We start from the raw sequence: 64,323 nt of genomic DNA on the forward strand, positions 1-64,323 counted from the left end.
TAAACAAATCTCTAACTTAATGGGATATTATTCCAGCCCCCCCCCCCCTGCTCCCTAGAAACCTGGTGATAGACCTGCATGCATTGATTAAGGGACATATACTATATTTTGCCATTCTTTTGGCTTACATTTCTCAATAACCTTGTGCATTATTGATAATATTCATAATAAGAGGGTGACTATTTTAATTAAAGTAATTTCTTTGTCATTTGAGTACATCTTAGTATTTTATGCCTTAATGATAAGAAATGTGCTTGATTAATCTCTAGACTAATCAAATATATTTGAAGAATCCCGAGAAATTTAAACAAGTCAGTCGTCTACAAGCCACAGAATGAATAATGTTACACAGCTGACATAAATTGACATAAGTGTCGAATATTTCAGTATTGAGATAACTCTTCCTACAATGCTAATGAACTTTTTCTAATGATTTTGACACAACTTAGGTTAATGGCTTTACATGCCATATTAATGAATATTTATGAGGTGATTTGTACGAAATGTTCAAGATCTGTTTTGGAAGTCCATTTTAATGAAAGAAAGTATTTAAGAAATAAAAGTGATAATAGAATTTCCTATGTACATAAATATTAACTAAATGCTACAGATTTATTGTATATTGGATCTGCGTATGTTAATGAGTGGGAATATATCACCTGTTGTGTCTAAGTTTTTTACCTGTTTGACGTCAGTTCGGTATAGAGATAACCCTCAGAGTTTAAACATTAACATAATTTTACGAGAATCCAAAGAATGCTAAAGTTCTCTCTAAATATTTAAGATTATACAGTGACACTGATGGGACTACCAAGTTCTTCCAAAATTCTCCAAAAATAGACAAATTTCTGCATTTAATGCATCCGTGTTCGTAACAAATGTCTTTCAAAGTGGAAATAAATTTAACCTTTGTCCATCAAAAATAAATGTAACCAATGTCCTTTTCGTATTTATGAAAAAATGCAGACGAATCATGAAATTGGATGATTTTGTTTCTTAAATTACCATTGCCTGTACCCTTGAGGTTAACAGATTCTAGTAGCGAATGTCTATTGTTCTATACCATCTCAGTCGAAAGCAGAATCTCTTGTATAAGGAATCTGTCAATAACGTTTCCTCATTGCTCTAAACAAGGCCAAGAAAATTCAAATTGTCATTAATTAACGAAATTAACATTATTGTAACGCAATTAAAACTCTGTTTCTTTTGACATGGACGAATGGTAAAAAACCTTGTTAAATGAGGAAGAATTATCCGAATGGCCATTGTTTGTTTTCAAATTTTTAACTCACGAGTCTTTGCTTTCTGTTGGATAATACTTATTTGAAAACAAAGGCGCCAAAGTGCAAGAGATACAGTGTTAAATATAAAAGTCTTAACCGGTTTTGCAAGAGAAAAGCAAAAGGAACATTTGATGGACAAAGTCTTTTCTGAATTAATTCCAGTCTGGTTTGATTTATGATTCTTGTGCAGGGATTGATCATTCATTATTTACAAACCAAATTTTACATTAAATGTATAAGTTTTTTTTCTCCAGTTTTCACATAAATTCCATTCTCAAAACAGGAACTTTTTGGCAAATTCAACATAAGAAATTCGCTAACCTATTCTTTATTTTAAGAAAATGAATGTTAATTATATTTTTTTAGTTGTCAAGATAGGAAAATGCATTCTTCATCAAAGTATTGTCTTTTTATGTCAATGAATCGGCACAACGTTCATTAATGCATACTCTTCAACAAAAAACAATACAAAACAAACTGAGACAAAGATATTTTTTTGCAACTGTCTCATTTCTCAAGTATGGCCATAAATCTATGTTTCTACATTGTAAACTTCAAGATTGCAAACTTGTACGTAACAAGTGATAAAAAAAACCAAACTTTTTATGCATCATCAATTCAAATAAAAAACCTTTTATGAAAAAAAGGAACTGATCTAAAAAAAAAAAAAAAAGCGAAAGAACAATGAAAAGAAAGGGGGCTGCAGAGTTATCCTCCTATATTACCTTTCTATCTTTAAGGTACACTTGTATTTGTGTACATGCCAAAACAATTTGCTGAAAAAAGGAAGGTTTAAATCTTTTGTCAATTTTTCATAAAAAGTAAATAAACTCTTACGATTTTTAAGGGTCAACTGAAATTTGTTTAAGATATTTCTGTAGCATACAGTCGGTACAACTTGTTTTAATTCAAAAAATTTAAAACCAAATTCCTCGAAACCGTAAAAAACCATGTACATGCATATTTGAACAAAGACTGCCTGTCACTTATCATTCTCCTTAATTTGTAAGTCTGAAGTAATTAATGTTTATAATGCTATAAATATTAATGAACTTGTCGTGTATTTTCAGCAAGAATAATCAAAGGAACCTAGGGACCAAAAAAAAAAAAAAAAGAAAAAAAAAGATGATGTAGATCAAGAAAGTGTCACCTCTTAACTTCAAGATGCTGAGTTGCTTCAGTAGATTTAAGTTCGTTTAATGCGCATATATTTAAAATTCAACAACTGTGTAAAATTGAGATGAAATTTAATGATATACATTGTAGCTCATCTGGGCTCAAAGTATCATAACTGGCCAAGTAAAATGTCTCCTTTTTTTTTTAACAATTTTGAAACTGAATATCACAATTACAATTTGTCTTATGTTTCCGTAAACGGAGAAAAATATGAATAGTACTAATAATAATATTTAAAATTTTAAACATTCGAAATCCCAATCTTGTTCGTAAATTTTGCATGAACACATGTTTAATTATCCTTTTTGAAACTGGATTTGACTAAAGAACCCACAATGAATTAATTTGATCTCTTATCAAAAAGAGGTAAAAAAACAACAAAAGGCATTGACTAACAAAATGTAAATATGTGTGCCTCTTCCTCTGGAAGTACGCATTCTGGTCGTCATAAACGATCTCTTTTGCGCATTTTGAACCGAACTCGCTTTCACAAATATTATCCAAATGAATCTAAAACCGCAAAAAATCATTTGAAAAGAATTGATAAACAGTGGAAAACATACTCAGGGCCTACAGCCTCCACGCATTAACCCAAAGGTCAAAGTGCTCGCCTCTAATTAACATTTTAAAAAAAGTAATGGTTATTTCATTGCTTTGTTTTATTTTAAAATCTTCCTTGGTAAATCACACCTGAAAAAATAACTTTATTTAAAATAAAATATACAAAACAAATCTCTGCATGATTTTTTTGTATGATTGGGGGTGGGGTGGGTGGGGTAGGGATGGGGGTTATACCATAAATAAATCTTTTATAATTATCACTACATGTAGAATATAACGGTGTTTAAAATAGAAAAAAAAATCCTTTACCTTCGGTACAATGTTAGTGGTTGAGTAAGTGAAATATTAATTTCAGGTTCATGGAATTAAAATCTTATTCTCTGTATTTTATACTCCAGAATATTTTTTTTTTCATTTTGTACATCACTTTAAGGAATAATAATAGACATATATGATCAGTACTGTTTGTAAAAGTCTCTGGAGCCCTAATTTGCAGATTGGGGATTTTAAAGCTAGAGAAGTCATCTTTACAATGGCTCACACATGCAAGTCATTATGTAAATGACACTAAACAACTTGCAGCACGTGAAATGAAAAATGAGGGAAATGCCAGTAGTGTGTTTATTAAAAAGTTGTTGCAAAGTTCTGGTTTAGCATGCTTGTTTGCTGCTTTCATGTGAATCAATTTTGAAAACAGACAATAGTTAACCTTTCTTTGGAATAAAGTCTAAGATAAGACACTAAAATGATTCGTAACCTTTCGATATTCAGGAAAATTCCTATTGAAGCAGGCGCTGAGCCTCTCAAGAAGCTTTTTTTCAGTTGGGGGGTGGGGGGGGGGCACAATCTGACAAAAATTCTTGACAAGCAAAAAAAGGGGGGACACGGTTCTTGAGTGGTTCACAAAATAAGCATTGTTTTTTAATGTATAGTAAATGTGTATATACTGGCGAAATTATTGAGGGGGAGGGGCACAGCTGTAAATTAGCTTGTTTATTTAGTAAAGTGTATACTGGCAAAATGATTTGCACCCCCAGTTCTTACGGGCCTGTGGAACGTACAAGACTTGTGCGTTTTTTTTTTGTTTTTTTTTTTTTGCCATTTATAATTCGTCAAGCTTACTCATAATTGTTCCAAATACACTTTTAATACTTAGTAAACGCAAATTGACAAGACTTTTTGAGACTAAAGTTTATCAAAATCATTTTTACAATTTCTTTCCATTTTGAGCAATTTCTCTTCCCATCAAATATTCCTGCTATTGAAATGGCAGTTCAAGATATCTTGAGATATCTTTTAAAATGTCCATTTATATGGTTTTAATTGTGTTTTCTTTTGTACATCTATTTGCTGCCGACATTTACTTGTTTCGTACATGTATATATACAGAAGGGGTGGCCTGTATACGAAACAAGTGTCTGAGTGTGTTACACAGGCAAAAAAACTCCATCATATAGTAAACAATGATAGAATTTTTTCTCAGGTGGTATAATAATGTTCGTTATATAGAGTTTTCAGTACATATATATAATTTTGACTTGAAATTTAAAATTAGGAAATTTAGGTATACTTTTTTTTTCTTATCGAACCTTTATTATGTCATCACTGCTGATTTGTATTCTCGACACAGTCTGCTGCCACAGAACACTAGCTCTGTTTAAATTTTACCAAATAAATCCTTCAAATGTCCAACAAACATATTATATCCACCTATTTTTAAAGTTAATATGCGCTTATTATATTTAATGATGTTTTGATATATAGGGAAAAGATATTTAGCCAACTTCTTCCTCAATTTTTTTTTTTATAAATAGGATTCTGGATTTTTCAAGTACAATTCAGCATCACACCAAAGAATATTTTCGGTGCAAAATGTTTAGGATTTCTTCATTTTTCTTTCTTTTTTCCATACAATCAATTTCATTTGACGTTGGTAAGCTTTCACTTTTTGTAAAAAAAAAAAAAACATGAGTAAGAAAAAGGCACTCTAAAGGTTAAGATTTTTACTAAAAGACGCACTTGTATACTTCAAAATCAGTTGACAAGATGCTAATTTTATAGATATTGCAAAACTACAAACCTTTAATATCAAACAATACGTTGCATACACATGATATTAAAATGTGACTTTTTGCTTTTCACTTACGTTCCTAGTTCTGCAAATTTATGCGCATGAAAATCTTTGAATGACTTTGTAATGTTTGTTCGTTTTTGTCTCATTAGATTTATTCCTAGTGTTTATGACAAAGACCTTGCCTCTTCTACCTTTAATATCCAGATCTTTTTGTTGAAATACGTGATCTGTTTATATTAAACATTCAACCCTTATCACAAAAAAGATCTTAAAATTTCCATGTCATTTTCAATAAATGTCAAGTTTATTGTAAGGTAAAATGTCATTTTGGTAAAACTGTTGAATTTCTCAGGAAAAATAAGTAGACTAAATAAATTCAAGCTTGAGGTTTTCAGGGACAGGGGCATCAGCTGATATACGTTGAACAACGGCTGCTGACAACGTGGAAAAACAACGGCTGCCAACAACGTGGGAAAACAAGGGCTGTCGTGGAAATAATACGTGCAATATCATGGTAAAAATCTAGCTAAGAGAGAACAAACAACATTTAATAAAAAACTGACAACAAAATAATAAATATATGTGCAAACTGGGCACAAAGTTGAATAAAGAATTCAACTTTTTTGGTTGTCTACATGTAAAGGATGGGTCACAAATGATGGTCAGGCAATGACATTAAGTCCGACTTAATTTGTCTGTGGTGGTCAAGTGCGTTCTGGTGTAAAACTGTTGGTCCCCGTTAATGACAATGATAATGCATTCCCGTGAAAGGACAAGCAATAAACTGGTACTAGAGAGCGCCAACATTGTTTTTATATTTCTTACTAAAAGCATATTAATGACGGATATCATCTATCATAAGATAACTTTTTTTTGAGGTTTGAGAAGGGTTCCTTATAAAAAGTCATGTACAAGTTGAAAGATATAAACAAAGGATGAACGAAAATCAAAACTCTGATATGATTAAGTCAGACTGATTAATATGCACTGGCAAATAACTATTTCAAAAATATACCTATGACTTAAAAAAAAATACTCACATTATTTGAAGGGAAACAGAATGCCAAGTCTAAGAAGACCATAAAAATCCAAAGAATGGGTGAAAAAATATCCCAATAAAACATAAGAAGTCTAGTGGCCATGTCGGCCAATCAAAAGCTACTGATCAAAGCGCAGTGAAATTTCTTCTTTTATTCTCTTCGCTGTTATCCATCGACAGTTCTTTCGGGGTTAAGTTTATTATGTTATTTGTAACACACAGCTTTAGAAAGTCTTGTGGGGTCCGTTGATGAAAATAGACTGCTGAGTCAATAAAAGACCAGATTCCCTGATTTCTGTATTTAGAACAGTCAACGACAGAAAGCGCCTCCTAGGAGACAATCGGTGTTTCGATACATTTTTTCCTCACTGCTCACGACCAATAATTAACTTTTATAAAAGAGAACACAAATGCGGAAGACTTCGCCAAAAACTCCAAAGAAACATGTCGTTGGTAACCAAAACAACATAAAGGAAAAGTGTAAAGACAAACATAAAATCAACTTCCCCCCTAGTCAAAGTGCGACGAAAGTCCAATTATAATTTGTAGCACGCGCATAGTGTTAATGAATACGCTGATCCAATGAAAGTTTGAATAATTCTGCAGCCGACGACCGACAGCGGTGTTGGGAAAAATGACCCCAGGCAACGACGAACAACTGTAATATACAGTGAGCCGTGACAGTAATAGGGGCTTTATGTCTTAAATGTAAATTACAGAAAACATGTCAAATTAGTTTGTTTGTCGGAGATTAAAAGATCATTTTTAAATTTTAATAGATTTATTTATTGCTTACAAATGACTTTTCTTTTATTATTGAATATACGCTTATGAAAATGGGTTTATTGCGTGCAGATTCAGTAAAAACGCTGGTGACGTCAGTAAGGTCTCGTACTGAGAGAGATGAAGTAGATTGTCCGTTTTTTTTCTTAGGATATTTCTTGCAATTAAAAATCTTTAAACATCAAAACAAATTAATCTAAACCAGTTGCCTTTTGTTTGTTAAACAAGTAATAAATAAAATTGTTGACAATACATGTCCAGCCCAAATTTTGCGAACTGAACGCACCCCAACGCCCTTTTATCAGAGGGAGACTTTTAAAAGTAACAGTTAATAATTTAAATAAATTAGCGCTTTTCATGACAGAAATAATGCTGATCGTGTGAAACGCCTTGTTTAGAGTCAACAAAAAACATCGCCCGGATCTACATTGCTATCATCATGGTCTATCGTACATGACCTCTCCAAAAAAACCTGCATCAATTTGATATGGGAATTTCCGTACCTAATGACCGAGTTAAAAGCAGTATCAATGGATCGAGGCGCTTTCTCGGGGTTGAAATAAAAATATGTATAAATGTTAATTCGAGCCCAAAGGTCTCTACCACTAAACAGTTTTAATGTTACTCAAATTTAAAAAAAAATTAAAAAAAAATTAAAGTTATTCTAAGATCGCTTTTGGAGACAGAAACGTCCAAGCAGCAACCACAATTATATACTATTAAATGGTCCTGTAAATTAGTGGAATCTGGATTGGCTAGAACTTGACTTGTTTGTCTCTTCTGGCAAATTTCGCTTCTTGCCGTATTGCCATCCCCAACTTGCTTAGTCTCGTTCACCCAGACACTCGGCTGTCTCCGTAAACTCCGACGAACAGACTTGCTGCATATCAATAAAGTCACTAAACTCTCGTGAAGCTCTACGATTTCATTTGTGGGATACATGCATATGGCTATAAGGGGAGTCTGGTTGAATTCTAGCATCCATGCTACGCAGAAATAATTGAACAACTTCTTTAATTTGTAAAGAAATAAATTTAATCTATGCAACACCTTCTAGAAAATTTAAGAATTTTCAGCCGGTAAATATGAAAATTATGTTAAGAGGATCGATGGTAAGTGGTAAAAATACACCTGTATCTGCTATCTGTAAACACCATTGACTTCGTTTCCGTACATGATATGGAACCCTAGATGAATATGGCGTGTAAAAAAGGTGCATTATTATACTTTTTGGTAATTCTTATTGGAAGAATTTATTATTTTTTTTCTAAAACATGTCATGAAATATGAAGATAACGAACAGTATTCAATCTCGAAAGTCCAATGAAACGATACAAATTTGGAGCACAGCAAACATAGACCTCAGAATTTAGAGGTGGGATCAGGTGCCATGGAGGAGTGAGCATCCCCTGCCAACCGGTCACACCCGGTGTGTGCTCCTTGTCAATTTCTTTTTTTTTTTCCAGAAAAAAAGTCTTTTTTTTTTTTTACCTTCAATTGACCTCCAGGGCGAAAATGAAAATTCCACTACCTTATTGCACATCTACAGAACACCATCAATCATCATCCAAAAGATGATTTGGCTACTGCATAAAATGCAAAAAGAAATTGACAAGGAGCACACAGCAGGTGTGACCGGTCGGCAGGGGATGCTCACTCCTCCATGGCACCTGATCCCACCTCTAAATTCTGAGGTCTGTGTTTGCTCTGCTCCCGATCTGTATTGTTTTAATAGACTTTGAGCATATTTCATTAAAAAATAACAATAAATAAAAAATCCTGGTTCCCAGACCTCCTCTTTAAAACATTTTACGCAGTAGCCAAATCATGTTCTGGGCGATGATTTGTGGTGTCTTGTAAATGTGCAATAAGGTTTCAGAATTTTAATCTCACCCTGGGGCCAAATTGGGGTCGACTTTTTTTCCCCCTATAACCCCCCTCCCCCCCCCCCCATTTTCCAGAACTCCTCTTACAGTTTAGAGGGATTTTGAACATTTATGACCAGAGATTGGTAATGAATTTATGACATAAAATACTGACATAAGAGGTCTATGGACAGGATCACCTGAGCATTTTATGCTCAATTTGATACATATATATTTTTCTAAATTATAGAATTATTGTGGCGTCTTCCCTGGTTACCCAGATATGAAGGAGAGCATATGAATAAGCAAACACCTATGCGCGGGATTTACTGTCTTATGATACATCTAGTTTTAAATGTCACCCATGTTTTCTGTCTGAATGTCAGGATCATTTTTCTGCTTCAGTATCTCAGGTAATCGTCGTATTCAGCTTGTAATCGTCGAATTCAGCTTTGAAATAGGTTCTAACTATATTCATCCTAAATTTGAATTAAAAGCACAATTCTAATAGACTTGACTCATATATTCAAGGTGGTCAAAGTCAGTATTGAAATAAAGAAAACACTCCATTTCGGTTTTCGCAAAGATGACGTAATAAAGATGATTACCGTAACAGGTCAATCCCAGAAGTGATTCTTTTATCTGAAAAAACATTTTACTGAGAAAAAAAAAAAATACAAAATAGGCTTCAATTTTCTCAAAAGTGCTAATTGGAAAACTCCATTTGTTTTGTTTCATCATATTAAAAAAAATCGTGCACAGGTATCTAAAATAACACTTTAACACGGAAGGATTTTATTTATTTGGCAATACTACATTTCTACGAAAATTGAATTATGAAATTCCAAAATCATTTATTTAAAGTTAAAAAAAAATACTGTTTTGGAGAAATTTAGTTTAAAACGGGGAGTTGGACAAGTGGTTATATCAACTATGGACGTCGTGACCATGATCAGTTCCCTATTTGCCTAATTCAAACTTTAAAAACTTAACTTAAAAAAAATACCAGAGAAACAAATGCAAAGAACAATTTAGCACATTTTATAGAAACATTTACTTCGCCACATCTTTTAAAAAATTAAATGCTCTCTGATGTATGAAAATGCAACACAGATAACACATGATAATTTTTCTGCCTCAGTATCTCAGGCTATTGTCGAATTCAACTTTGAAGTAGGAACTTATTATATTTATCTTTAAGTTGTAATTAAAAGCATAATTTTAATAGTTTATAGAGGGAAGACTTGACTCATATATTCAAAGTCAATGGTCGAATTCAGTATTGAGATAATGAAAACACCTCTTCTCGGTTTTCGCAAAGATGACGTAAAAGATGATAGTCTAACAGGTCAATCCTAATAGAAGTTATTCTTTTATCTAAAAATACATCTTGCTGAGAAAAAAATACAAGGCGCCGATTTTCTTAAAAAGGCTTATTGGAAAACTCCATTTTTTCTGTTTCATCATAGTATAAAAAATTGTGCATAGGTATCTTAAATAACACTTAACACGGAAGCATTTTTGTTTATTTGGCAATGCTACATTTCTACGAAAAATGAATTATGAAATTCTAAAACCATTTAAAGTAAAAAAAAAAAAATGTTTTGTGGAAATTCAGTTTAATCGGGGAGTAAGACAAGTGGTAATATAAACTATGGACGTCATGACCACGAGCAGTTCCCTACATGTTTTGCCTACATGTAATTTAACTTAAAAAACATACCAGAGAAACAAAAGCAACGTGCAATTTAGCACATTTTATAGAAACATATACTTTGCCATCAAAACAAGATAAGTGCTTACTGATGTAGGATTAACACATTTAGTAATAGGAAATCTTTCATCGCAATTCAATGTTGATGAATATGACACAATACTTCCTCGATAATTTTTTTTTCATTTATTCTATTTTAAATACATGTACATGTAATGCATTGTACATTTTTGTAAAGCATTCATTGAAAGAAACTCACATTAGGAATTTAAGATTTCGGACCTTTCTACAAAAGGGGATAAAATTCTAACAAACTTGAATCTTCACTACCCCAGGATGATATGAATATCCCTAAATATGGTTCTATTATTCTTCACTTGAAAGTTTATTTTTTCAAGTTTATTCATAAATATATTTCCAAGTTAATTCTTTATTTTAGCCCTACCTTACACACCGGGGCCATGATTTGAAAAAAAAAATTAAAAACAAACAAACAAATCAAACACAAAAAAGAAAACACAAAAAAAAAGAAAGAAAAAAAAACCGATTCTATATCATGTTTCCAAAACACTAAATAAGTTTAATGCTCTTTTTTTGCTTTGTGGTTCTTGGGTAGGTTTTAAAAGACTCCCACAATTTTTGCGACCTATTGATTATCTCCCTTTTTAGGAGGATCTGGCCCTGTTTGAGCAAGGATATTTGTTATCCAAGGTTGCTTTGTGCGGTTTGGTTAAAAGTCCTTTAATGGTTATAGAGAAGAAACGAAAATTTGAAAAATTAACAGCCAGACAGACCGACAGATCGAAAAAAATTCAATCAGAAAAGCTCACTTGAGCCTCTGGCTATAGTGAGAAACAAGAAATATGTCCATAGAACCTGAATGCCCTGCCCAAGGAGAAAAAAATTGTTTTTCAATATGAAAGAAATGGACCTGTTTCATCGGTCCGAATAATGAAAGAAGGCATAATAATCCTAGCTTTTAAGTCACCTGAGTCACGCAGGTGAACCTTTCTATCTGCTTTTGTGCTTTGTAGGCGTACTTTATTGTGGTTCCCTAGTTAACGTTCGAACATTTTTAGTTTCTTCTTTTGAACTGCTGAACTAATTTCATCCAATTCTTGAATATATTATCTATGGGTAATTGGGACGAAAAATTTAGTATTTCATGGTCTCTGTCTCCTTGGGACCAAAGGGATCCCTGAACATGATCAAAACTATCATAATTAATGCTAATTCAAAATCTTCTTCATAAAGCAGTCAAACTGTTGGATTGATTATTATAAGCAATGAGCCCTCAATTAAAACTGGGTTTATAGGGTTCATGAAGGCTCCAGGCTGGGTATTTCTTGGTCGTGCATATATATATATAATTCATTTCATCTTTGAAAATCTTCCTCTTTACGTATATACATTTTTAAAAGCAGGCAAACTGTTTACATATAAACAAATCTTTGTCCCCGGGACCGGGATCAGACCTAAGGGTGGGGCTAGGTTAATCATATATCAAAATCAAATAGATGGTGTTCAATATGATAATAATTAAAGAGTCCTTACAAAACTGTAAAATTTTTGTCACATAAGCTTTCTCCTCGTAGGCACCTGATCCCACCTCTGGTGTATTCAGAGTTCCGTGTTTTTGGCTGTTCACGATTTGTAAACTTCACTGGATTCATGAGATTGATCACTGTTCGTTATCTTCACCGTTTACATCCACACCAGTTCCAGGTAAGCCAAGAGTGGTCATAACCTGAGACACTGAAGATACTCAGGTGACCGTCAAGGCCCACGAGCATTCCTGTTTCATATACAGGAGTCATATCCTTAGTACAGTTGTTTTCTTTTGTAACAAAGTATGATTTAGCCTATCTATTTAACAGGTAAATGAACGCTTAATGTTTCAAGTTCATTCTCTCATACATGCAAATTTATATACGATATGTTGTGTAGGCATGGTTGAAATGTCCTTACAGAGATTTATCAGTATTATGTATGAAGCAATCCTTTATGAAATTCAGTAAAATAAATTGAATGCAAGTTTATGATCATGGGGAAGGTCAAGGTAAAAAAAAATCAATGCATAATTAAAATTATTTACATTAATGTGTTTGAATTTTGATAATATCTTGAATATTTCTTTGAAAGTACCTTGGCTTGAATGCAAATGAAATAATAGAAAGTCGATGTAACAGGAAAGGTCAAGGTCAGAAAAAATGAAACCGTTTATTTTTTGTACAATGTACCAATTAAATTAATAAATGTTTTAAAAAATGAAATTTAATTCCTGGTAAGGTCGAGGTTGGGAAAAAAGTCAAGGATAGAAAATTATTGACGCTTCTGAACGGCTCTCAACAATTTGTACCGATGAAGATATTTTATAAAAATATCTTAAAATTGAAAAAAAAACTTCCTTTAAACTAAGGTAGACACAACATGAAAATAGTGTGGTCAAGGTCATTACAAATTTCGAGGTCAAAAAATATAAAACATTCAAATGTATCAGCGTCTATTTGCCTTGGAACTGGGCTAAATGTAACTAGGGAATTGTTAATCTAGGACATAGGGAAGATCAAAGTCAGAAAATTCTGACATTGTTTAACAGCTCTCATGGATCAGTGTATGGATTTTGATTTATCTTGAACATTTTCTTCGATCTTGAGCAAAAACCGAGGTGTGACGGACGTACTGAACTGAAATCGGACATGACAGAATAATATCTACCCGGGATATTCATGGCATATTCGGAGCATAAAAACTCTAAACGTATTCCTGAGTTAAACTCCCTGTAATGGCTTTACCCTTCTATTGTAGGCCATAGTTTGTTCAGTTATGCATAATATACACTACACGGGGATATTTGCATATTGACAAATCGAGAACTACTATTATTGAGGAGAAGATTTAAAAGGGATATTCTTTTACATATTTCAGAGTGACTTTTTTCCTGTAACACTTACAGTTGTAAGAAGAAAAAAAAGACATGTTCACTACCGAGTCTAGGGCTTCAGAGATAAACGTTAGATGTTTCTATTAGCCCAACAGCTCCCGTGACGTCGACTTTTGAGATATAACCTTGAGTTAAAAATGACAACGATCCTGAAAGGAGCTGATACAATAAATTCTCCTAGTTTATTGATGTTATCATTCATATTAAATATCATTTCCAGTAAAAATAACTGTTATTAACTCGTATCAATAAATCGTTCCAAATATGCAATTTTTTCACATCAATAAAATTTTGGATGCAAATGAGCTGTTGAGACGTTTTTTAATAGTTCATTTTCAATTGAAGCATTGCAACTCTTCTTGAAATTGCGTACAATTTCCTTATTAATTGTGTTTGATTTGCATGAATATTGCATACAGCTTGAGTAAAGCAATACATAAGATTGATTTAAGTCTATAAATCGTTCACTGATTTCTCTGCACAGAAATAAGATTTCATTGCTAATCGTACAATTTGATAGAATCTGAGACATTGCCTTGAAATCGTAGAAATATGATAGTGGGTATTTCTTTATTGCATGATGGATATATATCGTATTAAATTACCCTTTTTAGCCTGTCAGTCGGGAGAGGGCAAACAAAGATTATTTGAAAGATGGCCTAACGTATATGTATACATTATACTATATTTGAACCAAATATAGAATAAAGGTAACGTATGTTTACAAAATGTTCGTCATTCTACAGTTTTAAATTCATACTTTATTACATTATTAAAAGACAAATGTTACCCATGTTCACATTAAATTGATCTAATCACAACAATTTGTTCGTGTATTATGTAATGAACACATACAGTCTATCAAAGTGAATCTGATAATCAAAAGATTACATTTCTAATGGTCCTCCGAGATCAGACGGCGATGCAGATACAAATCGTCTGGCCAATAAAAAAATCAGACTCTGGCCAATCACGTTGCTGATTGACGGACCACAGAGAGCTGATGTTTACTACCGTGTGCTGACTCAGATGATGCTTGTGTTCTGAGCAGCACCGCCCACAATGTCGATGGCTCTCTGATATCAACTTTAAGTGTATCTTATGACTTGAAATTGTAAACAATATAAGATCTGCTATTTGGAAATAAAGCAGCATTTGAAAATTCCTGTACACTTTAGGGATTACGAAAGTATTTCATGAAATGGATTTTGATAAAACTTTTTTAACATTGGGAATCTCAATTTCTAATTCAGATCGTTACTTATCCTTCAAACAAATTGCAAAAGCACGATCTGTGTACAATTAAGTGATTTTCCCCTTTCCTATAATGATGTGTTGAGTTCAAAATAAAAAGGCAGCCATCATTTCGTGAGTTTAGGATACAATTTTAAACATTTTGCGTGTCAAAACCTTGATTCAAGGTCAAGGTTGTCATAGATAAATTGATTCAGTTTTATTTCTCTTTAGTTTTTTGAAGGCAGAGAAAAAAGTTGTCTTCATGATTTAAAATCTCGATGTTTTAAAGTATTGTATGTTCTGTATGTCTTCTGGGTTAAATTGGTTTGAATTTATTTAAATAATTATCGTGATTAGGTGACATAATTCTGATGACAGTCTTTCTATTACATATTTTTTATATATATTTGTTGTTCTTTTAAACATGGTGACCAAACAAGATCTTTGCTACAAATTGATGTACTAAGACCGGAAGGGTTCTCAAGATGAAACATGATGTTCTGTATATCTGTAGAGAAGATTAACTTAGACTCTTTGGAATCAGTTTTATTCCTGGGGGTCAATGTTCTTGGGCAATCAAAATTTTACTCGTTCGTAGGGACGTTATTTCATGGATAGCACTTTTACACAGAAGATTCCTTTAACTGATGCTTTGATAAAATTAATGTTCGTGGGTATGAAATATGGAGATAACGAACAGTATTCAAGCTCAAAGTCCATTAAAACAATACTAATCGGGAGCAGAGCAAACACTGACCTCCAAAACATCAGAGGTGGGACCAGGTGCCATGGAGGAGTGAGCATCCTCTCCCGACCGGTCACACCCGCCGTGTGCTCCTTTGTCATGATCGGGAAAGAAACAGCGGAAAAATCTGTATACATTTCAGTGTGTGAATAATGGCCTAACAATTACTATGAAAAATGTCATTCAGCATTTGACTTAATGATAGGTTGTATTTGCTGACAAGGTCATTGTATCGACCATAAAACTTGCCAAATTATGACTTCAAACGAGACTGTTAATATCCTTGTTTCATCAATTTGTTTGTCAATAGCTTGCCTCGTCTTAGAAATTGTTCATAAGTAGAGCATGTTCTTGCGTATTGAATCAACTGGGAGACAAAAGCCCCATATGCAGGCGATAAGGGTATATTGCGATATAAGTAAGGGAAGCTGTTGATTGAAAAATTGAAGTCATCATGTTTTTCATAAAGCTTTGTTGTTAGGTTACCATAAATGTCTTTTTCTAGTAAAACATTCAAATATGAAACATATGTGCCAGATTCCGTGGTATCTTTTATTTCAAGCTCACTGGGTTATATCGAGTCGACATATGAATTGAAGTAGCTATTGTTAGTTGATAATACGTCGTCGATATATCTTAATGTCGAGATGAAAGCTGCAGCAAGTGTTCTCTTCTTCTCATGTAGAAGTTTTTGAATAAATTTAAAAATTACAGAAATAGGTCTGCTAATAAGGGGGCGCAATTGATACCCATGGGAATTCCAACAGATCGTTGGAAGACCTGATCTCCAAAACAAGAGGCCCATGGGCCACATCGCTCACCTGAGCACATTGGCTAGACTAAGGCACAAATCAGTTCAGTAATGAACGGGGGGGGGGAGGGGCTGGAATTTTAAACTACCTGATGATGCTTCCATGTCAATATAACAAATTAATTAGATTTTAAAAAAAATTTCCCATTTATTTCTTTGTAAAAATTTGATCCCCCATTGTAGCTCCTCTCTATCTCAGGGGTCATCATTTGAACAAACTTGCATCTACATTACCTGAGGATGCTTCCATATCAATAAGACTAACATAGCTTTTCTGTTCTTGAGAAGAAATTTTTTTTTCTATATGTTCTTATGTAAAACTTTCGATCCCCCATGGGCCCCACCCTACCCCTGGGGGTCATCATTTGAACAAAATTGAATCTACACTACCTGAGGATGTTTCCATATAAATTTGACTCACCATGGCTTTGCTGTTCTTAAGAAGAAGATTTTTCCTATATATTTCTATGTAAAACTTTGATCCTCCATTGTGGCCCCGCCCTACCCCCGGGGGTCCTGATTTGAACAAATTTGAATCTACACTACCTGAGGATGCTTCCATATAAATATGACTCTTCATTGCTTTACTGTTCTTGAGAAGAAGATTTTTAAAGATTTTTCCTATATATTTCTATGTAAAACTTTGATCCTCCATTGTGACCCCGCCCTACCCCCGGGGGTCATGATTTGAACAAACTTGAATCTACACTACCTGGGGATGCTTTCATATGAGTTTCATCTTTCCTCGCCCTGTGGTTCTTGAGAAGAAGATTTTTAAAAGATGCTCTTCATTTTTCACTATCTCTCAATTATCTCCCCTTGAAAGAGGGCGTGGCCCTTCATTTTAACAAACTTGAATCCCCTTCACCCAAGGATGCTTTGTGGCAAGTTTGGTTGAAATTGGCTTAGTGGTTCTGGAGAAGAAGTTGAAAATGTAAAAGTTTACAGACAGACGGACAGACGGACTACAGACAAAATGTGACCAGAAAAGCTCACTTGAGCTTTCAGCTCAGGTGAGCTAAAACTACATAGATATTGTCAATCAGAAACTCAAGCATCTTTTTAATATCAACTTCAGAGTACTTGTGTGTACAATCAGAATGTTTTTTAACAAAATAATTTCACAAATGACCAATGACAAGGTATGTATGTTTAGGAGTTCCATTTTTGTTTTTAAAAAAAGCAGCTGTCTATGATGTAAAAAAAGCCCGGATTTTAATTTTTCTTGGGGAATGGTTGTTTAAAGTGTTGAAAAATCGTACATTATGATGTTATTGATTTCGGTAATATTTTGTGATTTAAAATTTTCTAAAAAGTTTTAAAGTATCCACATCTAATTTACACCACTGCTCGAATATACTGTTGTACAGTACTCCTGAAGTTTCTCCTTCACTGCTGTAAATATTTGAGTGAGGAGTAAATTTGGTTGGATGTAAATTCGTGGGTATAAGTGCACCTACGAAATACTGAGTATTGGTCCCTGAATAAGAATGATTCCACATAATTAAATTATTCTTCTTTGATTTCTCAATCTGTTTGCACAGGCCATGTCTTTTTAGATTGCCATCAGGTATGAAACAAATTGATGGCAAGAGGTTGTACGGTATTGTTAACTGTTAACGCAATATTCCCTAGATAATTTTGTATCGAGTACCGATATATGATTTTTTTTTTCTTTTTTAATACATTTTTTGAACATAAAAAAGATCAAGAACAGACAAAATGTTTCCTGATGACTTTTGTTTCTTTTTTATCAATAAGTTAGTATGCTTTTTTTTTTATGTCACTTATATGTAGATGTTTTCTTTCTGAACAAGTGTCCATCGAGTTTTAGTATCATTTATCTGCTTCAGGATCTAAGGTTATCTTCAAATTCAACTTTGAAGAAAGTACTAAAGATGATAGTATTTACCTAAAAGTTGAAGGTAAAAGCATAATGTCAGTAGATTACATAAGGACGATATGACTCATATATCTAATTTACGATTTTCAAGGTTAATGGTCGAGGAGTTTTAAAGTGTTGAAAACACCTCATTTGGATTACCACAAAGATGACGTAAAAAGGTGATAACCGTAACAGGTCAAACAATAGAAGTGATTCCATAATCTAAAAATACATCTTAGTGAGAAAAAATACGAAGTAGAGCCGTTTCTTTTCTCAAAAAGCTAATTAGAAAACCCATGTTCATCAAATTAAACAAAAAAATTGCATATGTGTCTAAAATAATGACACTTTCGCGCGGAAGTATTTTTTTTTTAAATTTGGCGATTCTACATATCAACTAATTCCGAGTTATAAAATTCTAGAATCATAAAAGGTCAGAAACTAAACTTTTTTGGGTATATTCAGTTTACAACTGGGAGTAAAACTAGAAGCCGTATATAAATTATGGACGTCGTTGCCATGATCTGAGTTTCCTCCTAAACATTATACGAATGTATAGAATTTTATTTTGCCAGAACGACTAAGGGAAAAAGAGCAACGGAAACAATATACATGTAGTACTAACTCTGCCAAAAAGTGAAATTAACATAGACCTGGGGCGATACACTTTTAAGCTCATCCGAGTCAAAGGCTTAGATGAAGCTTTTCTGATCAAAACGTTGTTTGTCGTTGTCGTCGTCAGAAGGTTTGTACAATTTCATCTTCTTCTCCAGAACCAGGAAGTCAATTTCAACCAAACATGGCAGAAAGTATCCTTGGGTGAAGGGGAATTGGGGATTAAAGTTTTTTTTCAATTAAAGGGCCAAAGCTTCTTCTGGGTGTATAGTGGTTCCGCAATGGGCGATCAAAGTTTTACATAGGAGTATATAAAAAAAATCTTTAAAAATCTTCTTCTCAAGAACAGAATAGCCATGATTAGCCATATTTACATGGAATCATTTTCAGGTAATGTAGATTCAAATTTGTACACATCATGACTCTTGGGGATAGGGATGAGCCATAATGGGAGATCAAAGTTTTACATAGAGATATGTAGGAAAAAACTTTAAACAATCTTTCTCAAGAGGAGCAAAGTCAGGATTAGTTATGATTATATAGAAGCAAACTCGGGTAGTGTAGATTCAAGTTTGTACAAATCATGACCACAGGGGTTAAGTTTGGTCACAATGGGCGACCAAAGTTTTACATAGGAATATATAGGAAAAAATCTTTAAAAAACCTTTTTCTCAAAAACAGTAAAACCATGATTAGTCACATTTGTACGGAAGCATCCTCAGGTTGTGTAAATTCAAATTTGTTCAAATCATGATCCCCTTGGGTAGGGAAAGTTCATATGAGTGATCAAATTTTTACATCAGAAAAGGTAAGAAAAATCTTTAAAAATCTACTTCTCAAGAACAGCAAATTCATGATTATTCACAAATAAATGAAAGCATCCTCAGGTTGTAAAGATTCAAATTTGTTCAGATTATGGCCCCTGGGGCCAAACAAACAGTATAAATTTGTGAACAGGGCATAAAACATGGACCCCTGGAAATTCCAGAGATGGGATCAGGTGCCTAGAAGGAGAAAGCATTCCATGTTGACTGGTCACATACAAACAGGCATAATGTAATAGCAAACTTACTTCATCTCTTGTAGTTCTTTGTCTTTAGTGAATATTATACATTTATTGACTGGGTTCGAGGGCAGCGTACGTTTTGTCGGACCAAAGAACCGAACTCTGCCTGAGGCCGTTATGCAAACAGTTCGACCCCTCGAACCAAATTTTTTGCCTGAGGCCGTTAGGTAAACAGATAGACCCCTCGAGGGGTGGACAAAACGCATTTTGCCCGAGAACAATAAATGTTTTGTTAAATCTTTTACTTTTTATTTTGACATATCTTGCGCTGGCTTCCATGTTTGCGATAATTGATAAGATATAGCTGAACCCGCCTACAATGTGACGTAACTAAGAGGCCCATGGACCACATCGCTCACATTGGCTAGGAAGAAGCAGAAATCAGTTCGGTATTGAACAAGAGGGAAAGGGCAAACTTAAATTTACACTACCTCGGATGCTTTCATATCAATATTACTAATCATGGCTTTGCTGAAGAATTTAAAAGATTTTTTCCTATGTATTCCTATGTAAATAAACTCTGGCCCAACCCTACCCGCATTAAATATGAAAAAAATTGAATCTACACTACCTGAGGATGCTTCTATAATAATATGACTAATAATCATGGCTTTCCTATATATATATATATATATATATATATATATATATATATATATATATATATATATATATATATATATATATATATATATATATATATATTCCTATGTAAAACTTCGACCCCCTCTTGTGGCCCCGCCCTACCCCCGGGGGTTATGATATGAAAATAACTTGAATAAAAAATATGTAATGAAGCTTTCACATAAGTTTCATCTTTTTCTTGCCTTGTGATTCTTGAGAAGAAAATTTTTAAAAGATGTCACCAAATTTTCACGAATTCTTAATCATCTCCCCTTGAAAGAGAGTGTGGTACTTCCTGTGAATAAACTTATATCCCCTTCACCCAAGGATGTTTTGTGGCAAGTTTTGTTGAAATTGGCTCAGTGATTCTTGAGAAGAAGTCGAAAATGTGAAAAGTTTACAGATGACAGACGAACGCCAGACACTCTTTCATCAGAAAAGCTCACTTGAGCCTTCGTCTCGGGTGAGCTTTAAACGTCATAGCCTTCAAGTATGACACATTAGGGCTGCATTCAAGATCAAGCGGCTATGTAGCTCTATGTAGCCGCTACGATCTTGAGCGATATGTTAGTCTAGCCATAACAAGCATTAATTCATACAATGCGTTCAATACAACATATATATTTAACTTAGTAGTTTGGCTAGCTGCTACGATCTTGAACGCAGCCCAGGTCTACACACTACATGCATTAATATTTGAGTTGACTAAAGTGTGTTAAGTCACAATTCAAGGTTACTAAGTACATGTCAAAGATCGTGGTCATTTTAACTAGTAGCTATTGGGCGAATAGTAATTTATCCGATACTGTATTTCAAGTTATTCTGCCCTAGAGTTTTTTAGTTAAGGGCCAGGCAGAATTTGAATTCAACGGTTACTATGATCATGACCTTAGACTTTGAGTCATGGTCATGACGCACACCGGCGAGGCAGGTTACAACTAAGATTAGCAAAATGAATTTGAAATGACAAATATTGTGCAACCCTGACACGTGTTTCTAGGGGAGGGAAAAAAAAAAGACTTGAAAATAGATTCTCATGTCATATTACATATACATAATATTTGCAATTTTTTTCCTTCTATAACATTATTTGGACAAGGCGTATAAACAGGTTCGTCACATGATCATCAATTCATTGTTAAGTCATAAAGATCGACGTAATTTCACAAGTGATGTTATAAGTGATCGACAAGTTCGATACATTCAATTTATATACCATCGAGATTTTAAAAAAGTTATCATTCCATGGGTTTAAAACTAGTACTTAAGTTCGCAAACATTTGTTATAAATCAGTCACAAATGTAAATATAAGATATAATTTTTAAACATTTATCAGGATGTAATTTTATACAAGTTGATTCGGGCTTTATGGAATTTGATCACATGACCAACCTGTATTAACATCCCGATAGACTTAAAAATGATACCTTATCTCTTTTAAAATTAAAAAAAAAATTCGATCATAATATCATTTTCATTAAATAAAAAATCTTCAAAACATCGTATCAATAAAAAGTTCCAAATATATTGCAATTTATGCAAGATTTTTTGAACGCAAACGAGTAGATTAATCGTACCTTTATAGATTGTTTTCAAATCAGAGTTTGCAATTTTTCTTGAAATGGCATACAATTTCCTCGTGTCTTTTGTACTAATATTGCAATAGTTTGAGAACACATCATGTAAGATGGATTTATCTCTATAAATTGTTCACTGATTTATCTGCATTGAAATACAATCTCAGTGCTATTTGTATAATTTAACACAATAATTAGAGTCATTTCCTTCAAATTGTAGAAAAATTCTTATGATAAAGGGTAATTTCTTAATGCATATATTCTGTTTAATCCCAGTGCATGTGCGTTGTGTGTTTATATTTTTAATATTTTGAAACTCCCTTGTATTCTTTTATTAATTTGATTAAATAAGCCAACATTTGACAATATAGACAAAGCACATTACATATATGCATACATTATACCAGTTTTGAACCAGATATAGAACTTATGTGATGTGACTTAGGTCGATCATTCTGAAGTTTAAATATAATACTGTATTGTATTCTCTGGGGCAGACATTACTCATTTTCTATACTGTGAACCTGAATTTATCTCATCACGTTACCAATTGTCAATCCTATTTTCTGATTCTCATATAAAGTTAGTGTTTTTTGTTAGCCCCACTCACAACTTCGATCATGGGAGGATTATTGAAAAACTGTGTATAAGATCAGAAGTAGAAAAATTCAAGTGAATTTTAGAGATAGGGTAAAAATTAAATACTTCCTGACCGACATGCTTTGCTAAGCAAATGTCAAGTTTCGTTACGTGCACATTTATTTGAATTATATTCATGGTTGTTAAAAATGCATAACTTACTGCACAAGAATTAAAATTAGTTAATATACTACGCAGGAGGTTGATTTACTTCACTGTTTGGTAATGCACATTATAATTAGTGAAAACTCGCATGAGTAATACTTATTTATATATCAAAATAATTTCAATAATGATTTTACCTTGAAGATTACATTCCGGTTCTATTTTAGCTCCATTTGGGAGTAGTTCTTTTTTCAATGGAAGACAGTTAACAAGAATACGTACATTTACAGTTACATGTACTTCCCAACGATAATGAATTAACCTTGATTTAAAACTTTCTGTTATTAGACTCTGATACTTCAACAATTTTTATAATTGTACATATTACTCTGTGTCTTTTCCTTTTTTTTTTCCCCGAGTACAAAATGACAAAAACTTCAAATGATCATTATCTGGGACTGGGAGTATTGGAAGAAACACTGTTCCTAATTCTTTTAAAAATGAAAGAACGAGGGCGCTTTTGATTGGCATTCGGCAGGAATCTGGGCGCACTTGAGACGTGAAAATTTTACTCATCTGTATCATGATATCTTAGTATTCATTTGATGTATGAAGTTCCTTTGGAAAGGAAAAGAAAATATTTTCCGGACATTTTGTCTCAAGTGATTTGCCAAGATATGCCTTTAGATATAACTAGATAATTCATTTAGTACAAAAAATTACATTTTTAATTTTTTATACATGTTATATATACATTTGCTATTTCTGGGTCATCTCTCCACGATTTTGAAACATTATTTACATGAACGTGCATTTTTACTCGAATAAACGAGAAAAAGCTAGTAAAAAATGGAGAGAAGACCCAGAAATCATTAAAAAAAAATTTTTTTCCAAAAGAAAATTTCACTGTATTAAGGCGCTGCTTCATTGTCGTTTTAAAACCAGCAACAAGTATGTGGCGACGATGCTTATTGGTATGTGTTACCTGTCCATTGCAGTTATGAATTGATGTTTTTGGTTCGAACCTGGCATGAAGCGTTTATTTATTTATTATTTAAAACATACATACGATCAAGTCCTTTAAATTGTTATTTAATTTTAATTACTGATTTATAAAAATTTTATGATAGTTCAATTTTGTTTCTGCTGCAACGAGATCGAAAGCAATTCTTCCAACCTACTGAAACTTTCCATTTAACAATTCAATTATCTTATACATGTAGTTGTTTATTATTTATGTGAAGTGTTACTATTTTATCATATGTGTTAAGATAGAGAGACTTAAATAAATATAACAATTTGACAGGGAATTTTAATGCATTAGTGCGTTACTTTGTAGTCTGTCCAGCTGACCAAATTGTGGACATTTCATACACACGATTCCTGCAGATCACGCACCAAGTACGCCCATCTTTCTATAATGCTATTAGAAAGACGAGAATACCTTTGTTTTTTAAGTAGTTAAAGGAAAGTAACTCCTGTTCATCTTCTCAAAAGTAATGGCACAAATTTATTTTTTGGTAGGTATAAATTCATAATGCTAAATTCTGAAGTTTTCACATCAAACACATTAAAATTAGTATTCTTTGGTCTTGATTACTATTTTATTCATAAAACATCATTGCATTTCTCATAAATACATTATTACTAACAAAAAAATCCTAGGTCTTCAAGATGTTTGTTCTTTTGGTGAACAGTCCTTCTGTGCATTGAAATATTCAATTCTTTTCATTAAATCACTATTAAGTTTAATAAATTCCTTTAGATTAGGGGTACCTTCAAATGCCACGTTTCTTTGCTTGAAGTTTCTTTTTAACACTATTTCCATTACTGGAGGTAATCGAGTATCAATATCCTCTGCTTTAATTTTTGGTTCATGCACTTTGTCAATCTTACAAAATTCCTCCTCTTCATCTTTCGGAATGAGTCGCCAATCACGTTTCCCTCCTGCATCAATTCTGATTAACTTTGGGTACTTGTTCCCTCTGAAAACCTTCGTACCCCATGCCACACCAGTCAAATTCTGGAATTTAAATTAAACTCATTAGATCTAAGGCTACAAGATAAATCTTATTTTGAGTTTTCATCTAGAAATTCAGCAAACTGATCAATTGGCAAGATATATAGAATTACTTTATTCTCTGTCTAAAAGTGTACATCAGCTGGTAATCAGCAACAACTCAGATACTTGCCATTACATGATTGTTTATACAGCTATATGCTGTATATGCATATTTTTGCCCCCATAAAAGTCAAATTTTGAAAATTTCTTGAAATGTGCTGAATTGTATAATCTGAATCTATGAAATACTTTATAGTTTTGAAGTAGGTTTTTGACAATTTTTGTTTCTATGATGTCAAAAACCATTTGGATTTTGTATTATTTTTCAGAAAGAGGACAAAATGGACAGAATTTGTTCCAATCTTACTATATAATTCATAAACCTGCTTCATAACAATTTTCATATATTTCATTAATATATCAATCTACACATGATATCAAAACACCGAGTTGAAGCAGATCTGCGCTCAGTGAATTTTTACTCAAAATATCGATGTTTTTCTCTATAAATCATGGAAATTTTGAATTTACGTCACTTTCGTGACATCATATTTAACATATGGTGTCATGGCAAATGAAAATATTTAATGCTTTGAAGTCTGCAGATATCCCCCTGGTTTGGCACAAAATTAAAGATTTTTCTGTCAAAGTTTGATTTTCAGGCCAAATATTGATCATTACCGAATATAGTACTTTTGATCCCCTATTAAGGCCAAACCTTTTCTCTGGTACATGTATTTGTGGTGGGGTGGGAGTGGGGGTTGAGGGTTGTGAGGTGAAGATTTGAATTTAGAATCTACACTATGTGAGGAAGCTACCACATATACATTTTGTCTTTTCTGGCCCAGTAGTTTCTGAGAAGAAGATTTTTTTTTTTTTAGAGATTTTTCCTATACATTCCCATCTGCAATTTTGATGTGGAACCACTCTACCAAGGGGTGGGGGTGGGGACAACATAAAGGCATGTCTGACTGACTCAGGCTAGTAACAGTATGGTCCAGTCTAGTTTATTTTGGATCAAAGTAGCCCGGCTGGTCATGCAAATATATCTTTAAGTTAAAGTGAAGCAAAACAATTATTTAAGAATTTCTAAACAGTCAATCAAATCTTGTGGTTTCTTTCACTTTCAATTTTTGATCCCGTTGAGAAATAAATGTGAAAAGATTTTTTTTGGAAACCTCTACTTGTTTTATTGTACCAGAATAGTTTGCTGATTGAAAAAAATTATTTACTCTATTATCAGTGTACATGTACAATATCAATACTTGCCAATTTTCCACAATTGATCTTATCTTAAAGGCTAATCTGCACCCAGAGTTATCTTTCCTGCTAGGTCAATTGCTGCACGGTGTGATATTTTTCTTGAATTCAATAAGAAGAAATTTATTCTGTTATATAGTGTATAATTTTTTGCATCTCCACCCCCATCCCCCAAAACTTGAGATAACTATAAATTTATTTACATTGAAGATGTCATTAGTTGACTATGTTTCTTCATGTCAATATTTAGTAATAATTCATTAAGTCATTCAATGATCCATGGAAATTAAGTCAGATCTAGTGAAGTTGAGGTCAGGTCTAGTAAAATTTTCAAGTGCTAGTCCTTCTGGTCTAGTATCTTGAAAACTTAAATGTTGAGCCCTGGCAAGTTGAATTATTTAGAATCTAAACTATGTCAAGAAGCCTGCCAATTTTTTGTTATTTCTTATTTATCTCCTCTTGGAAAAGGATGTGGCCCTTTATTCGAACAAATTTGAATCCCCTTCACCCAGAGGTGCTTTGCAGCAAGTTTGGTTGAAAATGACCCAGTACATGTAGTCCTGGAGAAGATGAAAATGTGAAAAGTTAATGACAAAGACAAAGACAACAACATACATTGGGTGACCTAAAAACACTCTGATCGTTTTGTTTTAATTAAAATTTCAACTTACTTTCCCATGATATCCATGCTCAACATGAGATAAAATATAGTAGCTTTTTTCAGGATATCTCTCAAATGACACTCGAGTGACCACACGACCTTTAGGATTCTTTAGCTGAGCAGTGAGCTCCATCAAGGATTTCCCACGGAAAAAACTGTGTCTGCCAAATAACTTCATTTTGAAATCTGAAACTGACATTGAAAGACAATTTGAAAATTTGGGATATCTTTAAACATTGTGTATGGCTGTATGCATTTTTAATTGTACTCTAAATGTGTTACTCAAATCTGTGTGACAGATTACACTGTTTATGCACAGAGATGGAACAATACAGCCATATTATACAGTTATGGAATTGGTATGAGCGAAATAGCAAATTTATGGTTCCCTGAGGGAGGAAACTATTTCCTGAGGTGGTGAAGGAGACTAAGGGGTATATTCTCAAACAATTCCAATGATGAATTGAGGGAATTATTTCTATTCTGCTACAGTGAATATTTAAACTTCTCTACAGAGAAATGCAGAAGCTAGACTTGGACATCATCAGAAGTGACTTTTTACGTCACAGTTGAATGCTACTCCTCGTTCATTTGTATCTCAAACATTAAAAAAAGTGGGATGTAATCCTAACCCAAAGTAAATTTTTTCCCACCAATTTCCCACAATTAAAAGATACTTTTATTCTTTTCCTAGTGAACAGTACAGTCAAAATTAAACAGGTCCTGTAAAATCAGTACATTTAGCTACGTAGCTAGAACTACCTACTTTAGCTTTATTTAGCTACCTCAGGTATCTTTATTTAGGTATTTCAATGCAACTTTTCACAATCTTGCTTTTCATTTAAAAACGATCTACTACAGTTATTGCTGAGATCAAAGAAATGCCGCAGACATTATTCTCCAATAAATCATGAACGCCATGAAAAAATCATCGGATCAGAAACACATATCAAACCTACTACAGTTGCAATGAATATTTTACTGAAAATCTAATACTTTAGACCATATCGTTGTGTCGTCTTCCGCAGTCTATAGAGTGTGTATTGCTGAAAACAACTGATAAATGCTGGTTTTTATAGCTAAAATGCACTGTTCCAAGGACCTCCCCACAACATTTACACTCTGTGATTTTACTGATAAGCAAAGAAACAGACAACTGATTTTGTTATTATACATTCATAAAAGTTAATCAATACATGTTACAAATAAATTTATAATTAATTAAAGGATATTTTTAACCCAACAAAAGCTCAAATTGTCTGCATTCTATACACAAGTAAACAAACAAATTGGCCCTCTGATGTTAAATGGAATAACCTAATTGCAGCATGGTAACCTAATTCGTTTCTCTACAGAGGAAACAATCAGCCATATCTGTTAGTAGAATAGAAATAGTCCTTGTTGTTGTAAATGATGGGATAACCTCCTCGGTCTTGAAATGTTGCTTGAAATATAAAAGCCTCGGCTAACGTCTCAACTTTTATATTTCAAACAACACTTCTCAAGCAGTCAGAGGTTATTCTGCAACATTCACAAGAACGCAGACTTTATTTCTTAAATATACTAGGGATTTTTAAAAAAAGCAGTCTAAAGCTGAAATAATTACACAATGTTGCTTTTGAACACTTTTGAGCAAAGAATGTATTTTCATTGTTTGAGTAACTGTACACCACTTTGTGAGCGGTGAGGCATGGATAAGCATGGTTACTTCACCAGCTGTTCACACTGTGCGGAATGATCAGTGCTTGGGGCATCACAGATCTGTAAGAGTTATCAGTCTCTATGTTTAGGTTGTGATCTTTATAAATATCATTAAGTTCCCTTTACTTGCTGATGAAAAAGCATAATAGGAATCAATGTTATCCCAGAAACCACAAGCTGATTGTATCCAACCAGAATTTTCTTCAATCTGAATTCCAGATCACGAAAATTACACCAGTGTACACCTAACCATGTTTTTAAAAATGGGCTTTGTTCTGAGAAATAAGATGTACGTTAACCAAATCTTTTAGAAAATCATACCAATTTTCACGAAATCATGGAAAAACACAAAAATGAACTCTCTTCGCCAATGGGTCTGCACCGAGTGCACGTTCTTGAATAAAATTTAGAAATAAAAGATTCGCGATCCCGACTTTTTTATCAGATCTTGTACCATTGCCATTGTGAACCGCATTTTCTTTAATAATAATAATAAGTAAATAAGTTAACAACAAGGAGGAATAAGGAAAAGAAATCACGAAAGGTTTGGTACTAAGCATGCTAAGTGCACAGACTTGTTTTTGCTAAATTATTAAGCACATAATGGGTCGTTTGAGTCAAGGAAGCTCTAAACACTGCCATTTTTTTTTTATCTACCATTTTTTTTTATCTGCCTTTAGAAGTAAGATAGAATAAATGCGAATCTACAATGGATTAAGTAAGTGAGAACATAATTTCTATTCAGTTTCCGAGTGCAAGTATTAAGTCAATGTCTCAGCACATTTTTCCTGGGGAAATAGGGTAGGTACCCTATGCATGTTGAAAATAAACTAGAAAGTCCAAAAAGGGTTTTGTTGGTATTCAGAGATTCCTTAATTTGGACTCCTTTGTCTCATTTTGGACATTACTCTTGGATTTTGAAACGTTTTGAAAAACCGTAGCCTACTCCTACATCGACTTTTCCAAAATCAAACAAATAATCTCAAGATAACTCAGAAACTCCTTACTGATTTCCAACTTTTTATATTAAAAAAAAAATACTGAAATACCTCATCTTTAAATACTGATAGATTTTGTCATTGTGTAATGATACAATGCCATTATATAGCGATACACTTAATTTGTCGTTATACTTGTATATACTTTATTTTGATACACTGTTATACCTTTTCATTTTATGCTGATAGTTTGTCATTATGCTGATATTTTATTATTCTATGTTGAGATTTTGCAGCCTTTGTTCTTCCTGGGAAAATCTGTCCTATATATCATAAGAAAAAAAGGGATCCGAAGTGCCGAAACTTTTTGGACCCCTCGATGGGAAAAAAAAGTTTTAAAAGGGCTTTAAAGGTTCAAATCTATCATGAAGTATAAAAAGTAGGTATTCACGTTCAATTTCATTCAATCCGGGCTTTATTGCTAGAGTAGAAATAATATGTCTTATATCTTCCAAGGCACCTGACCCCACCTCTGGAATTTCCAATGGTCCGTGTTTTATGCCCTCTTCACAGATTTGTATACTTGTAGTTTTTTTTAATCGATCACCGATCGTTATCTTCGCCTTTTTCATTCTTGATAAAATAGCCGTTTCATTTAATTTAACGTTCATAATTATATTCACACCAATGTAAAACTCGCCTAAGAATTCTACATATAAGACGATATATTTACATTTGCTGTGTTTTCTACTAAACCAACTGTGAAATTGATTTGAAAGCCATTTTTTGTATACTCACGCGTAGAAATATACACGCAGAAACTCGCTCTAAAGTGGCGTTACAATGAGGCTACAGAGACGTTAATAAAAATCACAGGCCTTTGGATCGCTTAAATCCGACTTTAAAAAATCGGGGTGTATGAAAAAAACACCTTAATTTTTTTAAAGCGATCTAAGGGCCTGTGATAAAAATATATGACGATATAGGGCAGCGAGAAATTCAAACATTGAGTATAGTTTTGGTGCATTTAAACATGTAAAATGTAAATATAAGGAATTTTTTTAAAGTTTAGTGTGAATTATTGGTGTGTAAATCACATGCACAGACTAGCTTGCGCGCTTCATGAAATATGTCTACGTGACAAGTCTCTGTGATTTAGACACCAATAACTCATACAAAACTTAAAAACATTCCTTAATTATATGCTCATAGATGTATATTAAAAATAGTAACCAAAACAATATATACCACATATGAAAAAAAGATTACGATAACGAACAGAGATCGATCTCATTAATTCTGTAAACAATACAAACCGTGGAAACTGCAGAGGTGGAATCAGGTGCATAGGAGGAATAAACATCCCCCTGTCCATCGGTCACATCCGCCGTTTAGCCCTCTGTATTTATCAGGTGAACCGAGTATTAGGGTAAAAACAATGGCTTAACATGCAGTTGCTATGAAATATATAGGTCAAAATAAGTTGCAATTGCAAACAAGGTCAATATATCGACCATAGAATTTGCGAAATGCTGACTCTAAACGAGATTGTTAAAAGCCATGTAACATCAACAAATATGTCAGTAGTCTATCTTAAAAAAAAAATTATAAACTATAGAACTCAAAACATGTCTGCGTACCGCATCAGCTTGGAGATGTAAACACTATGTGCAGGTGATATTGGAATATTACTGCAAAAATAGGGAAAGTTGTCAATGGAAAAAGCCGAAGACATCACGTTTGCCCTATAGTTTAGTTGGTCATTAACGTCTATATAGTCAATAATACATTTGAGAAAGTTTCAAAAATGTAATGAACTAAGCAGCATTTTCAAATGCTGTACAGATGTGGAGTCTTTTACTGGTACATGTGTATTTAGAGTTCACTAGGATTGATCAAGTCGACAAATGAATTGAAATAACTTATTAATCGATAAAAAGTGACGGCTATCAAACGAGCACAATTAGTCCCTATTAAAATTCCAATATTGTTCGAAGACCTTGTCTCCAAAGACTACATATTCTTAGATATTGTCAACAAGGAACTCTAGCATCTGTTTAATTTTAACTTCGGAGTACATATGTATAGAATCTGAGTGATTTTAACAGGATCTTTAATTTATTGTGAGAAATGTTTGTATAAAACATAGAAAAGTCATTTTCATTTTGGAGAAGAAAAAATCTGATTTTGAATTTTTCCAAAGTTCTTGGATTTCATGAGAATCCACATTTGATTTACACCACTTCGTGATTATGTTGTAGCACAGTAGTATGTTGTATATAATTTTTTTTCCAAGTGCACTGATAGGCACATATATTTTTCTTGCTATATACCCTGATTTGGTCCTTTTATTGTAGAATGACTTTTAGTCGTTTAATACTATATTTTAAAATTCATGCAAGACTCGTTATCTTTTCTGACAAATTGTCGAGGTATTCCTTTCCGTAGTTTACCCAATGTCTGGCATACTCCTTGACAGAATTCGTAATAGAAATGAAGTTATGTCTCTCTGAATTTTGGACCTTTAAAATTATTGCTTTCTATGGCATGCCTAACGTTGCAATAGTCGATCTTTTCCATTTGTATTGTATAATTTTCCATTTGTATTGTGTAATTTTTCAATTGCATTGTAAAATTTTTATTTGTATTCTATGATTCTCCATTTGTATTGTATAACTTTTTATTTGTATTGGATGATTTTTATTTGTATTGTATAATTTTCCATTTGTATTGTATATTTTTTTATTTGTATTGTATAATTTTCCTTTTGTATTGTATAATTTCTCATTTGTATTGTATAACTTTCCTTTTGCATTGTATACTTTTCCATTTGTATTGTAAAATTATACACTACAAATGGAAAATTATAGAATACAAATGGAAAATTATACAATACAAATGGAAAATTATACAATACAAATGGAAAATTATAGTATACAAATAAAATTATACAATAAAAATGAAAAATTATACAACACAAATAAAAATTATACAATACAAATGGAAAATTATACAATACAAATGGAAAAAATCATACAATACAAATGGAAAATTATATAATACAAATGAAAAATTATAATACAAATGGAAAATTATAGAATATAAATGGAAAATTATACAAATGGAAAAAATCGAATATTGCAACATTTGACATGCCATACCTTTCAGGACCATTCAAAAGATGGAGTCTCCCTGAATTTTGGACCTTTAAAATGATGGCTTTCAGGACATCGTTTCAAAATAATTTAGAAACATGGGATAATTTGCAATATATTTACATCAATAGGAAGAACAGGATCACATAGGAGGATTTTGTTTTAGATGATCAATATATAGGCATTGTAAAGTATAAGTAATTAATTTAATAATAGTATAAATAAAAAATCTATATGGAAAAAAATACATGTTATCTAAATATTTCCCTGAATATTTGAAAGAGAAGGAGAAAAAAAATACATGTTATCTAAATATTTCTCTGAATATTTCTAAAAAAAAAAAAAAGACATCTTGCTTGGACGAATAATGTATACATATATATAGTACCATGCAGAGATCAGCATATTTTATCTCATCTATATAATATTCTAAGCATATATGTGAATTATTCTAAGTTAACTCAGAACAGAACGGATAACGATGTATACACCAGAGGTTTCTTTTTGGGAAACAACAACGAATTTTACTTAATTAACACATCTTTCCTAATTCGGTTCTATTCCATGTATTTGATGATTTTGAGTTTTCCTTCTCTTTCCACCAGCCAAAGATTATTTTCATCATCCACGTCTATGCCCTCGGGTTTTCTAAGATACTCAATGAGAGAAACAAGACATCCAGCTTCATCGAGAATATGTACACAGTTGTTGTCATAGTCCGAGACTAGAATGTGTCCATGGCTGTCTGTGGCCACATACCTAGGATCAAATACCTTGCCCTGAAAGCCAGTGTAAGTTGTCTTCAGTTTGGCACTTTTATCTAGAATAAGCAAGGCTCCAGCATTCCAGTCTGCAATACAGATGTCTCCATTCCTGTTTTCAGCAGTGACAATCGCAGTATGGGGTCCTGTACAGCTAAAAAGTGACCGATCATTTTCATCAAACTGGATCTCTTGCTTTAGCTCATATGTATCCCCAGAATATCTTTGCACCTTAAATAGTTTGTTGGACTTGTCATTACACATAGAAACTAAAACATCTCCTGAAGGTGTACAACAAACCTCTGTTGGCTTCCATTCCGTTTTGATTATCGCTTTCACTTTCCCTTTCCTAACAATTTCGATCCTTCTTCCATAACAATCAACGTACAACAGGTCCCCGGTTTTCGTAACAGAAATACCATTGGTTGAGCGTCCAGACTTGGTTTTTATTACCTCAAGGACTGTTCCTCTTTTGTTCACTCTTGTCATCGTTTTGTCGTAGCCGCTTATCCATGCCTCTTCAGTAGATAGGCAACTTATTTTGTATAGTTCCTTATAGTTACAATCTACTGTTGCAGTAATCATCGGTTTTGGGAGAAGTTCCCTGTAGTAAGAACGGGCCATGGGTAGCTGCTCCGTCAATGGAATTAAATACTCATCTTCCAGCCTCGCAGTCGATACAGATAACATTCCAATGTTTTCGAAAAGTTTTCCCCTGTTAACAACACGTGTAAAATAAGGTGGAGTAAAGTTAATACGTGACGGAACTTTCTGAAACTTCTTTACAATAGACTGATAACCAAATATCTGGACATCATTAGATTTCAACATTTCCTTGTTTCGTTGAACTGAGTGATGAATTTCCCCTGTGACATTTTGGAATCTGGAAATGTTTTCCCTCAAGTCAGCAATGTCCTGTTTTTCCATCGTTTCAATTTGGTCCACATATTTATCGACTGCTGCCTGAATTTGCTTCTGTAATTCTTCACCGTAATTTGTAATTTGTTCCTTAAGTAATGCATTACTATTCATTAAGGCTTTCACTTTTCCCTCTAACTCTTTAGGAATTTTCTCATACTCGGGGGCAATTTTTTCTTCCAGGGATTTTGTTTCTTGAATTATGAAGTTAACTTTTTGGTTGAAAACACTTGAAATTTCAACAATACTGTGGTTAAAATGAGACTTGCTAGATATGCATTTCGCACAAACAGCAATGTCACATTTTTCACAAAAGAGCTCGCAGGTCTGGTCAATATGGCTTGGACATTGTGGTTTAGGACTACTAAGATACTTCTTATCATATTTTACAATATCGTGTTTCTTTTCAGGTGTAGATAACATATGCCCTCCTGCACAGCCTCCACATATATTGATGCCACATAGTTTGCAGTAGAGTTCTACACTGTTGCTGCAAAGGCTACATAATATCAGGTCTTGGGCAAATACGATGTCTTGATTAAATGATTCAGCAGCTGCCATGGGAGTTGTTATAAAGGACAAATTGTATCTAAAATTAAACTTAGATTAAAAAAACAACAATGATCAAAGTATATTCAAATATACTAGTATATTTAGATGTGTTTGGATATTTGAATGCTTACTTGCTGCTTGTCTTTCATTTGCTGCTTGTCCTTCGTTTAAGGATTCCAAGACTCAAACATAGTTCTGAAATTCAACACATTATTAAGATTAAATATTCACTGCAAGTGATGACAGCATGTATACTGCGGTGTTACCTCGCCATTTAGAGGGGCGTAGGGGCGCACGTGCGTATGTACCACCCTAAAATTTTCAAGGATTACGCTTCATGTGCATTTTGAGCTAATTATTAATAAATAAAAGGAAATAGTAGAGGGGGGTTGTCATACGTATTAAAATGGGTATCTCAAAAACATTGAAATGGATATACTTTTCAAATATCAGGATTAGAACTCTTGATTGATCAGCATTACTTGGATTATACTTGATTTCAAGCAATCATTAATACGGAAGAAATGGATTCCTTAATCCGAAATTTCCACAACAAATATCTGTCATCCTTTACTTGGTTCCCCCAAAATCTTAAGACATTTGAGTACTAAAGTGCATGTAGCAGACATATATAGGAAGCAATATTAATTTCAATTTGGGGGATACAACCTAACCAGAATTCTTGCCTTTAAAAAAATGGTATAGAATACAATAGGCACTTTAAGAAAAATAGAGATATATGACTTGGTAAAAACCAACACATTTTTAATACATAATCTTCATAATTTGCACAACAAAGTCTTTCTGACGCGAAAATCTTTTTATACATGCAATTTCTTTTGCTGAAATTTCTTGAAAATGGAGTATTATAAAGTTACATTTTATTCTTAAAGTTTCTATAATTCAGGAGTTTAAAGCGGTTCCCAAACATTAATGACAAACTTTTTTTTGAAATTTAAGAAAAGTGTATCATATAATACTGTTTAGTCAAACGGGGGAGTTCCTTGCAATAATGGTTTCAATTATTTTATCTTGGTCTCATATAATGTTAGGAATTCGATCTTAGATTTATTTCAAGTTGTCCCATTTACTGTAAATATCCGTTTATTCCATTTTCGATCAAACAGCAGATCACTCAAACTGCATAAAACTAACCAAGGAAATGAAACTCTTCAGTGAGCAGTGTTTATTGTAATTCAACAAATATCAATTAATCATGTTAATAACGAAGAAATGAAAATTCCCTAAGAGTAGTTTTAAAACAATTTCAGTTGTGAATGTGCGTAACATCGCAAAATGCCGGTGACTACACCGGTAAGTGTCCATTAGGCTGGTGGGTTAGAAGATTTCATTAGTATACAAAAATGGTTTGAGGACGAACGGACCCGATACCGCCTATATTAATTTCCACAACTGTTCGGAGGATTTCATGAAAATTATAAGAAAGACTAATACCATTCTCATAATTAAAATCAAACGGAAATAATTAATGATTAACTTTTGTTATGTTTATGTGAAATCGAACTTACATTTCAACTTCCTGCTCTAAATCTGTATTTCACCGGAACACCAAAACGGAAATGGCCAAAATAAGGTGATGACATTAACATCCGTCGACAAAAAAAGCGGCAAATGTTGAACTTCGATCTTTTTGAGACAATTCTAAAATTTTATGGTTCCTGCTATACATAAGATATTTTTAAATAGTCTCGGTGTATTATATATCGAAATAACTATGATATAACTTCTTATATATTTTAACAATTTTATTTCAGGTCCTAACGTTTTAAGCCTAGTTTTACATGTGTCCATACAGGATGAGAGACGGAAGCATAAATAATACAGAGGCTAAAGACTTGAAGTATAGATTGTATATATCCCTTTCTTTTTCGCTTCCTTTTTATGCCCCATACCATATCTTCTTAATTGGGTACATACCTCTAATTATTTTTAGAATCGGTAGGAGAAGAAAGTGGCATAATTAAGTTTATACTTTGTGAAAGTGCAAGGATGTTTCCATCAAACGCGTCCCGAAAATTCGTAGTTTCAATAATTTACAAATAAAATAAGTGTTTTATTATATTTCCGTGTGAAACGCTATAGCAACATGTAAGTCATGATGTTATACAGAAAATTTGAGAAAATATTAACTTCAAATCTCAGGCCCCTTTAAATAATAAAGCTGGATCATTTTTTTGCGGGATGGATCGTCGGGTAATATGTTGACCCGCCTCCTTAGTTTCACAATATTCCGACACTCATAATTCACATTTTAAATTAACTCTGAATTCGCGGGAATTCCTTCCAGGCCGCGACAAAACAGACAATCTAATTGTTTGTTGTGTTCAATAAATGGTAATATTTGTACATCTGTTGGAAATTTGTACATTTATTGTTCATTTTCTTTGCATTGGAGAGGACAATCTAGGTTGGAAAAACATTTGTCCAATGCGATTGATTATGATTCAATAAAATATATATTGAAATCAAACAATAAAGAATTAGACTCGCCCGGCTGAAGTATGAGTAACTCCGTCCAACCAGGATATTTTGCTTGTACAGCAGAGAGCGTATAAAAAATGGTTGGAGCAGGACCTACAGGTCCACTTCTGAACACCTATATGTGTGTTATGTCACGCTGGTAGGGCATTTTATCCGGTTTGTTCATTTACCAATTTCTTTCCAAATTCAATACTAAGGCACGCCGATTGCTTCAAAATTATTTTCTGCACGACCTTACACAAAAATTACACGAGTAAGTAAAAACTTACACAAAGTGAGGAAAATATACACGAAGTTATTGAAATTTACACAAACTATTGAAAAACTGCACAATCAACAAAATATTTACACGATATAGTGAGAAAATTACACAAACATAAAAACGAAAACTGCACGAATGAGAATACAACATCGACATAATACGCAACGCATCCTCATTGCGCACATTTCATTAATATTCATTAGAAAACAGGTCAATGTGGCTTGGATGCTTGTAAAGTGTTAGTAATCTTTTTAAAAAAATATTCTTTTAAAATTCCGCTAGACTCTCAAGAATATGTACAACATATATCATACATGTAGATAAATTGACAGGCACACAATCTTAAACTTGTAGTATATGAATACTCCCGAATAAAGAATACATGTATAGATAACGTTAAAAAAAAGGGGTGCATATTACAGTTGTGTGTTTAATTGTTGGATTTTTTTAGTAGGTCATTCCTCTATATAGCAATTTCTTTTGAAAGTTTTAAACAATGACATATACGCCTAAATTAAAATAAATAATAACAACATGTGATATAATACAGGAGAGTTAACAACAAATCAAACTCTTCTCCTCCACCACCCACTGAGTGTACTTTTGGTAATAATCAAGGATGTGCATGCATGACCTTTTCATACAGAGATCCCTCCCTGCTGATTCTGGAACAAAAGACACCTGTACGCTAATCGATTTATAGCTATTTCACACACCAATAATACCTTTTGATTAAAGATTACTGGCAATTCATACAAAGATTTTGAAGCAATGTTGCGATCATCTGGGTTGTGGAATTTGACCGAAAACTTTTTGGAAGTCAACAGTAAAGAAAATCGAGCAAATAATTGCGCAACTGAAATTTTAATATTGAAACGCATATCTTACTTTTTGATATATGTATGTAACAAAGTAGTACATGTAGTCTTAACTTTTGACCAACGTGTGGTGATTTCATAAAACTCCATGAAACTGTAGAAAAATTACACAGTCGTTTTACTTATGTGAATTAAAGCTTAATTTTATGTTGTTTTTAATGTACCGGCGGTAGTCTATTTTGAATAGTTAAAATGCATATAAAGGAGTGAAGAAAATTTAAAATTACAAAATACAGGCACGTAGTATCGGGGGGGGGGGGAGCCAGATTTTTTTTTTGACAACCTACCTGAAAAAAACCTTGCAAAGCAACAAAAAAGGTAAAGTATCCAAACTCGAAAATCCTTTTTCGTGGGGGGGGGGGGGGGGGGGAGGGGGGCACCTTCCACTTTGTTTTCGAAACATTATAATACCAAATTACTTTGATTTAAACTATCCTACAACAAGGGGGGGGGGCAACCAGCTTTTCAGTGGACATTTACAATAGAAGTAGGTTATGTTTGGAAAAAAGGGGGGCAGGCCTGATGCTACGTGCCTGAAATATTTTCTAATAATTTAAGGGTACATATAATAGTCTATCGAAATCAGGATTGCAATTTAACTGATTTGTAACGATATTGTAAGACCAAATTCAAGAAGATGTATAAGATGAACTTAATTAGCTGGGACTTGGCTACACATGCATATTTATTTTCAATGCAGATTTTGACAATAATAAATTGGAACACGGTAATAAAACAAAAATTTCTTGAAGTTTATATTCATCATATGTTTTCTTATATTTATTCGTCGTCATGCTCGAAGTAAAAACAAGACCTGTTTGATGCCATCGATACACATGTACAATATTGCTATAAAGCAAACTTTTTAATTACTTGTACATATATACGTACAAAATTCATATTGCATAGATTAGGCTTTTAACTCATAATCTGAATTTTCAAAAATGTTAGATATGCACATGAATAATCTTTTAAGAAGTGGAGCTTGTATCAAATAAGTTCCTTGAATGTTACTGAAGATTATTTTCATTTTATAATTATACAGTCATGTTCTTTTTATAATGACTATATCTTTGGGTAAAAAAGTGTTATTACAAAAAAACAAGTGTTCGGATAATAATTAAAATTTTATGCATACAAATTCGAAATGTAAAGAAAATTTGTTATCTTGGAAAATCTTTGTCAAACCTCGAGCTCCATAAAGAACATGATTTATTTGCATTTTTCAAGAGCGATAAAACGCGTTCTATGTTCTTTCTATTTATTACAATATCCATTCCCATTTTCTTATTTGTAACATTGTACGTAGATGTATTTAGTAATTCACTATGTTTTAAAATTTCTGACGTGTCATTATCGACCAACGATTTGAAACTTTAATAAATACATAGATTCAGATGTTGCGACTCAATCAATCCACGAACCAGATCCGCCACTAATGTCATTAGTTTAACGTGTGCCAGGATCATTTGAGTAGAGTTTTGTTATTTCACTTGGACATATTTTAAGTAACAAAACACAAAATCGCATGTATATAAAGCACATAGAGTATATATTTTTCCTTTATCTGGTCCTTTTTATTAAAAGTGAAAACATTTATCAAGTAATCGCCATTACGAATGAGGGTAACGCTTTCCCTTAGGAATATCTTGTTGTTTATTGAGTAGTTTTTGAAAATATGCGATATCATGGAAGGAATTCATAAGAGTGTAGGCTACAAATATCCAACCAATATTGATATTCTCATATTTTATAAGTAAAGATACATGTATAATTAGAAATATTTTTTTAAGTTTGACTTTAAAAACATACTGTGTATATCTAAGGTGAGGTAATCCCCACTTTTTAATCTTTTTGAAAATAAAAAAATATATCCAGCTAACTCCCAAATGAAAAAAAAAATCTGCTCAAATGAAATCATAATTAGTACAAATGAGAAGTACCGAAATAAATTCTACAATTTAATGATTATAATCAGCAATAATTCTGCCATCATTTTCATGAAGAATCCACTTTATTAATCGTTTTATTATGCATGTGTTAATTTTTATTTTATACAAATAATTTCCGTTAAAGTTGTATCTATAAGTTAGATAATTTTAAAAGGCCATAGAGCGTATATTTAAAAAAATAAATTAGTAATTCTATCATTTTTTAAAGCAAGATCTGTTTATCGTTAGGAATTTAGAGTTTGCTGTGTATTACTTTTAGTTCAGAGTCGAGTGCATCATATGCAATGGTACTTTTTCCCCCGCATTATAACACAAATACGCGATTTCTTTCTTGTCACAATTTATGTCCGGCATCATATAATACTTCCATATTTTGGCCAGGATCTCGGTCAATATAAAAAAAATATAATATCTCCGAACAACTTTTTAATTTTTTTTCACACAGTTCACAAGAAAACACTTCATTCGTTTGATTGGCATTAGCTAGAAATCGGATCGAGTTTTAGCAAAGAAATAAAGAAGCAAACAAACATGCATATCATCGTCAACGCCATTTTCTCTCGATTACATCCAACATTCAAGAATTAAGAGATAAAGAGTACAGAAAACCAAGAACACAATGAATATTCTATGTGCATAATAATGATAGGCGCAGCTGTATGCGCAGTAAAATTGTTTGTGTAACTTTTAGTTTCCTCTGCTCGTGCAGTTTTTGATTTTACGTTTGTGCATTTTATACCCACTAATCGTGTAAAAAATTTCGGATTCGTGTATTTTTCGTTATGTTTGTGTTAAAATCTTTCAAACTATCTGCAATTTTTACCGATACGTGCATTTTTATTTTACTCGTGTATATTTTTCATCAAGCTCGTGTATAAAATCGTGATCGTTGTGCAAAAAATAATTTTGAAGCAATCGGCGTGCCATACAATACCAACAGCTGTAACAGCCCCGGGACTAAGGATACTCATTTCAAGATCCGGTCTAAACAGTCTGTGGGAACATAACATCCAATCGCAGTACTCAGAGATCCCTCTCTTTCCTGCAGATACAACGTATGGCCAAACTTCCAAAGTCTACACATTTGCGTTTTACTGTGTAAGACTGGGTCTGCATTTAAAACGGTTTTGGGGGAGAACCTTCAAGACGCCCATGTTGTACAACATCAGTCTCTTGGTGGAGGTGATGTAATACTTGTAGTTTGGAGATTCATTATTTTCAATGGAGGAAAACTGTTGGTGATCATCGACCGAAATCAAACAGGAATTCGTTACGGGACGAAATTATACACCAGTATGTCTCCACTTCATCTAGAATTGTGGATAACAAAACAACGCAAAACTCCTTGTTGCATGTATTGTTCTTGACTTCAGAAGACATCAGAACTTGAATTCAGTGCCTTAGTCTATCCCCGACGTATGTTTTGGATAAAATATAACATACCGATTAACCGCTGACGTTAGCTGAGGTGGGTTGAGAACTGGTGCAGATTTTGGAACATTTTTGAATAACTTGTTTAATGAGATCAGCATTCGTTGTCAATCAAACATCGATGCTACTGACAGTCAAACTCTCTATTGACTGCGTAAATCTTCTGGAAATTCTACATTTCTTCTGGCAAACTCACTTCAAATTGTTTTGACATATTGTAAGATATGAGTTTGTTAAGTACAGACTATTGATCTTAACTGTATCTGTGGTAATTTATTCGATTGTTAGGTAATTTCTTTCATGATAATATTTAACTGATCCGTTTGTCTGATCGATGCAGAGGGCTCAAGCAGGATGTCACCGGTCGACAGGGGATGCTTACTCTTCACTGGCACCTGATCCCTCCTCTGGTGTTTCCAGGGGTCCATGTTTTTGCTCTGTTCTCGATTTGTATTGTTCATATATATATATATATATATATATATATATATATATATATATATATATATATATATATATATATATATAAAACTTTTTCCAAGTTACAGTGAATAATGTGTTGTGCAGCTTGTTAATATATATATTCTCTGATCATTTGTTTTTTTTACGCCGTCCGTGTCTTACTGTAACCTTTCGCAATGACATACCGGTATTCGACGACGACTTCTTTGCAAGAACCAAGCACGGAAATTTATACAAACTTGCTACAGATCATCATTGAGCTAAGCTTTTTGTTTGATGGAGGGCTGTCATCTCCTTCCATGGGGGAAAATATTTCATGTTCAGTAGGCAGCGACGTATTTACTACAAGCTTTTGTCGCATCGAACTATCAAACAGTGGCATCAAAGCAAGTGTTACTATCAGAAACCCAAAAGTATGTCACCGGTTTTAATATATGTGCGTTTGTTTTCTACGATTAGTAGGCGAACACTGCTATACATGTCATTACTTCTCATTGACTCCCAAATGTCCAAAGTACTGGCAAGAAATGTTCAAATAAGATCAAATGCATATATTTTTTTTCTTTACACAAGTCTTAAAAACATCTGATCGTTATAGATAAGTTAAACTTGATAAAGTCTTAAACTTTTAATGTAACAATAGTCCCTGTGGTCAAGGTTAAGTATTTAGTTATAGTGTCCTTTCTGGCAAATATATTTTATTTCTTAAATAAAATCTGGAGTCATTGTTGTATATTTTATTTAAGAAATAAAATATGCCAGAAAGAAATTAGTTCAGACCAAGAGTCTAAGGGTTTGATTTCAATTCATTTGTTAGTAAATTGGCAGTATGTCTTAGCTGCATGTCGTAGTCGTATAGGCCTCTTGATTTCGTTTTTCTGAGAACTCATTGTTAAATTCTTTAATTATAAAAGATTTTCAACTGGTCAAAAGAAACGATTTTTAAAACGTTTTAAAAAGCATACGTGACTGCAAGTCTGAGAACTTGACACTCCTATCACTTGTCGACTTTTTGTAAAATACTAGTACGAGGCCAATGATAGCTTACTTTGTCTACATATGTAACATTTACCTTGTAAAATTATTGGTTATTCTCATCAATTATTTTTTTTTATTTATATACATACAAACGAATCACTATTGATCGTTCTTGAAAGTTTGAGATAAGTCTAAAAAACATTGTTTTGTCCTAAGTGAAATCGCCATGATCTCCTAATATAGTGGACAAATTTACCGAATTCTATTTTGAAATTAAACGTTTTTGGAATGATGTTTGCATTGCTTTACAGAGTTTTCTTTACCAAAAAACCTTGAGAATGTAGTAGTTGACTCAGAATGTAATTAAATACATTTATATGTCCTCTAAATAACATACATACAGAGATACATGTATATTAACAATGTAAAAATTCTGATCCATGGGGATTTAAATGCTTCTGATATCTTGTATTTGATAAGAAAATCAAAATTATTTTTGAAACCATTTAATTGGTAAATTTTAAAATATAAATGATAAATTTATTACACTGAGTTTTACTTAAACATATATGCATATTTTAGCTAAAAAATCATTTAATTATTTATTCAAGGTCATTCAATTTATTTAGAGGACATCTATATGTGTTTTTAAAAATACACATGTAATATGGGAGACATTGTATTTTCCAACAAAAATACATATCACTTTACATTCGCTTATCAACCTGATCAGGAAAAATTTAGTTCTTTTATTCTTCATATAATAAAGTCTGTTAGCTGAAACAAACACAATTAAAAACGTCATCAAAATAAGGAAAAAACACAGTAGATTTGTTTTTGTTTTTTAATTTGTATTTCAATAAATTTAGAACAAGCAATATTGCTATCCATTGTCACCTTGCAGTTATTACCTTAACGTCATAAAATATGTGACGAGTATAATGATTGGTTAACAAATGTAATGTCTACACAGTAACATAAACAGTTTACAGTTCTTTGATATGTGAACTGGATTTAAACAAGGATATACAACTTTATCTTTGTGAACATTAATTGAACTATCAAAAAAGTTACACCCTTTATCTAACAGTTTTATGTTAGTATTGGTTCCTAGATTTTTAAATTACATTTCATAAACATAGCATTTTCCAATTATTTTTCCTGTTCAATAATTTTTTATCTCAGATTTAAAAGAATTAACAAATTAATACATGATTTATCACTTATAATGCCTGTTTACAAAGTTTAATTACAATCATTTTTCTAAAGATTTCTTTCATAAGGAAGAATTTATTCTCTACTTCAAAATTCTTTTCTTTAATTTAGACACACTGAAGTATTTCAAGAAAGTAGCTAAATATGCTCCAATGAAAAATAAATATAATATATATGTTAACATGTACATGTATTTACAAACAAAAAAAAATTCTCTATTTGATACTTCATTTTTTTCTTTTAGCTACATATATGTACCTGAATTAAATTTGCCATTTATATGTGTACTCTGTCATGCATACCAATAGAGTAAGCATGTCAATCCCTTGTTATAACTAAATAAACAATTTTTCCATGTTTAACCCACAATGTTTTTGCTAAGGCTATTATTAAATGCCCAAATACTATGTAAATTATGTCTAACCCTCCATTCAAAGCACTGGAATTTTTATCTGGTCATAACTGGCAGTCAGTTTTAAAATACCTTAACTTCAAAAATTGTTATTTGATATTATACAAGGAACTTTTTGAAAAATTTTAGTCTCAATCTCTTTGTTATAAACACAAATAAGGAATCTGTTTTTGTTCCTGTTAATAATAATAACAATAATTTTAAAACTAAAGCATTTTAGAAATTTTTAACACACAAACCCTGGATTTTCCAATATGAGTATACAATATTGAAAAAATAATACGTTAATCTTCACTGACAAATCATAATAAAAAAGAAAACAAAATTTTACAAACTGGACAAGCACTGATTCAGAAAAAAAGATACTTTTTTTCAATCTCCACAACAGCTTTTTGGGAATGTCTTAATTATAAAATATAAAACATCATAACAAAGAAAAGGCAAAAGAGGTAGGGATTTGGTCATGTGTTGGTCAATAAAAAATTACATTCTTTTAAAAATGGACTGGATGTACAAACAGTGAGCGAGCACCATCTGTACAATGTTTATCCCTGAAGGCAGAGTGGAACAGATTGATACAAGACAGTCATAACTGATACAAGGCAGTTATAATGCTGGGCTGCTTGTCAGATTAAGCTCCAAGTAATGTTCACAGAGTGTGTAATGTTTAAACAAGCAATGCTAATAATTAGCAAGTGACATATTGGCAGTTGTATCTGGTCTGGGAAAATCAAATGATCTCGGAGCAAGATCTATAGTATTTTTAACACCTGTAGTTTATACATTTCTGTGCTTTTTTTTTTAAGATAAGAGATACAGTAGTCTTTCAGAAACTTTCAGAAATATAAGCACTTTTACACACAATTTAAAATAATTTACACAAAAACATACATACAGATTTATATTAACAAGACGTATATATTTATAATATATAACAAATTTTACACTTTGGTATATTCATGCATGGGTAGTACTACTCTTCAAAATAAAAATAGCAAAATAAACAAAAGTATATTAATTAAAAAATATCTCAAAACAGTTCTAAATACAACACTTTTCAAACAAAATTGCACAAAAAAAGTTTACACAATAAAATTTCTTTTTCTAAAATAGCTTGTTTGAGTTATAAATAGCCGCCTTTCACAAAACACATTCACACAATAATTGGACAATCATTTCTTTTTCTTTAAACTTTTCTTTTTTACTATAAGATCAAACATGGCATCCATTGCCTCTGGAAGTCCTTCACCAGTAATAGCACAGGCCCCCTGTATTGCCCACACCTGTCCTGGGTGAAGATCCCGAAGTCCTAATAATTTCTCAATTTCACACAAGTCCAAAGAATTTGGCAAGTCTTGTTTGTTGGCAATAACAAGAAGGGGCAGTCTCTGATTATCTGCATTTTTAAGTAGCCGGATAAGTTCCAACTTTGCTTCTTCAAGTCTCTCTCTATCTACACTGTCCACCACAAATATAATCCCATCAGAAGAACGTGTGTACTGATTCCATAAAGGTCTCTTGTTGTCTTGTCCCCCTACATCCCAAATCTTAAATGTGATTCCTTTAGCTCGCCCCTCCTTCACTTTGATGGTTTCACAATTATAACTGATTGTCGGGGTGGCGTTTGTGTATTGTTGAAACTTCATGCGATACAAGATAGTGGTTTTACCGGAGGAATCCAGGCCCAGCATAGATATTTGTACTGAAGAGGAACTCCCCATTCCTCAATACACACTCCAGAGAAAATCACGTTCCATCACATCAATGAAGATTTTGGGGTATGCACATTTTTAAAATGACACGTGGTTCTCATAATTGCCCCATTCTTATACTACTCGCCGGTCATAAATAAACACACTGCGAGTCCATCCTGAATGACTAAGTTTTTGACACCTGTCCAATTTTTCACACCTATTCGGGTGGACTGATTAAAGATCAATCAGTCGAAAATTCACAACAATCGTTTTATACGAGGTGTAAGTTATAACCATAAGTATTCAAGATACCAATAGATAACTAGCAATTACTTTACCTGGATATAAAATACAATAACAAATTCAATAAACTATTCACTTTTCAAGGTATCTATTTCCGGTGAAGAATTCCTAGTGCTGCCATCTATATTTACCTGTCGTGGTTATAAAAAGTCTTACTAACTATACTGTCATATTTTTACTGGATAAACAATATCAAGGTAGCGTGGCCGAGCGGTCTAAGGCGCTGGTTTAAGGCACCAGTCTCTTCGGAGGCGTGGGTTCGAATCCCACCGCTGCCAAGACTTTTTTTTTCTTATTAGTGGGTAACATTACTCGGAAGAAAAGTAGAGAACTGTTTTACCTCTCAATTGCTAATGAGCAAAACTCCATATTTACATGTATATCCACAATTAACAGTAAAAATATCTTAACACCTCCAGTGGAGGATAAGTATGAGGAAAACTCAACATAAATTATGGGCACTACAAAATCTACATTCTTTATCCAAAAGCAGACTAAAAAATATAATTATTATTACTCATTTCACAAGGTCAGACGACACGTTCCTCAAAAATGTATTTTGTATACCTTGGTATTATATCAAAAATTGTACATAATTGTCACTCTCTTGTAATTTCTAAATTGTTTCAATATGTTTAAAAAAAAAAAAAATAAGTACACCAAAAATTGTGAATTTGGCAATTCAAAAGATTACCCATAAGGATTATGTAAGAAATATCACCCTCTGGTATCTTGCCCAAATGCCTGGTAAGGTACCTCAATTTTTGGTGAGGAAACTTGTTTAGGAAGTTAAAATTCAATGACAAATTCTTGGGAAAAATTATATATTTTCTAGGATTGTGTCATCTGACCTTAATAGATCCCCCTGACAATGGTAAAACTTAAATCCATGTAATCTGATAAGAAATTGAAATCGCATGCAGAAAAATAGGCCTATAAAGGTGTAAAGTACATATCACAAACGGATACGAACGAAGGTCCGGAAGGGGTACCTTCTCCCGTGAGCCAGAATTTTTTTTATATATAAATAGGTACCACTTTGGTGGGTTCTACTAAATTTATTTTGTTTCAAAAATGATACATGTATTTTCAATTTAAAGAAAGGGGGGGGGGGGCGAAGGATGCCATCGCAACCGACGCACCCCACCCTATCCCTTTCCGACGACCTTGGTTTAACGCTGAAAGCAAAATATTTTTTTGTGTTTAATCTATTTTAATTGCTTGTACTGAGATATTTTGGTAACTATCTTAGCACTGTGTTCTCCCTTCCTTCCTGAACTGAGCTTGCATTTAAAATTAAAATCACTGCAAACCACCACCCCTATACGAGTGTTTCAAATCCCCACCCCAGTCCTAGATATTTCATCTCGGGTTTTTGTTTTTTGTACGGAGTTTCAGTCTGAAGGGATTTCTAGATATCTTCATTTAATGAAATGTATAAGCAAACGTGCCGCAAAAATTAGCAAAAAGACCATTGTAAAACACTACTACTATGATGCTGTTAAACATTTATTTACTAGTATTTTCTTTTTAAAGATAGAAAAATCAATACAGGGTTTAGGCTAAAATTTTGATCAGCGTTTAAAACACAGGCACTTGTATGGTATACAGGGCACCCCTAAGAGTGCCCTTTATACGAAAGAAGTGCCTGTGGTAAAAATAAGTATAGGGGTGCCCTGTATACGAAACAAATGCCTGTGGTTTAAAAGATATGTTAATCAATTTTTCAGGGTATGTCAGTCTTTTTTTTATGTAGATCAAGGAGTTCGGGGAAAACTGATTCATTGAGATGGATTTAGGCGACGTCTACCTGACCCTTAGAGACAGGGCTCTGGGGCCATAAAACATATATGAGCTCACTTTTGATCTCAGTCTCACTTTCTCACTATTTATTCCTTTTGTACCGTTTTCGACTGATACATAAAAAGAGAGTTCAGTCGAAAACGGTATATTTAAAAACAGCATGTAGAGACAAAAGAGTTACATTATTGATAACATATAGTGCATATTAGAATACAAAAATAGGAAAAACGTGACTCGATCCCATATTTAAAAAGAAAAAAAATGGAAAAGGGGGGGGGGGGTTCCATACCCCAAGTGCTTGTGGTTGGAGATCGCAAAATGTTACTAACGGCATGACCCATTTTCATACATAAGTCCGGTGCGATTTTTTACTCTTTACGTTGGATTCTGAGTTACTGTGGTTTTCTACGCAGAAACAAACACCTAAGAAATAAAAATATGGTCCTTTACTATTACATAAAAATAGGGTTGGTAGGGCGAATTTTTTAATATTTATTTTTTTCTTTCTTTCTTCAGTTTGAAGCTCTATATTTCTAGCCACATTTGTAAAATCTTTTTAACCACTTACCTGACAGCTCTAAAATTAATGTTTGTCAGGTAATTATAAACGAAAATTTTTTCTTTTATGCATGAACAGGGTAAATTTACTCAGTCTTATTTATTTACATCTTTGTGGTTCTTTATTCTTGATGAATTTCAAAAGAGCTGAGGTATATATTATTATTCGGGGAAAAAATTTCCTATCGGAAGGATTTATTTAATATATTTGTTGGTATCATTTGTGCTTTCCGAAAAAGAAGAGTTCTAAAAAATGTTTCTCAGGCGGATTAGGTCATGCCTTACAAAACTCCAAATAGCATATAATTACCAAACATTTTTACGCCTTTATTCATCTTCATACAAAAGTAAATATTCTATTGAAAACATTTATCCAAACAGTGATCAGAATTTTCTCAAGAAAGTGGAGATCAAGGTAAGTAAACATTGTGCAAATTCGGATTAAGCTGATTTTACATCTACAAAGAAACCCTCTTGCGTATTAATTCATTTTATTTTAGGAGTAAGATAATATTTTTTCCTTTACAGCATGCGTATAGTAATGACACAGAAGAAGAATTCACAGGCTACATACCTTTAGGTAGTAGTAGTACATTATGCATTTCATGATACATATGTTAATTTATGATCACCTATTCTTTTTAAGCAAAGTGGACAGGCATTTGCCTACATCCATTCTTATGTAGGTGAATGCCTGTCCACTTCTCCAAAGGGAATACTTATTCCTGAGTACTCTATCACCATAAGCAGATATATTCATGTAGTCCGAAATATCTGACTTTTTCTGGGCTTTTTTTACGTTTTGATATTTTATGTGCCAGGAAAACGTTAGAACCAACGAAAACTGGGAATTCGCCGCTTCCAACCGGAGGCGGCATTGTCAGGTTGATTTTCGAATTCCTGTATTGAAAAGTGGAGTGATGTTTTCTTTTCATTGATATTGGTGAGTACTAGAAGCATTGTGCTATTGATAAATTGTGAGCTCGGCATTTAATTCGGTTCGCAAGTATCGAAAATCAAATCCGGCTGTAGATGGCGTTATTTTCCAGGAAAATGTCAGATATTTCGGACTAATATTCATGTTACTCTCTAAATTATATTGAACTCACCTGAGCCAAAGGCTCAAGCAAGCTTTTCTGATAAAAAATTGTCCATTGTCTGCCATCAGCGGCAGCAGCGTTGTAAACTTTTTACATTTTCATCTTCTTTTTCTCCAGAACCCCTGAGCCAATTTCAACCAAACTTAAGCATCCTTAGGTGAAAAGCAAATGAAGGGCCATACCTTCTTTCAAAGGGAGATAATTAAGAATTTTTCTTCAAGAATAGCAAATACCTGATTATTCTTATATGGAACCTGGATAGTATAGATTCAGGTTTGTTCAAATCATGACACCCCAGGGTGGGGCCACAATAGGCAATCAAAGTTTTACATAGGAATACATGTAAATAGTGAATAAATTTTTTGATGAAGAAGAGCTGTGTAAGACTCAAATGAGTGTAGTGGCCCATGGGCCTCTTGTTTGATTTGTTTTTCATATGCAACACTTATATATGACTTTATATGTTGATTTTAATACACTGAGTACAATTAACAAAAAAGTGCAATTATCAGGTGCATGAAGCAGCATTAAAATGAATGTATATTACATTGGTGTACAATACATAATGTCCAATGAATGTATTAAACTCAGGATGCTCTATTAATAAAACATGCCAAGGTAATATGTTGATGGTGTGACTGTTGGGTATAATTTATTACTAGATACCTATTCACTTTTAAGTTAGATCTGTCTAGCTTGACATTTTGAAGGTCTAAAACTGTGACATCAGATGATGTATGTAAGTTGCATTTCTGTAAGTCTATAATCTTCTTTAGTCTAAAAAAGGGCACATTTTTAACAAAGAACATTTAATCTACTATTTGTCTGCAATTTCCATTAAAGCAAGGTGAGATACTTTTTTATTTGTGAACTTTTCTTTGGTTATCACAAGAACACGATCCAAAGAGCAGTACTGCAGTTATGGAAATCACTTTACAGTATATTTCTCTAAAATAATCTTTCTTCGTAAGAAATTCTTAGTTTTTTACAACTTTAAAAAACAAACATATTCTCATATAATTATTTATGAATAAATACAATGAACATGTATCATTATTAGAGTTATATGTACAGTGTATATTTCTCTGGGTATACTTTTTGTTTTTACAGAAATCTTTTGACAGAGGAAGTTAAAAATTCAGAAAATTGTATTATCTTGCTTCTGTAACAATGCTTAGAGGATCCTGTTAGGGTTAAATATTTCTTTCTTTCAGTTTTATTATGTATTGTTTAATTTGCAGATGACATTCAGATAAAAGCTATAAGAGGAAGTGGTCCAGGAGGACAGAATGTTAACAAAGGTTAGAAATTCTGTGAACATCAGAAACAATTAGATATTGGGGGCAGTATGAGACTGAGATACCAAATGGGGGGGGGGGGGGATCACTGATGAAGAAAGGGATGGCTCACTGATATTGAGAAATAAATCATATATTTTGATATTAATTTAGATGTGTAAAGGAGAGCATAGATTTATTTGTATAGATAGATACTAGTAATTGATAATTAATTCAATTTGATATATAGAATAGGTGATTGATGTGATGTTTAAATAGATACAATCTAACTTTTGTTGGTGTACAGTATGGAATACAGTGAAACTCATTCAATCTGAATGTTGTATATTCTGAAATCTTGCCTAATCCATGTACACTTTTAAGTCCCTTTCAATAAATTCAGTTGTTTAAAATTTTGTCTATTCTGTAATGTTGTCTTATCCAGCCAAATTACATGGACCATTGGTGTCTGGATTATTCAGGTTTTACTGTATCTGAATCAGGGTATTATTCCTCATGTCCCAGTAAAAGTAGAGTAAGTACAGTATAACAGAAGCATTGCAAATCAAAACAAACAGCTGAAATTTTACTTTGACAAATGTCCTGGGATATAATTGTTATTTTGTGGTATGGGTGACAAAGAATGACATTATCATCAGTAGAATTTACATTCATGTTTCCTATAAACACATTTTACTGTATCAGTTTACATTGTGATATGGTGTTGCAGTTACATTAATTGTCAATTCTAACATATTTTGCAGTCAGTTCAAAGGTAGAAGTAAGATTCCATGTTGAGAGTGCCTCCTGGATTCCTCAATGGATTAAAGAGAATCTCATTGAAAATGTGAGTAGGACTTCATAGAAATTATAACCAGTATCATTTCATTATTACACTGTACTAGAAAAGGACCAGCTTTTTAAATTTAACTAATAACTAATAATCAGTATTGTTGGAGAATATACTCCTTAGTCCTGAGATTTTGCTGGCAAATAAAAACCGAGCCCAAAGGGTGAGGATTATTTCTTAAATAAAAGATGAATTTTTTATTTTGATTATACCCTATTAAAAATCTATCGTTATGAATTTGAAAAGGAAACTTTGATTTTGAAGGAGAGGAGTAAAATAACAAAGGATGGATATTTGGTTGTGACATCAGAGAAAACGAGAACACAAATGCTAAACCAAGCGGACTGCCTAAATAAAGTCCGAGAGATGATTTACAAATCTGCTACAAAGCCAGTGGAAATGACAGAAAAGGACAAACAGATATTAACAGAAAGGTATTTTGACTCCACTATGTTTTATATTCTATGATTTTGAAAAAAGACCTTTAATATTAAGGCTAAAACTCAATACAGAGTATAATATTTGCTAGATGTAATGGTAATTTTTCATTGATCACCTGGGCCAACTAGTAAACTAATTTACATGATAAGAATGATTTTGATAATAAGTTAACACATTTCAATTACTTGCCATTTTTGATCATGTGTAAAATTTCATTTAAAATAAGTAATAAGACAGAATATATATCAATTTTATTTTAAATGTACACAGAAAATGAAGTTTAAAATTCATAGATTTTGCTTTATTTCTTTGAACAGATTAGACAAAGCTAATGAAATACGTTTAAGAAGGAAGAAGGCAGATTCAATAAAGAAGAGAAATCGAAAAAGTTTTGATGATTAGATAATAAATAATTGAAGTTAAAAATCTTCTTATTTACTACATTCTTACACTTGTTTATACATCTACGCTCAGAGTAGAACCTTTTGTTATATTTTATAAACCCATGATTTATTTGTAAAACACTGATACACCCAAATGTGGCTCAATTATAAACTAGAGTTCTCATGGGACAAATGCTTCAATTTGGGCACTCTTGGTATAATATTTAAAGTAAATGTTATGAAATACAGATAAGGCCTCGTAGTCCTACCTTATGATTAGGAAAGGGCTTATATTTTTGTGGTATTTAAGAAAAATATTTAACATCAAGTGCCTGGGCCTCTATTTTTTTTTTCGACAACAAAAGTATACTGTAGTATCTACATTGTACTTTGTATACTTCTCTTAATTCATAGATGCAGTCCTTCATTTTAACGAAAAAATCTGAGTTACATGTATCTGAATTAATCATACTTAAATATGATTAGCAGTTAAAAATTCTCCTAATGGTGGATAAAATGTAGGCGACTTAAATCGCTCGTGTTACCTATCTCCTGGGGGAGTTGTCTTTCTTCGTTTTTACTTTTGACCACCAATGGATAAAATGATTAAAAATTAACATGAATTAATAGTAATAAGAATCAGAATTACAGGGGTTAAAGATGTGAACCTTGGGGGTGGGTTCATTCAGAAAGATGTACTTGAGACCACTTTAAGCCTCACCCCTGCCAATTTCAGAACGATTAGAAGAAAGTAAAGCACACCGATATATATTTAGAAAGATTCACCAAAGGTTAATAGAACGACAATATAAGCCTTTTGTCAGATTCTTTAGTTGCAATTCACGTTCTAAAAATTAATTAGTAAAGAGTAAAATCACTTGAATTCTGTATCAATATCAGTAGCGGATTTGGGGTGGGGGGCGACCGGTGTCCTCTAAAATTGTCAAATTCAAGAAATCATGGTTCCCTCTTTGAAAAATATTAATTTATCAGATAAAGGGATGTAAAGAATTTTTTTTATATTCTTGCAAGGTAGGAGCTTCTTGGGGCTTGACTAGTAGGTTTTGATTCCAAAGATCTTAAAATATTTGAGTTTTTAGGTCACCTGAGTGACCTATTGGTATCCGTTTTTGTCCATCGTGGTGCGTTGTGAGATGTGCGTTAACATTTGAACATTTTCAGCTTCTTCTCTGAAACCGCTCAACCAATTTCAACCATATTTGGCATATAGCATCTATGGGTGAAGGGGAACAAAAATTATGAATTTCATGGTCCCTTCCCCCCTGGGGCCTGAGGGGTGGGGCTAAAACCATCAAAATTAATGCAATCTTTGAAAATCTTCTTTACTCCTGGACATCAAACAGTCAAACTGTTGGCATGATTGTAATAAGCATTGAGCCCTCTACCAAAAATATGAAATTCATGGCCCCGGGGTCAGGGGTTCTGGTGCTAGGGTGGGGCTATATAGATCATAAAGTGAAAGTGCATTATTTCTTTGAAAATCTTCTTCTCTGCTCCTGGGAATCAAATAAACTAAGTAAGTACATAGTTATGAAGAGCAAGAGTGCCTTATCCAAAATTGTGAATTTCATGGCCCCAGGGTCAGGATTTCTGTTGTTAGGGCGGGGCTCTATTGATTATATAGTGAAAATGCATTATTTCTTTGAAAATCTTCTTCTCTGCTCCTGGGTATTAAATAAACTAACTAAGTACATAGTTATGAAGAGCAAGAGTACCTTATCCAAAATTTTGAATTTCATGGCCCCAGGGTCAGGGGTTCTGGTGTTAGGGTGGGGCTCTATTGATTAGATAGTGAAAATGCATTATTTTTTTGAAAATCCTCTTCTCTACTCCTGGGTATTAAATAAACTAACTAAGTACATAGTTATGATGAGCAAGAGTACCTTATCCAAAATTTTGAATTTCATGGCCCCAGAGTCAGGTGTTCTGGTGTTAGGGTGGGGCTATATAGATCGTATAGTGAAAATGCATTATTTCTTTGAAAATCTTCTTCTCTGCTCCTGGGAATTAAATAAACTAACTAAGAACATAGTTATGAAGACCAAGAGTGCCTTATCCAAACTTTTGAATTTCATGGCGCCAGGGTCAGGGGTTCAGGTGTTAGGGTGGGGCTCTATTGATTATACAGTGAAAATGCATTATTTCTTTGAAAATCTTCTCTGCTCCTGGGTATTAAATAAACTACGTAAGTACATAGTTATGATGAGCAAGAATGCCTTATCCAAAATTGTGAATTTCATGGCCCCAGAGTCAGGGGTTCTGGTGTTAGGGTTGGGCTCTATTGATTATATAGTGAAAATGCATTAGTAGTATTTCTTTGAAAATCTTTTTCTCTGCTCCTGGTTATGAAATAAACTAACTAAGTACATAGTTATGAAGAGCAAGAGTGCCTTATCCAAAATTGTGAATTTCATGGCCCAAGGGTCAGGGGTTCTGGTGTTAGGGTGGGGCTCTATTGATTATATAGTGAAAATGCATTATTTCTCTGAAAATCTTTTCTGCTCCTGGGTATTATTTAAACAAACTAAGTACATTGTTATGATAAGCAAGGATGCCTCTTCCAAAATTGTGAATTTCATGGCCTCAGGGACAGGGGTTCTTGTGCTAGGGCGGGGCTATATAGATCCTATAGTGAAGGTGATTTATTTCTTTGAAAATCTTCTTCTCTACCCCTGGGTATTATTTAAACAAACCAAGTACATTGTTATGATATGCAAGGATGCTTCTTTCAAAATTGTGAATTTCATGGCCCCAGGGTCAAGGGCTCTGGTGAAAAGGGGGGGGGGCTCTATTGATTATATAGTGAAAAAGCAAAATTTTGTTGATGATATTCCTTCCGGTTAAAAAGCAAAAAAGCTATGTGTATAGTTATGATGAGCAAGAGTGCTTCTTCCAGAGTAGTGAATTGCATGAGCCCTGGGTCAGATGTGCTGGCGTAAGGGTGCGGCTCTTGATAATATAGTGAAAATGCATTAATTCTATTTAATAATCCTGTCTGCTCCTTAGTGTTAAGCAGAAAAACAAAGTGATTACTTATAATGAGCAAACTTCTGGTCCCAGGGTCAAAGGCTCTGGTGTTTCTCGGTGGGGAGGGGTTGCTCTATTGATAATATAGTGAATCTGTAGTAAAAATGCATTATTTCTTTAAAAATCTTCTCTGCACCTGGGCATATCAGAGGCAAAAAGAGTAAATGTTTTAATAAGGAAGGGTATTTTTTTTTTACCAGATTTTTAAACATCTGGACCATTTGGTCAAGTGTTCTCGTCCTGGCAAGGGCTCTATTAATTTGTATTCTTCTGAGAGGAGTTATTCCCCTTTGCCATTTACTTTTGATAATTAATCACTGTAAATAATGTACTTGAAAGGTTAAAGGAATAAGAGAATTATGCAAGAATTTTTATTGTATAATACAAAAAGTCCTTTCATAGTTTTAATGATCAGTTAGACTTTTAAGTAATAGATAAATAAAAATGAGACAAAAATAACTTGTCTTATTAAATGTTCATTAAAGACCAAAAGAGTCCAATGTAAGAGTTTTCAGCAGGGAATTAAAATAGTACAGAAGCACTGATAGTTTGTTAATATACTGTATGGTGATGGTGATAAATGTGGAACAGATTAGAACCTAACTGAATGCTTGACTAATTATTTTGTTGATCCTGATCATCCTATTTTTCTTGCTTTTGGGCAACAAAGCTTTACCTTTCAGTTCATTTTATACTCTATGGATCCTCTTAATTGTTGTATTATACGCAGGTGACCGTTAGGCCCTTTGGCCTCTTGTATTAATTCTAATCTTTAAAAAGAATACCAAAAAATAGTAACAATATCTACCTAGGAGACTCATTTGTGCCCTACAAAATCTCTAGAATCCATGAACTTACGGGGGCTTCGTCCCTTGGTCACCACCAGGGTTTCGCCTTGACCGACTGGGAACCTATGTTCTGCTGCCTTAATATGTATTGCTGGTGCCCCTTAACCTTGATTCCTGCATCTGCCCCGATTATTATCAATTTCATGTGTATAAAGAGTATTTGGAAACCAAGAATATGAAAGATATCTGTCGACGACCTTGAATTTTTGCCAAAATAGTGAAAGGTCTCCTTTGTTTTTCTCTTCCCCTTTTATTAGCTCTTCTGAGCCAAAGGCTCAAAGAGCTAATGCTATGGACATTTGTGCGGTGTGCAGTGTGCATAAACTTTTTAGAATATGGGCCATAACTAGGGCTGTGTATTGAGCAAAATATTTCGATACGATACGATATTTTTTAAAGCGATATGCGATATATTGGATTATTTATTAAGTCTTTCACAAATGTCTTGTAAATGACATTTAATGCATAAATTTGATAAAAACTGGGTGAGTCTAACATAACATGTTAAAATATAGTTGTCGATGTATTTTGTAATAGTTATTTAAGATGTGCTATCTCCTTAATGTTTATTTCATTATTGATCATTTTTAATTTAAAACAGTTAAAAATAATCTTTGGTAACTGAAATTCCCAACCTTTTTACAGAATTATAAGGAAAACTGCCTGTCCGATACGTATTGGAAGTTATTTTTTCGATACGATACATTCCTGAAAATCGATACGTATTGAATATTCGATATATTGACACAGCCCTAGCCATAACTCAAGAACCCCTTTGCCAATTACTGTCAAATTTGTCACAGGGTATCCTTGGTCCAAGGGCTCCCGTTTGTGCTAAAACAAGGGTTGTGACCCTTAAACAAGGGGAAATAATTAGGAAAATAGAAACAAAAGTACTGGTTGCTAAAAAATCTTCTCAAGAACCACTGGGCAGATTATCAACAAACTTACATAAAAGGATGGGGATATGTTGTAGATTAAAATTTGCACGGGGATTTACCCTGGGGCAAAGGGCGTGGTCTCAAGGTCACTTCAAAGTTGACCAAAAATTACATTTTATTAAAATGTTGATATTTTGCTTCCTATAAGGACAAGGATCACCAAATCTTGTCAGTTGATGCATCTAAGGACCTCATATCATGTTGACTCAAAAGTAGGTCATGGTGACCTACTTTTAAAATTAAGATGCATATTTTGAACAATTTAAGGCCTAAGATCATCAAACTTTGTCAGTTGATGCATCTTGGGTCCTTGGAGTACATCGACTAAAAAGTAGGCTACCTTGACCTATTTTTTGAATTTTATGGCTAGTCTTTTTCAAAACAATTAAGGTCATTAATTCGAATCCTGAGAGGTTTAGAATCATTAAATCTTGTAAGATGATGCATCTTGGGGCCAAAAACATATTTATTAAAAAGTAGGTCACAGTGACCTACTTTTTGAACTCTGCAGGCATTTGATTTCAAAGCATTTTAGAGGCATAGTTTGGACATTTTAAGGCCTATGATCATAAAACTTTGTAAGTTGATACATCTTGGGTCCTCAAAAAATGTCAGCTGAAAAGTAGGTCACCGTGAACTACATTTCAATTTATATGACTATAATTAATTATTTCAGGTACTAATTGGCTTAGAATCATCAAACTTTTTCAGTTGATGCATTTTGGGTCTTCAGAGTAGGTCGACTGAAAAATAGGTCACTGTGACCTAATTTTGAAAATTTATGGCTTTAATTAAATATTTCGGGTACTAATTGGCTTAGAATCATCAAACTTTGTCAGTTGATGCGTCTTGGGTCCTCAGAGTACAACAACTGAAAAGTAGGTCACTGTGACCTACTTTTGAAAATTTATGGCTTTAATTAAATATTTCAGGTACTAATAAGCTTAGAATCCTAAGGCATATGATCATAAAACTTTGTAAGTTGATGCATCTTGGGTCCTCAAAAAACGTCAACTGAAAAGTAGGTCACCGTGACCTACATTTCAATTTATATGACTATAATTAATTATTTCAGGTACTAATTGGCTTAGAATCATCAAACTTTGTCAGTTGATGCATCTTGGGTCTTCGGAATAGTAGGTCACTATGACCTACTTTTGAAATTTTATGGCTGTATTTAATATTTACGTGTACTATTTGGCTTAGAATCATCAAAATTTGTCAATTGATGCATCTTGTGTTTTCGGAGTAGGTCGACTGAAAAGTAGGGCACTGTGACCTACTTTTCAATTCATATAACCATAATTAAATATTTCGGGTACTAATTGGCTTAGAGTCATCAAACTTTGTCAGTTGATGCATCTTGGGTCTTCGGAGTATGACAACTGAAAAGTAGGTCACCCTGACCTACTTTTGAAATTTTATGGCTGTTTTAATATTTTCGGGTACTATTCGACTTAGAATCATCTAACTTTGTCAGTTGATGCATCTTGGGTCCTCAGAGTAGGTCGACTGAAAAGTAAGTCACTATGACCTACTTTTCAATTTATATGACTATAATTAAATATTTTGGGTACTAATTGGCTTAAAATCATCAAACTTTGTGAGTTGATGCATCTTGGGTCTTCGGTGTAGGTCGACTGAAAAGTAGGTCACCTTGACTTCTTTTGAAAAATTATGGCTTTAATTAAATATTTCAGGAACTAATTGGCTTAAAATCATCAAATTTTGTCAGTTGATGCATCTTGTGTCCGCAGAGTTAGTTGACTGAAAAGGAGGTCACTGTGGCCTATTTTTGAAATTTTATGGCTTTATTGAAATATATCAGGTACTTATTGGCTTAGAATCATCAAACTTTGTCAGTTGATGCATCTTGGGTCCTCAAAGTATGTCATCTGAAAAGTAGGTCACCGTGACCTACTCTTGAAATTTTATGGTTATAATTTTGAAAATATTTTAGGTATTAATAGGTTTAGAATCATCAAACTTAGTTGATGCTATTGGGTCCTCAGAGAATGACAATTGATAAGCAGGTCACCATGACCAACTCTCAGGTACTAATTGGCTTAGAATCATCTTGGGTTCTCAGAGTGTTTCATGTAAAATGTAGATCATGATGACCTACCTTTGCAATTTCAAGGGTTTATCTAAATATACAGGATACTTAGAGGCTTCAAATAGAAGTGATAGGTTGTACAGTTTATCAGAAGAGCGATTCAAGGCCCTTGGGCCTCTTGTTAAATCACAAAACAGCCTGGATTTTATGATACACCTTACATGTATGTGCTTTAGATGACAAACTCTTGGAAGATACACAGACGCGAAGAACGTGGGGGAGGGGGCGCCCCCTTTTTTCTGAGTATAGTATTTTGCTATAGTAAATTTTCCTTTAGATGCTGGTCCCTTTCTCGTTTTTTGATGTTGTTAGGTCGAGCACTGGCAAATTCCAGGATTTGGACAGTAAATTAGCTCTTTTTTGTTTTGCTGTCAGTTTTTTTTTGGTAGTCCCCCCCCCTCTCCTTTTTTTGAAACCGTTGCTACGGGCCTGATACAATTGTCTTATCAGAAACCCATTTTAAAACTACATGTAATCTCTCTCTCTCTCTCCCTCTCTCTCTCTATATATATATATCAAAAGAGAGAAAAAATCTCAAAAAGATATGTTTAGTAGAATTAAATCTAAGAGAATTTCCTTGTCTGCTTTTTAGCTCTACTGGTCAGAGACCAGAAGAGCTTATGCGATAGTAAGGTGTCCGTCGTCCGTCCGTCTGTCTGTCTGTCCGTCCGTCTGTTAACAATTTTTCAAAATGCTACTCCTCCTACAGTTTTGGTCTGATTTCAATATAACTTGGCACACAAGTAGACTACACTAAGATACATAATTCTGTGTATCGGTTTTTGATTTCGATGAACGGTGTTGCCATGGTTACTAAAAATAGAAATTTCTGTGAAAAACATTCAAAATGCTACTCCTCCTACAGTTTTGATCTGATTTCAATATAACTTGGCGCGCAAGTAGACTATACTAAGATACATAATTCTGTGTATCGGTTTTTGATTTCGATGAACGGTGTTGCCATGGTTACTAAAAATAGAAATTTCTGTGAAATACTTTCAAAATGCTACTCCTCCTACAGTTTTGATCTGATTTCAGTATAACTTGGCACACAAGTAGACTATACTAAGATGCGTAATTCTGTGTATCGGTTTTTGATTTCGATGAACAGTGTTGCCATGGTTACTAAAAATAGAAATTTCTGTGAAAAACATTCAAAATGCTACTCCTCATACAGTTTTGATCTGATTTCAATATAACTTGGCACACAAGTAGACTATACTAAGATACATAATTCTGTGTATCGGTTTTTGATTTCGATGAACGGTGTTGCCATGGTTACTAAAAATAGAAATTTCTGTGAAATTCTTTCAAAATGCTACTCCTCCTACAGTTTTGATCTGATTTCAGTATAACTTGGCACACAAGTAGACTATAATAAGATACATAATTCTATGTATGGGTTTTTGATTTCAATGAACGGTGTTGCCATGGTTACTAAAAATAGAAATTTCTGTGAAATACTTTCAAAATGCTACTCCTCTTACATTTTTGGTCTGATTTTCAGTATAACTTGGCAAACAAGTAGACTACACTAAGATACATAATTCTTTATATTGATTTTCTGATTTCGATGAACATTGTTGCCATGGTTACTAAAAATAGAAATTTCCTTGAAATACCTTCAAAATGCTACCCTACAGTTTTGGTCTAATTTTAGTATAACTTAGCACACAATTAGACTACACTAAGATACATAATTCTCTGTACCAGTTTTCGATTTCAATGAACGGTGTTGCCATGGTTACTAAAAGTAGAAATTTTCTTGAAATACTTTCAAAACGCTACTCCTCCTACACTTTTTGTCTGATTTCAGTATAATGTTTCATACAAGTAGACTACAGAGATACATAATTAGTGTTATTGTTTTTTGATTTTGTTGAATGATGTTGCCATGGTTACTTAAATCAAAATTTCTGTAGAATTGTCTTAAAAGGCTACTCCTCCTACAGTTTTAGTCTGATATAATAATAAATCTTGCTACAAAAGAGACTAAACCAAGGATCATTATTCTGTTTATTGCTGTTGCAAAGTTTCAAGTCAAAGTGCTACTTTTATCTTCCTTTATAAATACAACCAGTAGAGCTACAGTCTCGTCAGAGACTTCTGGTTTATTCTGTTTTAACGATATAATCTTTACAGTAGTACACGGGCAAACCCCTCAGATCATTTTAGCATAAAATGAAGTTGCTATATTCGAGACAATGAAATAAATCTGAAATGCATATGACTGAATATGACTGACATAAAGGAAATTCACAGGTTTAAAGAGCAATTCTCTGTAACGACTGAAACTTTTTGGCACACATGGTCACTGATTTTGACGAAACTTTGCCCATTATTATAGACATTAATCAATCAAATTTTGATTGCTATGTTTCCTGGTAGCCATGATAACACGAAATTTAAAAAAAAAAAAATTGAGATTTTCAGCCACTGGAATCTTTATATTAAGCCTTGACAAGGACTAAGAAAATCAAGTTGACCTTTTGTACAAAAGCAGTATACCTAGTTGATACTTATGATGTAAGGAAATTCTTTGGAATATTGGAATTTATTACATTTTCAACAGTGAAATACTGTTTTTTTTTTTTTAAATAAAAGTGATATTTTGTTACAAAAAGTGAAAGAATATCTAAGTGATATTTTGTAACAGAATATCAGAAGTACGGAAAAAACTCTTCACGTTGTTAAAAAATACTTCCTGGTCAGTTATGAGATAGAGAGAGAGAGTAAATAAACCATACTGACAGAGACTAAATCTCTAAATGCATGTATATTGTTGAAATACATGTTCACAATATTTTCAATCTCACAATCGCTAAGCTATGGCGTCACAGCCTTAATGACACTGTATTACAAAAAAGACAGAAGTAAAGTGAAAATCAAAGAAAATGTAATAAACAGAAAATTCAATATTTTATAGTTGTACATGTACACGTATATAGAATTTATTTTAGTCGTGAGACAGGATTTTTTGATAATTTTTACCCGTGGTTCTTTGATATTTTCACTCTTACTGAGCTGCATTAAATTGCAACATTATAATCTCATGCTTTTATTCTTTGCACAATAGTTATGGTTTTCTCTCATAAAGATATATTTTAGGAAAATAACAATTTTCTAGGCTATTTCAACTATTTTAGAAGTATCTGCAGAATCGATTGACAGCATTTAAGAAAGAGGTGTAGTACTGTTACAATATTTCTCCTCTGATCATCAATTTTCTTTAACCGTTTATTATGAACCTTAGTTTTCAAATACGTTTAAATATACAAGATGTTTCAACAAACATGTCCCAGTAATAAAATATCAAACAAAAAATCCCTATATTTTAAAGTATTATGTAAAATATAAACTCAATATACTATCACGCCATAAATTTTTTTCAAAGTTTTAATTATGTACGTCATCAAAAAGTCAGATAGTCAGGTGTTATTAAAAATGCCGAGATGATAAGCGATGTTGATAAAATGTACTATGTGCAAACAGAAATCACCACTACTAGTGAACAGAATATTGAAAAAAAGAAGTACCCAAATGAGAAACATCTTTCTAGAAAATTGTATCCAAATTGAGTAATACATGTATATACTGTAAAGGACTTGAGAGACAAAATAAGGCTGATGCTCAGAAACAAGACATTATGAAATGACGTTAATTAAATTGAAAACTGCCTTATTTTAAAATGCCTGATCTTTAAGATTAAATGATTCATCTTTATTTAAACTTTCATATTAATGAAATGTATAGTTATGTTCTTTACATTTTTGCAAAATTTCCCTTCATAGATACTGTATAACTTTTTTTGGTTAATGAAAACTATAAAGTCGGGACATGTTTGCCGAAACAACCTGTTGGAATGCACATTTTCATGTATTTTTCTCGTACTTTGAGGTTGGGTGCGTCTTTATAAGCGGCTTCAAAACATGCCAGTCCTACTCGGCAATATCTACTCGCCATGGCCGCAGTCATGCAATTTTTTTTCACAAGAATTAAACAAAAAAGGGGGGGGGATCGATCCTCAGATTTTAGATTCCACATACTCTTTGCAAAATCAGCTTTCCACCTCAACACCGATAAAGTTAATGAAATTTACATGTATTCTAAATTCAAAG

The 64,323-nt window shown here is 33.0% G+C and overlaps 5 protein-coding genes and 1 non-coding gene across 8 annotated transcripts in view; 2 read left to right on the forward strand and 4 right to left on the reverse strand.

Moving 5' to 3' along the window:
* The window catches only part of LOC133190222 (uncharacterized), a 17,724-nt gene extending 10,968 nt beyond the window's left edge, over positions 1-6,756 (reverse strand). Inside the window, exon 1 of one of the 3 annotated variants that reach the window (XM_061325732.1) lies at positions 6,135-6,755. In XM_061325732.1, coding sequence (XP_061181716.1) covers positions 6,135-6,236 — 102 coding nt within the window. In that variant the 5' untranslated portion in view covers positions 6,237-6,755. Of the gene's footprint in view, positions 1-6,134 lie in introns of all 3 variants that reach the window. The other 2 variants (XM_061325733.1, XM_061325734.1) reach the window with 2 other exon arrangements.
* Positions 6,757-24,343: 17,587 nt separating this feature from the next.
* LOC133190783 (small ribosomal subunit protein mS34-like) lies at positions 24,344-28,805 on the reverse strand. The gene is made up of 3 exons (XM_061326471.1): positions 28,749-28,805; positions 26,737-26,918; positions 24,344-24,766 (listed from the first exon to the last, which is right to left on the reverse strand). Exons 2-3 carry the CDS (start codon positions 26,902-26,904, stop codon positions 24,413-24,415), a joined length of 522 nt encoding a protein of 173 aa, XP_061182455.1. The 5' UTR covers positions 26,905-26,918; positions 28,749-28,805; the 3' UTR covers positions 24,344-24,412.
* Positions 28,806-32,669: 3,864 nt separating this feature from the next.
* LOC133190784 (E3 ubiquitin-protein ligase TRIM9-like) lies at positions 32,670-36,315 on the reverse strand. The gene is made up of 3 exons (XM_061326472.1): positions 36,281-36,315; positions 34,883-34,946; positions 32,670-34,788 (listed from the first exon to the last, which is right to left on the reverse strand). The coding sequence occupies exon 3, from the start codon at positions 34,758-34,760 to the stop codon at positions 33,078-33,080; it is 1,683 nt and encodes a 560-aa protein (XP_061182456.1). The 5' UTR covers positions 34,761-34,788; positions 34,883-34,946; positions 36,281-36,315; the 3' UTR covers positions 32,670-33,077.
* Positions 36,316-45,785: 9,470 nt separating this feature from the next.
* LOC133190785 (ADP-ribosylation factor-like protein 4C) lies at positions 45,786-46,886 on the reverse strand. Its single transcript, XM_061326473.1, has one exon. The coding sequence runs from the start codon at positions 46,562-46,564 to the stop codon at positions 46,016-46,018; it is 549 nt and encodes a 182-aa protein (XP_061182457.1). The 5' UTR covers positions 46,565-46,886; the 3' UTR covers positions 45,786-46,015.
* A 150-nt stretch (positions 46,887-47,036) lies between these two features.
* Trnal-aag (transfer RNA leucine (anticodon AAG)) lies at positions 47,037-47,118 on the forward strand. Its single transcript has one exon. It is a non-coding gene; the product is annotated as a tRNA-Leu (tRNA).
* Positions 47,119-49,440: 2,322 nt separating this feature from the next.
* Positions 49,441-53,307, forward strand: LOC133190786 (large ribosomal subunit protein mL62-like). Its single transcript, XM_061326474.1, has 6 exons — positions 49,441-49,616; positions 49,730-49,781; positions 51,543-51,602; positions 52,343-52,425; positions 52,693-52,862; positions 53,187-53,307. Exons 1-6 carry the CDS (start codon positions 49,455-49,457, stop codon positions 53,269-53,271), a joined length of 612 nt encoding a protein of 203 aa, XP_061182458.1. The 5' UTR covers positions 49,441-49,454; the 3' UTR covers positions 53,272-53,307.
* Positions 53,308-64,323: the final 11,016 nt, after the last annotated feature.

The sequence above is a fragment of the Saccostrea echinata genome, unplaced genomic scaffold (genome assembly GCF_033153115.1).
Source record: "Saccostrea echinata isolate AGI-Se365-2 ecotype Australia unplaced genomic scaffold, CSIRO_AGI_Sech_v1 ptg000022l, whole genome shotgun sequence".
Classification (NCBI taxonomy): domain Eukaryota; kingdom Metazoa; phylum Mollusca; class Bivalvia; order Ostreida; family Ostreidae; genus Saccostrea; species Saccostrea echinata.

What these genes read in the sequence shown, in the direction of transcription:
- LOC133190786 (XM_061326474.1), top strand. Translation starts at nt 49,455, where the DNA reads ATGTTTCTCAGGCGGATTAGGTCATGCCTTACAAAACTCCAAATAGCA. An exon ending in AAGAGAATCTCATTGAAAAT is followed by an intron (nt 52,426 to 52,692) that starts GTGAGTAGGACT and finishes TTGATTTTGAAG; the next exon opens with GAGAGGAGTAAAATAACAAA. An exon ending in AAACAGATATTAACAGAAAG is followed by an intron (nt 52,863 to 53,186) that starts GTATTTTGACTC and finishes TTCTTTGAACAG; the next exon opens with ATTAGACAAAGCTAATGAAA.
- LOC133190785 (XM_061326473.1), bottom strand. Translation starts at nt 46,564, where the DNA reads ATGGGGAGTTCCTCTTCAGTACAAATATCTATGCTGGGCCTGGATTCC.
- LOC133190784 (XM_061326472.1), bottom strand. Translation starts at nt 34,760, where the DNA reads ATGGCAGCTGCTGAATCATTTAATCAAGACATCGTATTTGCCCAAGAC.
- LOC133190783 (XM_061326471.1), bottom strand. Translation starts at nt 26,904, where the DNA reads ATGAAGTTATTTGGCAGACACAGTTTTTTCCGTGGGAAATCCTTGATG. An exon ending in AGCATGGATATCATGGGAAA is followed by an intron (nt 24,767 to 26,736) that starts GTAAGTTGAAAT and finishes TTTAAATTCCAG; the next exon opens with AATTTGACTGGTGTGGCATG.